This window comes from Papilio machaon, chromosome 5 (genome assembly GCF_912999745.1).
Source record: "Papilio machaon chromosome 5, ilPapMach1.1, whole genome shotgun sequence".
NCBI lineage: Eukaryota > Metazoa > Arthropoda > Insecta > Lepidoptera > Papilionidae > Papilio > Papilio machaon.
In genome coordinates, this window is record NC_059990.1 from 2,723,830 (window position 1) to 2,795,918 (window position 72,089).

Sequence of the window (72,089 nt, forward strand, 5' to 3'; positions counted from 1 at the left end):
CGAACGAAACTCGGGGAACTGCTAGTTTGTAAAATCTCTTTTTGTTGTAATGTAATCATTTGATAGGTAAAAACTTTAAGCTTGGGGAAGCAGAGGGCATTTTATCATATTACGGGCGGCATCTTGCTGTGAACGCCCTCGTTCATATTAATTGCTTGCTGGGCAATTTTACTTGCTTTATGTTATAAACGAGTTTGTTCGCTGGAAAATCTGCATTTTACATTTTGTTCTGTCCTTATTACAGAATTTAAATATTTACGTCTCACTTTGTAATTACTAAGTTTGTTTTTAATTTACTAAATAACAATTATGTACCTATATCTTAGTTGTAGAATTGTATTTTAATTAAGTTATTTAAGAAATTCGATTTTTAAAAATGCCTTTGTGTACGCTGCTAGGGAAACATTTAGAAAGAATAATGGATCAACATTTATTGGTTTATTTATTTATACAAATTCTTGGAATACTGAAATTCTTATTCTAATAGCAAATTTTTAATTATTTTATAGAGAAAAAAATGATTACTACAAATAGTACTAAAGTTTAGAAGTGTTTGTTAACCATCTCTAAACTTTAGTTAGAGCCGAGTAACGACGTAGGGAGATCTACGCACTATATAGATCAATGACCCCCAGAAGTGTTTTTATCCGCTTATGTCCGATTCAAAACAACTTTTCATAGAAATCGTATAGGTTCATTAATTTTTCATTTCAAACAACTGCTATGACAATTTTAAATAATTATAGATATGATTTACGTAGCTTTATGAAAACACTACTTCTAAACCCAAAAAAGCTTATCTAAATGATTATCAGTAGATAGAAGAAACACATTTGTATAATAAAAAAGTCTAGTTTTTACTTTTCTGTTTTTACTTGTTAGTTCACAAGCAGCTGTATTTTGTCTAAGAATTTTCCCTTAAGTTGCCATAATCAAAAGAAGGTATAAAAATTTTACCTAACTTTTTGACATTTGCATTTTCCCCTTAAAATAAATATACCAAAACATAAGAACCGCCTCCCTATCTGCGGACGTTACGTTTCATATTTGCAGCAAATTTTCGCGCGCGTCTTCCCAACTTCAACTTATTATACGTTGCGAACAGAGGGTGATTCAAACACACCACTTAGACACCAAACAAGGGGATATTAAGTGTAAGTTAAAATTTAAATTGATTCCACCCTCCCTGAGGAGAAAATTCAAATAGTGAGCGGTGTGATCTCGAGCGGGTAACACTGTGTTTGTGGGATTCTTTTTCTGCAAATTGGACGCCTCAGGCCGTTTAGTCACTAAAAGAACGGGGAATAGGACGCATCACCAATACATGTATAAACATGAACAATAATTATACGCTTCATTTGTTAGGGTAGGGCACATATTCCCTTCGTATATCGATCTGTAAGTGTACGTTGAAAGAAAAACATCAAATCGTTTTAGAACTCAAATTCTGTTTTCGTTTTAATTCCCTGCAATCGTATTTTCAACTAATTAAAATTTCCTGCATTTCAAAAGACGAATTAAAGTAGAAAATTTCTTTCGATTAACGTGGTACGCGAAAAATTCGACAGAGCCGGATGAGCGGTAATATCATGCAAATTACGACCAACTTAAGTATGAAAATCATTTTATTTCTTTTACTTCCGTTTACGTTTCAGGTCTTGTCGTAAACGCTTTTGCTTTCGTCGCTCTAAGTTCATACCAAACGTGACCAATTTAAAAAAAAATTGCCTGTTTTATCAAAATCTTTTCAAATGTTTAGTAAATAGAAATTTTTTATATATAGAATACGTATTGTTTGATTTCGCATGTACTACATTAATATTTATGTATGTGCACATAAAGCGATTTAGCATCAAGAATCTCCATTCAATCTCTAAATATTCAATTTGCATCGTAATTCGACGGAAACTTTATGGGGAAACGAATCTTTATTACATTTTAACACAATTTGTTTCGAATTTTCACCTTCCTTGATATTGGCCGACAGAGGGTGTAATACGAAAGGCCATCTTGAAAAAGTTGTGAGACATTACGTTGGTTAGTAATTGAATATATGGTCGTTATGTTTAATTTTTTAAATTAATCATCGTTATCATCTTGATCTTTAAATCAGTTTTGATTGATGATCTAATCCTTATTTTTAGCTGTAAGTAAAAACGCCCCCAAAATTTATTTCTCGGGTTAAGCCGTCTAACACTACATATTATGTTAAAATATTATTTACATATTTAATGTAGAGATTAGTAATATTGCATATTCAAATTTAGATCAATGGTTATCCCTTTTTAAACAACGCTACAGCAGCGTAGCACTTTTGCTACGATTATATGAGTTAAAGTGAAATTTGTGTCCTAGCAATATTTTAATGTAGAGTGAATTAACGTACATTAATTAAATGATCGAATAAAATTAGTATTTCATGTTAAATATAGTGGTTTTAATCATAATAAACTTAATTAATCGTTAACATTTTCATTATATTTTTAAAATGATTTAATATTAAATTCTAACTATAAATATTGCACGGGAAAAGTACGATCATAATCTATAATAAAACGTGTATCAACTTTTTCAGGCTTCGACGGCTCTCGATGGAATTACCGCCATTTCGCGTTACGGAAAACTTTGCTCTTAAAGTCTAAGCCTTTTTCACGGGGCCCTCTTTACACTGAACACTTTATTAATTAATTAGCAAGTACAGACAGTTAATTATGAAATTTATGGGGGAGTGAATTAGAGAATTATGTCGTCATAAATAAATAAATAATTTGCAATGATGGTAAAGTTTTATGGAATTGACAAAATCACTTGAACTTGTTGGGAATTTTATGAGACTTACACCAGTTTTACACGATTATAATTGAAAATTTATTTATTTTATTTTATGATCTACCTATCAAAATTTAAAAACCAGTTTTTCGTAGTTTGTTGTAGTATTTAAAACTTATCGCTCAAAAAAATAGTGTATTTTTGCATCAATTTTAATTCTATTGATTGTAAACAAACGTGCAACTATTTTATAAAGGTGATAAAGCCATGAGCTTTGATGGTGTGAGCGAGCGGGCACCCGACAGTCTAGTCGGGCGGGAGCAAATGGATTGCTTGTCACGAATGAAAGTACACGCCAATTTTCATCCGCACCGATGACCACAGAGTAAATACTAAAACAGACAGACAGTTTACTCTACAGTCAATCGGACCAGAGTTACTGATAAATGAAAAATAACTATGTTACTTAAATTATGTTTACGATACAGATTATATGGTATCTTAATATTTAAATGTATCGTACAAAAGAACTCTTTTTCTGAACATTTAATAGATGTAAAATAGTTTGTTATTTGGGTATATTATATATTGGTAGGATAAATTGAGAATAGTCTTTTTTTATTACTTTTCCATTTTATTAAAAAAAAAAATGCAGTAACAACATATAATCACTATCTGAGCCGGCAAACGTTTTGCCAAATAACTTATTTCTAGCGAATTTCTAATTTAAGTTTTGTCCAAAAAATAAAAATAAATGTTAGGGGTGGACAACAATTATCACTTAGGGTTAAAAAATAGATAGTAGCCGATTCTCAGATGTACCGAATATGGATAAAAATCTTAAAAATCGGTCTAGCCGTTTCGGAGGCGTATGGTAACTAATATTATGATATGAGAATGTTATATATAAAATTAAAAGAGAATACATAAAGCGATAACATTAGACCCCTTTTTAAGAATTTTTTTTGAACGGATTAACGAAAAACGGCGACCTTTAGTTATTATTAAAAACTTGTTAAAATATAAGGGTGAAAATTTTCCTACTGCAAGTAAATTTGTCCATAACTCTATATTACAGCGTCGTGTGTAGTCACAGGGTGTTAATTTTTTGTGCAACACACAGGCTTTAGAGGGCGAAGATTAGTAGGTACTCCGCTATACAAATGTCTATCTTCTATACAGTATTACAGTTTTGTAATTTCATCTGCACCTTTTTGCGTCCCTAACATCTTCAATAGATTATTTCATCATCATCAGCTCACTATACGTCCCTACTGAGAGGCTCGGAGCCTACCCCAAGTTAGGGATGATTAGGCCATAGTCAACCACGCTGGCCCAGTGCGGGTTAATTTCACACATATCATTGAATTTCTTCGCAGATATGTGCAGGTTGCATTACGTTTTCCTTCACCTTTAAGTATTAAAGATGCTCTTAAAAATTAAAGTAATGACTGTTTCACGAATTCACATCTTCCTTAATTGTTTTTGTTACAAAATAAAAGAGACTGATTTAAAAACTTGATTGCAATTTAAAATCTGTCCCAGGTTAATCCGAGACCTATAAAACTTTTAATCTTAAATCTCATCGATTGAAACTTCCCTTTATTCTGCTTGAAGTTTGTTAACGATTCAGTTCAGAAACTTTTTAATACATCTTAATTTACACTTTGTTCGAGGATTTGTAAGCCGGTTTTATTTTAGTTTTAAAACATTTTTAATCCGCTTTTTTAACTACTTTTTATATTTTAATTTTTCTCATTCTTATACTCTTAAATATTCTAGTAAGTAATTTATTCTTCGAATTCGAATTACACAACTTAAAATGAAATGTCTTAAAAGGATTTAGAGCCTGGGATCTTATCACTTTTATAAAAGTTACGATTTTTTCTTTTACTAAGAAAACTATGATACGTTTTTTGTCGTGAATTACAAATTCAATGAATTATTTAATCAATTCTTTATAATATAGAGTATAAAAATATTCACAGATATGTGTAAACTGTACTGTCATTTGCTACCTTCCTTAGTCCCATATGAAGGCACCCTCCGTACTTATAGAATGCTTAAGGTATGAGATGCGCGCGTCTGCCACAGGGAAGGCTCTGGGAGGCTCTGACCCTCCCCTCAGTGACGGTCTGATTGTCGGGAAGGGAGCACGCCAGGGCTGGACTTTCCGCCCACGGAATACGCGATTGTTCGATGTTTTCATTTGGACCGATAGTGATGTACTGTGTTGTGCTTAATTGACTTAGTGTTTGAACTGTATCGGGTAAAGGATTTTTTTGAAAAGGTAAGTGTGCTATTTTGTCCGTATTTTTTGGGTAATTTAATGTTAAAGTTTTTTTTTTACGTTTTATGAAATACTGGCACGAACAGTTACGAACAAAAAAAACATAATTTTAATTAATAATCTGCTTAAATCGACAAGAGTGATTTTAAACTCAAAACAAAATCGAATTGAATCTATGGTATAAATTAAAAAAGCTCATCCTTGAAAATTCAAAGTATATTTAAAAAAATATTATATAGTTAAATTACTGACTAGCATAATTGTTTCATTGACCAATTTAGTACATATCAAGACCAACAACCCATTACTAAATATACTAAATATACTACTAACCGTTGGTTTCTGAGACCGAAATCTCTATATAAAACATATGGTCATCTCTGTCATTATCTTAGACAGTACAGAGGTAACAATATGTTTTAAACCTGGATTTGTTCTCAGAAGCCCACGGTAAATATAACATATGAACATAACAAAACAAGATCAGAACAGTTATAATTTACTCCAATTCTTTATAGACAAGTAACAATACAGACAAATAATAGCTAAAGCCATTCAAATCTATTGTCATCTCCAAAGATCTTCATAAACAGTAATAATAAACCTATATAATAAAACCGTCTCATAAAACCAACAACTCACAGAATCAAATCATGTGCCGTTGCTCAAAGCGCTCTAGATAAATAAAACTTTAAACTTAATTCTTGTCGAGAATAACAATGAGGTTGCGATAAAACATATAGATAAAAAGTTTACAAAGGATTTTAAGAAAAGGCATTATCACAAACTGATACGACACAAGTTTATTTTTAGATAATGATATAGGTTATTTATGCTTTGTACTACTTATTCGAGATATTTAAAAGTGAATTATATAACTTGAAGTATTTTAAGTTACACTGGAGTTGTTTAAATGATTTAAGTATTTAACACGTTCTGTGCCACTAAGATTTTTTTGGGATCTTGCATGTGGAGTCGGTCGCAGTTTGCGTGTTAATATTTTGAAACAAACAGACACGAGATAAGTCTAATAGATATATGGACAATAGTTTTTAAAGATTAACGAAATCGCTAACGACAGACGATAAAACATCTATTGCAATATCCGTTAATTTCTAGAAGAAAACAGTACAACTGACTAATTAAAAAACAGACTTATTAAAAAACAGATATGTTTGTATCACCAATTTAAACACAGAAACGTTTCAAAATAAAAGCATAGACAAAAAAATAAGATATTGACAGCCAGTGATGTGTACACATATAATTTATCATTTCTACTGAATTCGACAATAGTTAACTATTTAATAGTATTAAAGCAAACTGAACAATATGTTTTCATCTGTTTTCGCATCTAGAGTGTATCTATTACGAAATGGCGGTTTGACAAATTGCCAAACATTATTGTACGCGGTGAACTTAATGGGCGCACTCTATTTGAAATATACTCCGCTTTATGTTTTTTTTTCCTTCCTTGAACTTTTATTTCAACAAAGTTTCTCCTTTTAGATGCATTTCAATTAATTATGTACTTAAGACAAATACTTAAACTTCATATTTAATATTAAACGCTGCACTCAGGGTACCTTAGTGTAGATTTAGTTGTGAGAAATCTGCAGTAAAGGATTGCTAACATAAGGATATAAGTAAGACATTTTACTAACATAAAAAAACTTTTTATAAACAAGCTTTGTTTATGTTCTTCTTTAAAGATTTAAAAATTTAAAACTATTGCCTCCTTCTAACTCTATCATTAGCTCAGCAAGCACCATGTGCTTTACACATTAATGCAAAATTTCAGCTCAATCAGTAACCAGAAAGTTGTTCTGTAATTAGTAAAATTTAATGACAAATACCGGGACAGCTGAAACTAAGTAAAAGCTTGTAAAATCACCTATATCATGAGAAATTAAATAAAATATGATTAGCTTGGTAGATTTGAAGGTCGGGAACGCATCTGCGGTTAATAGGGTGTTGCGGATGTCCATGGCCGTCGGATTAATTAATATTGGGCTTCTTAAAATTTAATCATTTTTATCAGTGTAAAACCAAAAGCTTAGTAATTAAAACACGAAATCCAGGACAAAAGGTTTTATGAGTGACTGTATTTAGTGTTCACGGGCCATTGCTTGTAGAGTTAATTGCATTGTTCTAGACAATTTGTGTAAATTAGACGATAAACATGAACCTTAATTGTTAATGTACGTGTTTATGTCCAGTTTGTAATTGGCTTAAATATAATGGTCGTATGTTTCTGAGAAATATTCCACGTTTTATATGAATTATTTTATTTATCTTTATATTTGCGTTATATAGATAAATATACTTATATACTTATTTTTTTATGATCTAATTTTTCCAAATATAAACTTAAACAAAATATAAAATGCATAGTTATTTAAAATGAAAACGCATTTGAAAACTTTAAACGGAAACGGAATTAAAATAGCACAGCGTGTTACACACGCAAACTACGAGCATGTAATTAAGTTAAATTTCACAAATCTTTATACTTTTTCTTCAAGAAATACTGGCAATCTTACTGCCATTACAAATGCGAATGTTTAGATGGATAGATGGATGTTTGTTAGAAGGTATCTCCGGTATGGCCCAACGGAACCTCATGAAATTTGACACATGTAGAATATAGTCTGGAAGAACACATAGGCTACTCGTCATGTTTTCTTCCACTTGGACAGAGTCGCAGGCAACATCTATTATAGATTGTATTAAAAAATTAGGTAGAAAGCCTAGTAATTTTTTCTGTCTTCGTCGGTTTTAATATGGCTCTTATACTCCTTCAATAATATGTATTTCTGGGTCAATTCTTGAAGTAAGTATTGATTCTAGTATTTTGTGCAACGAATAATTCTGAAAACTTAAATAAATAAAAATAACTAAAGCGCGATGCATAAGAGTTAACAACGCCATCTATATACGGTCAAAAACCAGCAATGAAACATACCGACTGACATTGCCATGCTCCTACATAGTGACGTAATGATACAGAGCACATTTTAGTTCACACTAACGTCGAGGGTGAAGTTGGAAACCGACAGATTTTCATATTCATCGCCGATGGAGCGTGCCGGTAAATTATCAGCTCGGCTTTCCTATTCTGCCCGTCAGATCGCGTGTGGCGCGCCCGTGTCTGTTGGTGCTCGCCTTTCGCACGCGATACAAAAATTTCCTAATATATACTTGGCAGATTACGTTCCTACAATTACTCTCACAGTTTCCTCACGGAATCTTATTCTGAGTTTACACAGAAAATATTCTCATATTGTTTTAATCTAAAATATAGCTGTTTTACTACTAAATTCAACTTAACATAGCTTTCGTGTTTTCTTGTTATAAGTTTATTATGCAGCATTGTCTTAAGTCAAGTAATTCACAGATATTCGCAATTAAATTAAAGTTTCCAGTTAAATTATTTTCGAAATGTTACATTTTTTCAAATGCCTTATCCCGTCACAATAATAATTGCTATGTGACTAAAAGTTAATCAGTAAGTTCTAAAGCATTTTTTCTAAATAACGATGTAGAAATATGATTATAATATTGTAATATGAAATTGTTATTGTTAATGTTGACAGGTTGAAAAGTTTCATCGTTCCATAATAGAACTTATACCGTGTACAGTAAAGTTGAATGCAGTTTGTCACCTTTATGAAAATTTAGCGAACGTGTCCTCCCTTAATGAGCATGTGAGGGAGAATTGAATGATGTGTTAATTTGTTTTGTCATGCGATGAAGTAACTCTGTGTTAAGATTGAAGGGAACTCACAAAAGAATTTTCGTCCCACAAATGGTATTACGGTGCATACGATGAAGACATTTGTTATAATAACACGAACTTTCGAACAAACACATAGACTTCTTGTTATTTCTCTTTTATTTATAACTTTATTTTTATATTTATTAGACAATAAAAATAAAGTAATCAAGCCAAAATAATTTAATATTGCCAAAAATAATGAATCATTCTTGCGAAAGGCCAAAAGTAAGAGTTTCACTGCAATGATTTTACAATTATTACTGAGCTCATCTACCATCAAGTGACTTTTGGATAAGCTTCAAACTTAATACTGTTACATTATTAACGTTATCAGTCAGTATACGAAGATGTCCCCATATTGCGATAGTCAAATCGAGATAAACGTTTGCATGACCGTTAACATCGTCCAGTAATTTGTAACATACAAAATGCATTTAGGAAGGTCAAGGCGCCGGCAAACGAGCGGGCGGCAATTTGATTACCACTGACGCAGCGCGCCTGCAAATTGTCCAAGCGCCCATCTAACTTTCCCTTCACTGAATACGGTCTAAACTCGAGCGAGACGAATTATACGACTTAATTGGCCTCGGTCCTGTGGTCGATTGTTTGGAATTCCTATATTAAGATTGACACTTCTAAAGTCCCCCACTCTCTGAAAATTCGTCAGATTTACGTTTCCGTGAATACGAAATTTTACATAACAGTGTTTTGATTTCTAATAAAATATTTACGATTTATTCATAAGGTTGAAATAAATTGTAATTCTTTGGTTCAACTAATGCCCACCCAAAAGGTATGATAGTAGACCATCTCACAGAGAGAAAGGCTTTTTAAAACGGAAAAATAAAGAGAGATTTACTTTATTTCACATGTTCCAATATAACATACATAGGTACGAGGGGAGGTCCAAAAGTTCGCGGAATGGAGGGGATGGAGTGGGGATAGGGTAGCTCGCTTAGTGTCATACTAATTGGGCACTCATAATTAGTATATATATAACATTTCAACCCTATAGTGCCATTCGTTTACGAGTACTCGCCTGCTGAACAAGTCAATCCGGAAGCAAACTGCAACTATGGAGAAAATTGAACATCGCGCTGTGATAAAATTCCTTACCAAGCAAGGAAAAAACGTTCAAACCATTTTAAATGAAATGGAAGCCGTTTATGGAGATCAGTGCCCTGGTAAAACAATGGTTTATAAGTGGCATGGTCTTTTTAAACATGGTCGAGATTCAATTGAAGACGACTCTCGCTCTGGGCGGCCAGCTGACGCCACCACATCAGACATCGTCGAAAAAGTCGAAAAACTTGTACTCGAAGACACACGTTTGAAGAAGAAACAATTATCTGCATTTGTTGGAGTATCAGATACAACTATTTTGCGTATCCTGCACGACCACCTGGGCATGACAAAAGTCAGTGCAAGATGGGTGCCGAGAATGCTCACGCCGCTTCAAAAACAGCAGCGCGTCGACGCGTCTAAGCACTTTTTGGAGTTGTGTGGAGACGAGCCCGTGCAGATTTTGGAGCGGATTGTTACTGGAGATGAAACATGGGTTCATCACTTTGAACCTGAGTCCAAACAGGAGTCCATGCAATGGCACAAAAAGGGTACACCACCTCCCAAAAAATTCAAGGTGTCAGAATCGGCGGGAAAGTTGATGGCCACTGTTTTTTGGGATTGTAAGGGAATATTACTCATTGATTATAAAGAAAAAGGTACCACTATAACCGGAGAATACTACGCACTCATATTAGAAAAGTTAAAGGAGTCAATTAAAGAAAAACGTCGAGGAAAATTGGCCAAGGGTGTGTTGCTTTTGCAAGACAACGCGCCGGTTCACAAGAGCCGAGTTGCCATGGCTGCTCTGCACACACATGGGTTCGAGCCACTTGTTCACCCACCCTACAGTCCAGACCTGGCTCCTAGCGATTTTTATTTATTTCCAAATTTAAAAAAAGAGCTAAGGGGAAGGAAATTTTCCGACGATAATGAAGTGAAGGAGGCAATTTCGGCCCATTTTGAGGCCAAAGACAAAAAATATTTTTTCGATGGTTTAGAAAAATTAATTCATAGATCGAATAAATGTATTAGACTTAAGGGTGATTATATTGAAAAGGAAAAATAAATTTATTGTTATATTTCATTGACAACCCTTTCATTCCGCGAACTTTTGGACCTCCCCTCGTAATAAAGTAACTGACTAAAAGAAAAATGCAGATTATCTACGAAATGATTCCAAAGTATTCTTAGATTTCTTTCCTTGAAGTAAATTATCAATGCAAAGTATCTGCAGTCAGCGACAGTATTTAGCGCAGAGAGGAAGGTAAAAATTATGATCGCAAAAAGTACTTTCGAAGAACCGTCCGGGAGACTCTTTTGAATAATCAATTCGTCACGAGTCGCGGTAAAAATATTATGTCCCCGACGTCCACAATGTCCGCCTACATTGAATAATGTAAGTATTTAACACCCATAATGCACTTTTGAGAATCGGCTGCGCAACAATAGACAATGATTATGTTATAGACATTGTAAAGTTTTAACTTTAACGATGTCCGAAAGCGACTATTGTTTCCGTTGTCCTAGCATGCGCCTAGACAATTTATTCGTGTAACCTCATTGTATATTTTTCAAGCTATTTAAACCCTTATTGCACGAGGTATAAAAACATTATTGTTTTGTCAGAAGTATTTTAAGTTTGCAGGAGATGTATGGGGTTTAGGACGTGATTTATATTCGTCTTTTGTTTTTGAATGTTTAGCTAACATCGGTATCAATGGCACAGCCTGGGAAGGTCGTTATTTTTATACTGCGCGCTCGTATTGTCATCGAATGAGATCGTTAGTACGTAAGCGGGTGGTCGGCTACATTGAAATTCTATTGACATAATAAATCTTTAACTTGGCAGCATTCCAACGATCTTTAGACGGATATTGTTAAACTATACAGTTAAGATATTTGTTCTTAGACGTCAATGATCTGCATAATAATAAAAGTAGTTGCAACAAGAGATTTTGTCATATAAGTCCTTGTAGTAGTGTTATATAAGGACGATTATGAAATCGGTCGATTTGCAATGTTGCTTAACGACTGAAATAAATATAAGTAGTATTACATATCTTATTTAGCTATTTACTCACTATGTATAGATGTTATTCCTAAGTCAAAATCAATACATATCTCCATCATTCCTGTGATAAAAAATGAACGCCCACTTCTTTATCAGAAAGGAAAACGATTGAAGACCTTGTTATTGTGTAAATTTTATGTCCCTGTTACAATTTGACGGAAAAAAACTCATTCATAGACAGACAATGTTTTTTGTCCCAAAATTACGTGTCATCCGCTGATATATTGCGTTAAACACAACAATGAGGACTCCGGCGCGTTTTTCAAAATAAAACTTCGTCTACCTACTCAAACATGTAACGTGTTTTCAAATCACCCACACACACGTAAAAATGTCGCACGGTCCAAAAGTTGAAAGTTTTGTTCGTATAAGTAAACAAAAATCTTTGTTACAACTCATACGGAAAGTGTCAGGAACCGACATTACTACAAGTTATAAAATATACGAGTACTACCTCTAAATTGATTTTATTTACAATGAAATTTTTGGGAATCTCATCTTAACGCTTGGGACGTCATCAAAAAGCATGGGATAATAAAAATTTTGCGATTATCAGCATGCTTGAAGTAGACAAAAATACAACTAGACCTCGTGTTTTCTCTCGAATTAAATTACTTATATAGGTAATTGTGACTAAAACTTATACCCTAAAAAACGATAAAACCTTAACCGATAATAAATGTATTAAGTTATGTAAATTATAAGCATGTAGAGAAAGAAATAGAGTATAACACTCTGCAAATCTTTAAAAATATAGTTTACAAAGAAACGATATATTTGTGACCCTTTTTAGTAATGCTACTAAACCAAATGCTTTTATATTGAATGGATACATTTATTGCCTAAATAAGTTTGATGATCGATTCTCGATCGCATTACAAAACCAACGCGGTATTGTTGTCTAGGGTCGGATGACGTTGACGTCGCTCATTGTATGAAGCCGATGTTGAACAATAAGTTGACCATCTGAAACAGCCCTTTGTTGCGGCAGCTGAATATTTTTATACAGGATGTCCAACGAACCGAATTGAGGCACGACATTTATTATATTGAAATAAATAGTCACAGGATGATATATTGTCGTACATCTATTTATGTTACGTTTAAACTTTCATAGTATTAATACATCTTCAATCGATTTTAATTCATAAAAAATACGTTACGATGTTTTTAATTCAACTTAGACAAGCATTGACAGCTTTTGAAGAAGAGTCAGAGAAATCTAGTGACAGAGCTTAGTAGCAGTCTTTCAGTACGTTATTCTTTTATTGCGACTGAAAATTTTTGGGAATTGTACCGAATGCAAAAGTCCGAAGCAATTTTAATTCGTAACAATGAACGAAAATAGTCCTGCTTTTACCACTCAGCCAAATAACCTCTTAGCTTTAACGAAGCAAGCAATAAAGAGACAGAATTAAAACGTGAAGTGAAGTGCCCTCTAGAAGATTTCACGGACATTCGGCATTAACACTACCGCATTAATGAGGTAGGCAGTGAAACCTTGGAGAGCGTCCAGAATTCCTTGTAAACACTCAAATGTGGGTATCGGAAGATAATGAAAAAGATCTATAATATTCTTGCCAATTAATAGCAATTAATAAATGAATACATGAAGTACCGATCAATTTTTAATAAGTGCTGACGAAATATTCATTTTTTTTTATTTTCCTTTACACTAGAGGAAGATATATTTTCATTTTTATTATTTTAATAATGTTAGTTATTCATATACACTTACTTAAATAGAAAATTCACATGAAATATTATTTAGTCAAAATGTAGCGGTAAGCCTACGCCTTCACTCAATTTATCCACTTATTTTCATTTCGTCTCTTCGAATGAGACATCTCAAGGACAAAGCTCTTAAATTCAAGTAGCGACCACTTACACAACCACGAGAGACTCATAAATAAAAAAAAAACATATAAATGTAAAAAATATCTCCCAGACCCTTGCGGTTTTATTTTTTTGGTTAAGGTCAGATACATGATAGCAGATAGTTAATTAAAAGATGAAATAATAATATTTTTATTTCCAAATTATGAACGTAGCGTACTTAAAATTTTCTGCTGAATATAGACTTCTTCCAATATCGTATATTTGTATGTTTCTGATCGCTGTGACACTCACAACACAATTGTATAGCGAGGGTTTGAAAGACCTTACGCAAGATGGACATATGATCTGGTCAAGGTTGCGGAAGTATCCTGGATGCGGGTAGCACAGGACCGATCATCGTAGCGATCTTTGGGGCGAACTAATCCCAGCAGTGGGCGTCACGAGTCTGGAAAGAAAGAAGTTTGAATGGAGTTCGATAGACCTCTTCTTTCTCTTTTCTCGTCTTCTTTGTACTAATCTCTTCTTTCTCTTGAAAAGACTTGGTATAGTATATTAATTATGATAGTTGCGGATAATAATACATACCTTTAGTCACTTAAATTATTTGAGAACATGCGAGGTGTTGTGTTATTCGTAAACTAGAGCTTTATTTTCAAATTTGTATATTTAGGTATACATTTCAAAATGATATGTTCTGCATTTATACCGTAATATTTCGTAGTAATTCCCAAATGTATGGTACACGTGGTGCAGAATCCTATCACTATCAATTGTTGTATCAGAGTACAAGGCAGCCGTTTGTGATTGTGTGAATTAGCATACAGCGCTCCCGGCCCCGGCGAGAATTGTGTGAAATGTTCCCGCGTTTTCCTGCTAAATTAACATCGTACAATCAGCAATGAAAGTTGATTAGGAAGATTTTTATTCTGCTTAATTTTTTTTTTTTGGAAATACTTAAATATTAAAGCGTTGGTTAAGCGAAATATCTTTGTATCCATACTTATTTTCGTAAGTTTCCGCTAACGAATAATTTGTATAAAACGTATATTCATCAGATTTATTCTCTGTGATAAAAAAAAAAAACTGAAAATTACGTTATGCATAAAGTTAATTATTTATTTATCTTCTTAGAAATGTTTTGCTAACGCTACACGATGTATTGCAGGAAGCTTGGCACTGAGCACTTGAATGGCATAGTTTCCGATCCCAGTTCAAAGTTGTAACTAGTTCAAGCATACCTGGATCTCTGGAGCACCTACCTGTGGATGAAATTAATGAGGAGTGAATTCAGCGCTAACTACACCACTAAACTTTGTACTGAACTTTGATTTTACAATATCTGTGTATGTAACGATTGTAAACTAAATTAATACATACAAAAATGTGACTAAAACAGTCTAAAATCTATTTTTGTTTAACTTAGTAACTAGTGTACATTTATCTGTTTTTTTTTTTTTAACATAAAAAGTGTGATGCTGCAAATAGTACGAGGCTCTTTAATTGTACTTATTAGACAGCGGAGCACAGTTCCATTAAACACGCGAACAAAATAAATGTGCTGTTCATGGAGTAACTTTTTATTTGAAAAACTGCAATTTATATATCGCTTGCAAAATTATTTATTTGTCATTAATTTAATAAATTATTTGTTTTCGGATCGCATTGCGAATTCGTTTGTTATATTGTATTTATTTAATGTCGGTCGCACTATATTATATAACTGTTGTACGTAACTTAGTGAAGATTTCACATAATAAATCTAAGCTACAGTTATTTCTTTAAAGAGAGCATTGTTGGCTCAGCGGTACTTGACTTGCAATCTGCAGATCCCGGATTCGAATCCCGCCATGTACCAATGTGTTTTTCTATTTTCGATTTAAATATGTACATTTATCCGTCGTTCTTACGGTGAAGGAAAACATCGTGATGCAACTTGCACACATCTGAGAAGAAGTTCAATGATATGTGTGAAGTCAACCAAACCGCATTGAGCCATCGTGGTTGAATATGGCTTAGTCACAATAACTTAGGGTAGGCTCCGAGCTCCTCGTTGGGGAAGTATAGTGAGCTGATGATGAAAAGTAATTACTTAGTGACCGCTTTTTAACCCAAAGTGCGGCTGTAATAGCAATCTCTTTAAATATTTCAAACCAAATGTAATTCAAGTTACTTACTAGCATTGTAGCCTTATTGTGTAAGTTATTTCGTAACCCGTTCATAATCGACAAATAACTTTATCTTTACGTTGTTGGTGTATACGCATATAAACATGCCCGTGCGAGCTATCACAACCATAAACGTAGAGTACATAGCGCCGACCAGCAAACAACCGAAAGCTCTATCTCGTCGGAAGATTTTGTGAGCTTAACTTGACGTCGGGGATTAACTGCACTTCCCTGAAAATTACTTCAACATGCAAACTCTACGAACGACGTGACTTTTTTAAATTAGACTGACAGGAATAAAAACATGGCACGTTATGGAATTTCTGTAACAACTTTTTATGAAACAATATGACATAATAGGTAATTTATATGATTTGTGTAAAATTAAAATGAGTTTTCCTTTTTTTTTAAATACATAGGTTTTTATTTATTTATAAAAAAAAGTATTTTCAAACTAAACTCTTTACAACGACGCAAACCGTGCCATTTTTAAGAAAACAACAAGAGAATAACATGGTTCATTATGGATTAAGTTAATCAATTTCCAGCTCTAAAACTTTTTTATTTTGCACGATTAAGATGCGTGAACATGATAATGGTAATTTCAGTGTTTCACAATAAAAGACAACAGTAGTTGTTGTTTGTAAAGAAATTTTGAATTCCATTATTTCTTAATAAAAAACTTGAGAGGTGTCAAGGGACACCCGGATGGAACGAAGTTCCTTTCAATTAATTAGTGAAGGAACCAATGTTTATTCTATGCATAAAAAACTTAAGTCTTCACAAGAAGTACATTTTATTTCTATGAATTTTCGTTATATATTGTCACGTCGTTGCCATGGTGATATAGTAAAAAGTGTCGTGACAACTTTTCGTCAGAATTTTTTCCGTCTAGCCCCCTTTCACAACGCGCGATAAGGAACTTCGTTCCAAAATTCCCTCTTAAGGCTCTTAATAGCAGTTTAAACACGAGGGCAGGATAATGAGACAGAGCAGTAGACAGTGCAGTACTGCTATTGTTTGAAGGCACAAGCCTAGACAAACCAATAAGTACTGTTACTTCTGCTCTGCAATGTCTAATGCTATCCCTGGTGTACCCTCGTGACAAACCAGTGTAAGACCATCCTTGTAGGTAAAAACATTAATTTGTGCTGTATCACTACTACTCTATTATTCAGTGCCACTTTAAACATTAAGCCCATTAAAATGACACGTTGGAAAAACATCAATTTGTCATTATAAATACCCGCATCTTGTGCAACTAAACTTTATCTTGTGTTATTGAATCATCTCTAGTAAAGTTTTGTCAAAAACACTAAGAGCTAAAACTCTTGGACGCTTGCTAAGTTATCTAACCTGACGGACCATCTTTTGGGACGCCTACGAAAGATAAATTGTTCTATCCATAAATATCTAGAATATTCTAGAACATTTTGAATCCATTGTCCATATAATTATATTCCATAATTAAACATTTTTTTTAATAACTGCCATTAAGTTTTAAAAAAACTTGAGAGGTGTCAAGGGACACCCGGATGGAACGAAGTTCCTCTCGATTAATTAGTGAAGGAACCAATGTTTATTCTATGAATAAAAAACTTAAGTCTTCACAAGAAGTACATTTTATTTCTATGAATTTTCGTTATATATTGTCACGTCGTTGCCATGGTGAAGTAGCGCTCATTCGTCGTTAACATACTTACTATAGCAAAAAGTGTCGTAACAACTTTTCGTAAGAATTTTTTCCGTGTAGCCCCCTTTCACAACGCGCGATAAGGAACTTCGTTCCAACAAGAAAAAAAAGAAATCACATTACTTCATAATCATACATACAGTAAGTTTAAACTGATATACTCGTAGCGAGCCTTTTCATTAGATATAGTTCGTGCCGTAAAGGTAAATTTTGCGCAATCAGCATACCTCGCCATGCTGTGAACTAAATTTAAACTAGATCGATACAGATTATTCTCTACATCGGCTGCACTCGCAATGCAGACATTTTATTAATAGAACCCGGAGCTTAATAGCTATTCCAATCTTGCACAAATGGGCTCGTGTATTAACCATCAACTATTCACTCGTGCGTTTTGCGCGCTTTGCAATCGCATGTTTCAAATGACATTTCATTAATTATTATTATGTCATTTGTGGCAAATACAGGTTCAACATACATCACCATATAGCCTTGAATAATTTATTGATTTTTTTCGAAAACTTAAAAGTGTCAATCAATTAAGAAGTGTGATATTAAAATGCATCTAAAAATTCGTACTGTTAAAAAAAATCGAAAGTTATTGATATACAATTTTAATGGCTTTAAAACTTGAACAGATCGAACGATCGAGCTCTGCTGAAAGTCCTTCTTAGAATGTTTTAGATTGTGTCGATTTTTTGTACCATAACTATAGGCGTTAGTTACTATCATCTTTCTTGCTATACTATTAACATTTTATATTATGGAATTAAAGAATTAAAATTAGTATTTATTTATATTACGTAAAAATAAATTGCAACCGATCAAATCTTAAATTCAATGTATCGTACGTACAATAAAAATATTGTTACTGGCCCTTTAAATTTGTCAGTATTATCCTTTTACGTAATCGGATACTTCCTTATTGATGTTAAAGCTCGATCGTTCTCTGGGCAAATGTTCACCGGGGTTGATTTGCCCTCGCGAAAGCATCCCCACCCCGCCCCGCCTGCCGGCCCACGTCTAGACCGGGAGAGCCGTGTTAGTTGCCTTCCAGCCTCTGAGAGGGTAGGACGTAACGCTGTTTGGGCGTATGGCGCGAAATTTGAATGTTTGAATTACGAATGTGACTTTTGAATACATTTTCAATCAAGTGCTACTAGCTTGTGTGCAATTTGTGACGTTATCGTTGGAGTTTTTTGTCAATACTGGGATGTTTTAATATCGTGAGTATTTTTTATAATGTAATCAGTGAATTTTCGTTTTAAAATTATGTAATTTAGGTGCTTGAGATCTAGAATTTGTTTGTACTGAAATTCTAGAAGCCCTAAACTTTGGGAAACCTTTATCTTTTTTCGATTCTTCAATGAAATATGTTATCACTAAAATGAATGTTATGTCGTTCTATGCGAATATGTAACTGTTTCCCGTATTATTATAATATAACTGTTTCCGCGAAACTAAATTAAAAAAAAAAACTTAATTAGTAGCCTACGTGATCTTCCAGACTATGTTCTACATCTTTGCCAAATTCCATTGATACCATTATGCTGTTTTGCAGATACCTTCTAACAAATATCCATCCATCTATCCATACATCCAAATAATATTAATGTATAATTTAAGTTAAAAAAAACTATATTATTAATTTCCAAAATAGTATTATGTAAAATAATACACGTAGAAATAGCACCCAACGTCGTTTTCGTAACCATCACTCGTAAATAGGATTGGCGACGGGACATCATAAGAGCGTTTTTAAGTGCAGACCTATTGTAAAAAATATGTCCAAAAGGGATGTCAAAACGTACTTAAGGGGGAAAGAGTATTTCTCGAAGACATTTTGCAAGGCTCTCAAAAGTTGGAGAGGAGAAAAAAATGACTTCCGGCCGAGCCGACCGCCACTTATCCGCACCGGGGAGCGAAGCCATGAATTAGCAAAAATACACACCGACTGAAATGAAATCCCGATGATAAACTGTTATTTTGGTTAAACTATGACGTTTATTGCTTCAAATTCCTTTACGTTCACGATTTTAATAAATAAAGCTTTCATAATCCTAATCTAAATCAAAAGAGATAGGGGACTAAAATAATCTGAAAGCCAGTTTGTTCGCTGTTGCCAATATTTGTCCGGTTGAATTTTAGATGCTAGTTAATTAAGATTAACCTTATTTCTCTATGGCATAATTCTCTTTTAACATATAAATAACTATATATTTAATTGTAAAGTCAAAAATATATAAAGTACATGATACATTATTGATATCGAAGACCACGTCATCATTATATCATCGAGCGGTAAATAATATCGTATGGTTTGTAGTAAATATTACATCACTTGATGTGTATAAAATAAAGTTAATGGAGGCCCATTGAATCGCTGAATGCTGTCGTTAATAAGTAACGAGCGCCGGTATTGTTCAAAAAACATTGTTTGCTTTTTTATTTTACGTGTGGATGATAAAATTTTACCGTACAATTTGGCGTCCATTGCGGTCGATATAGCTATTGAGTATTGCTTTGTTTTCTAATAATTTTGCATGGGTGTAGTAGTTTTTATTTTTATTCAGTTATGTATTTCAGATGTCTTTTTATATTTAACCGGCTCCTACGTATCGTATCACAAAATTTTGTAATTTGCACAAAATTGAATGTTTTTTAATTTGTTTTGAGCCTGTTTTCTTGATTAATCTAAAAAGTGCAGTAAAAAGTAATGCTGCTTTTCCATGCAATACTTATAATTTTTAAAGTTTTGTTCTGTAAAATTTGAACTACGCACATATCATAAGTACCAACCATTGGTTTGTTAAATTTCTGTTTTAATTTCTTATTCGAAACTTCATTAAAATAACTTTGTTCTAAAGCAAAAAAGATTTAAAAATAAATTAATTTCTTATTAGCTTTCAAGCTTACTTTTATGAATTAACAATCCTAATGTCAGCTCACAAATCTTCTTTTAATTACTGTAACCTCGCCCGCTAAAGTAAAAAGCCGGAAATGTTACAAATAGAAACATTAGTTCTTGTAACCGTGTTATTTGATACATTTAGTTAGACTTGTGTTTACTTACGCATCGACGGATAAAAAAAATATGAACACGCAAGTAACTTATTACTTTTTTAACAAATGACGGCTCAAGTTATAATAAAAAAACAAATGAGAATCAATTATCAGTTACATGTAAATGTAGTTCGATTTTTAAACAAGCGTATTGTGTACGTGTGTGTAGAATAACAGTTTAATTTTTCATTAGTTCTTTTTACAACATAAATATGCATATTGTCCCTTAGCTAACAACACCTCATAAGTCATTTTTATCAACTTTACAGGAGTCGAAAAAAACTGTCTATTTAAAACAAATCGGTGGTTTTGGATTTTTTTTAGTAACTTTTTTAATAAATACGTTATTTAGCTGTTAAGAATTAATTATATCTTTAGTTATTGTCGATTTACTCTGTTTTAACATTTTTACTATATTTCTTTACCTTTCAATGACCAATGGTTAGAGGCGGAATGAGCAGCTCCATCTAATTAAAAAAACACCGCTCAAGTTGAAAACCGCCAATTTTCGACTTGAGCTAAGGGACGATATGACGCCGAAACTTAATAAAATTTTGGTCCCACATTGTAAGAAAACTTGAAACTGTTATGCATATAACATCGGATACTTGTACATCGAATTGTTTTTAATCGATAATTAAATATTAATCTTGCGTCGTACTAAATAAATTTAATATTTTAATTTTATTTAGTTTAAATTAGAGAGCGTGAGTCTAAAGAATGTCATATTCTTATTCCCGCAAAGATTAAAATAATCCTATTTGAACAAAAATGTGCACTAGAATCTAAATAGCCTTAACATGACAATGCGAGATCAAATGTAAAGAGCACAATGTACACAGAGTAGAAATATTATAAGGTATTCTATTGAGATACTGGAATAGTTTGTATGATACAACAGTAAATTTATCTGATCTCGTCTGCTAACCCATTGGTGTTAGAGAGGTCATCGGTAAACCGAACGGATGCATCCCATTTTGTTCTTCTATTTGAGGACGTTTAACATACAATACTTATTATATAAATACGTATGCGCATATTTACAATAAGATATTCCACTTTTAGTTCCTGCTTTATTATTCTTAAACATGTTCGCAAAATGCATGATCTAAAAATGATTATCTTGTAAAGTCACTCCTTAATTTTATAAATCCATTTCTTAAAAAAAACATATATAAAAAGAGTTGAGAATTAAACGACCTGTAAAATTTATTGGTAGTTTTGTATTAAAGGAGTTTTGGTTACGCAAGAATTAGACTCTTTTCCTTCATAAACAACCTTTTTAGGTATAAATTGACGATTATTTTAATACATGTTTACTCCCGCATCCAAAAAACAACATATTACGCTGCAACTATATTTGGAGTAATAGTTACATGTAGATTTAGTAACTCTTTTGTTTGTTTATCTACAAAACAATCTTTATATTCTCTGGTTATCACATGTAAGGCACGAACTTGCTTTAAAACGGCATCAAAATGCCTTTACAAACAAAACTCAAGAGTAATTCGAAAACTGACTTCAAAGTAAATTGATCAATTTAAGGTATCAATCTCCAATTCAATGAGGTCACGTAATTATTCCTTTACTTCGCTATCAGCCCCTTTTCCTAAAAGCCTATCCTTGTAACCCAGATAAGGCGAAGATATCTTTTGACCTCGGTTTATCTTTCCTCAGGATAAGAGAAACAATGAATTTTAATTCTGAGTGCAACACGACTGCTGACGATCGTAAATATTAGCTTATCCAATGTTATTTAGAATGTGGGTGATGTTTTAACAACGTACAGTCGCGAACAAATATACAGGTTTGGAGAAATAAAATTAAGAAATTGTAGCATAGCCTTCTTCCGACCGTTAACTCAGTAGACTTCTACAGTCTCTCCATGCTGAAATTAAATGCAAAAAGAGAGTAAGGAGAGAAAGATAACATATATTATGTTCACTGAAACTCGTTTATTGATTTAAGAAGCAAAAATTAGTCCTGCATTTAACAAAATGTATTTATTACTTGATATTATTGTACGATAAATAAATACGGTACGGTACTGAAAAAAATAACGTCTCCAAGTTTATTCTGGCGGTGACTGTACACAGCGATATCTTAACACTAATATGTATATGTATCTATAAATTGAATTAAAACTTTCTAACTTAATGGATGCTTTAGACAACAAAGTTATACAAATTGCTGTTTCTAATCGAATAAACGTTGAAATAATTGGTTGAGTGTAATTAAAATTAACCACTATCCCTGCTTAGAACAGTTTAATGTTTATTATTCAGCGGCACTTCGTCGACACTTGCCTGTTTACACTGATGGGACTTATCACTTAGTAAACTTAATTTCAGTAAACTGCAACTTAAGGAGTTGTATGTTTAAGATAAGGTTATTAAATATTTTAAAGTTTTATTATACTTGACTAGAACACCAAATGAGCGTGAAATAGTTTAACAATTTTGTACTAAAGACTTATTCAATTATAAATCTGATTATAAGAAAAAAAATTGAATAGATTTACCTGTTCAGGTTTATGGCCAGTCTACACTAATTCTACACGGCGCTGGATTGGAACGATGTAAACTGCACATTAGCTTAAAAACTTTTGATCCGTTTACATAAATTCTTTAATTTATATAAAGCTGTTTTATTAGCGAGTGAATGAAATGAATAAAAATAGAAATAAACAAGGCTGAGACTCGATATTAACTCAAGAATTGCTTTCTCATCAACATAACTAAATAACTAATACCAGCTATTGCACAGTATCATCTCTAAGTTATTTATCCGCGTGACATCGAAATCCAATTCCATCATCAAGTCTATCAAAATCGAATAAAGAACAATTTTCCCCCATTACCGGCTCCGCGTTTCTTCCGTTATTTTACGTATCGTTTCCGAAAGTGAAAGGAGGGTAAGACGAAGGCGAAAATAATAAATCCATATCGAATATGCACAAGAGGGGATGAATTTAGTAAGCGAAATATGATATCCTATGAAATTCGCATGTCGCGCCCATCGGGCGATCCATCAACAATTAAATGTTGTGTTGTCGGCAATACATTATCTACAGGACTATGGTTAATTCTGATTGATGGGAGTAGGCGCTATGAATCCATGTTTTTCATGTTCGCGCGAGTGCCTCTTATACTGTGCGGAAGCTATCACGTAATGACCGATGCGAAAATCTTATGCGTTTCAATATGTTACGACTTTATTGAATGTAAAAATATATAATACCTCATCTAAAAATCGTATGTCAAAATGCTTTGCTCTCAATTGAATGAGATTTAATCCTAATTATTCCATCCGTAGAATAATTATTAGTACAAAAGAGGAGCAGTATTCTAGGCAGAATTGAAGCGGGTTCCCATTGTTATTTTAGATAACAGGAAAAATCTGCAATGCTCGCGGCCACCGCTCCATGCTCCATTGTTGAACCTCATTCCAGTTTACGCGGCAGATTTCATAATATGAAATTGCATTTATCATTTTTCTGAATTCTGTAACCCTAAATTGTTTATTTAACGGGCGTTTCCAATTGCAATTATGTCTTATTCTATTTGATTTGGACCCCGATTGACTTCGTAGGCGTTTAGCGCACGAGGTCGATCGTTCCCATGACTGGGGTGTTACGCTATTTTTGTACGTCGTCACGGTGTAATTTATGGGCATGCGACGTACAGTCCTTCGTGCTTTTAGGGTATGTCCGGATAGCGATCCTCACTAAATTTATGTCCTTGTAAAACGTAAAGTAAGGATTTTTAAGTGCACATCTGTAAATATAATAATAACATCAATGTCGTAAATCAATTCATATAAAAACCAGGTATATAATTTATTTAAAAGTTAAATACCAAGGTCAAAGAATAGAATAATTCACGGCTATTTTTCAATAGAGCTGCAATCTAAAATAAATGCCAACAGATGTATCCGGTGTGTTGCTCAAAAGTTTCATATATCAAGCGATTAAATAAATACATAATTATATAATATAGGTACATAAAAAATTATGTGTTCATTTTTACATTACCACTTTAATGAAATTAACAAATGTAAACAATTGCTTTTGTTTATAAAGATATTTGGTTACCATGAGATCGACTGTATAACTTTTTCTTTTGGATATGTATTGTATTATATACTATGTTTCCGCTACTACACTACAATGTACATAGTTATGTTTCTTTACAAGACGACGGTGTGTTAACAGCCCGAGCCGAGGCTCCTGAGGCCCTCGAACCTAGTTGCTCTTAAACGAGGTTTAGGCTAAGCCCCATGCGGCCACGTCAAGGCCGGTGAAGCTGTCAATACCTCTTCAAGGCAAACAGTGACTACTCAGTCACAAAATAAAACGACGGTATGTGTAGACAACTTATATAAGAAACTTAACATGTCAGTTGAGCTATAAAATGGTTAAATTATTTCACCGATTTGTAGTCAAATTATTTGTCAAGCATCTAGTCCTAAAATTGCTTCCAAATTTAGCGACGAGTGGTTTGTCGTCGGGAATGCACTTCACATGCAAGCGTTCTGAACAATATCGGTATAGCTATAACATGTACTAGAGGCGGCAAAATAAAATACATTTAGTTAACATGATGCATATTTTATTGTTCAGATAGAATTAATAATGTTAGCAAATTAGAAGTTATTTCTACTTAACATATGAATACCACAATATCTCTGTACTTGATACTTCTAATGGTCTAGCTTAATGTTATGGAAAAGCCAATGACGTGTAAGAATAGCGCAGCTGTGACTTTTATGCTCGTAACGTTCCCCACTAGTGGGATGCACTCTTTTACCATCATTTGATATTGCCTTATATTCACTGAAATTGAATTATTTAAATTTGATTACATCTATAAATTAAATTAAATAAAATAACCAACGGTATTTTTTCATGACTTCTATCTCAATGTTTGGAAGTATTGAAATTTTCGTGAAGAGGGAGAAAAATGGCAACAATGAAACAAAAGTGTTCATGATTGGAATGAAACAGCCTGAAAAAAATAATGTTAAATCCCATAAAATAATCAAATGCTATTAATATTAAATGTTCGCAATCAAGTTAAAAACAGATAAAAAATTAGATTTAAAATAAATAAAATACATTTTTTAATGAAAGTAAAATTATATTCTAAATCTGTCATGTCTATCGCAGTGGCTTCTATGGCGCAGCTCCACTGGGAATAGATCGGTAAGTTAAGTATATAAATTAGCTGTCAGAGCGCTAATCGGTCCGACAGGCCGCGATGAAACTTTAGGAGAGCATCAGTAGTTGTCTGAAAGGCCAACGTGTGTGCCACCAAAATAAATGTACAATAACGGCGGCAATTTATTTCATTATCCTTTTAGCAAGGCTAAATTAGAGTGTCTATTTTTACGGATTCTTCGAATTATTTATGCAATATTAATATAAATTGAAATAAATTCCTTTCTATAGTATATATGAATACAATTTATTGATAACTTTATTACGGTACCATACATAATTCTTAAGTAATTTGTAATATATTACTACTCAATTTTAAATCAGCACATTTATCTCAAAGCAATTTTTTATCGGACAGTCGTATCAACCTTTATGCTAGTCGATGTGGGTCCGATTTCGGTCGTTCGGTCGTTTCGTTCGGGAAGTTAACGGAAACTTCACGGACATTAGTGTGTCCCCTCGTTCCAGATTCACACGCTTCGCAGAAAAATGGCATCTGCGGGACGCGACACAATGGCCCAAAATTACGACGGCCGTAGTAATGAGCGTGCCAATGAGATGGCAATAAAGTCCCGCACAATACTGTCGTAATTAGAATTAACTGTCTCATCCTCGCCCACACACAATCATTGGACAAAATCATTAAATTTGTACGCTTATGATAATTTATGTTATACAAAATAGAGACCTTACTTGGTAGCAAGTAGTCTATCGTATATCATTGACTTATATAGTTACAAGAAATCAGAATTTCTCTTACAGACGCTATCTTACACAGTCCTTTCATACCGTATTTGACTTAAAAAAAAACCTTAATTAGCTTCCAAATTTAAATAATACAAGTGATTTTAAAGCCACAATAAAAATTGAATGCAAACAGTTTGATGGAGCTTGTCCTAAAGATTTCTTTCAAGAGTCGACAATCGCTTTTTGTTTGGTCAATTAAAACGATACTGTTTCCTTGAGAGAGTTTGTTATTGAAATTCACGGATTGCCACTCAGACTACGCTTAGAGGGTTTAGTGGGAATTAAGAGAGGAATGGAAACACTGGGCGCATTGTTAGGGTTTTTGGGAACAATACGCTATTGTGGACGGGTTTAGCAACTTAAACATAGTGGCTTTTTGTTTAATATCTTACTTTTATATTTTTGTTTGGTTTCCTATGCAATGTTTACTTAAAGATTTAGTTACGACTTATAGAACAATAGTCTACATTGTATCAATGTATATTGAAATATTACATTGACTTTTGAACCCATCTTGATTTCGATAAGTTTATTGCTGCTCTTCTCAAAGATTAATACGCAGTTTTTTCTTATATCTTTTAGGATGCATAATTAGTATTTCGACGAAAGTATTTTCACTAAGCTTTAGCTAAGTATTTTTACTTACGTCCTATGAAAAACATATGTAATAAACCTTAAATGTTATTTGTATGCCTTATTTTAATACAATAATCATAAGGTTTTGCTACTATGAAATTTATTTTGATATTATTACATATTTACATCTATAATAATCCTTTGATAACATCAAAAAAATCTTGTATCATAAAATAAGTTGTGTAATTATCTGGACCAAATATTACAACGTCAATTCCGTGTCTCATAAAAAAACAAAACGGATACTGAATATTTATTGTTTAAAAATCAAACCTTGTACGTGTATTATATATATTTGACAGGTTTTAGAAAAGAATATAATATTTTGTCATTGCTGTTTAATATAGTAAACCGTGGTGTCAAGTAGTGGATCAAATAAGTTGCTGGTAATTGTAAGAATTGACATATTTAATCACTTAATAGCCTGTTATTTTTTTATTGCGAATTTTAGTATTACCGTTCTAAACAATTGTGGATCAAATTAAATCAAAACTTTCTGATCGTTTTGGTAATCATCGTTTCTGGTATTCGATCACGAGCTTTTTAATTTCGAAATCAGACCACCCAAACATTCTCTTATCACGACATATTTAATTTAAGAGTCAGTCAGTTTTAATATCTACAAAAAACAACAAATATTTCGAATCTTATGCCGTACTATTTTTATTACTTTGAAAGCGGTCACGTATCTCAGATACGACTAAGTAATTCGCTTTATTTTATCAAAGCTGTTTATAGTATTATCAGCAACACAGCGCCGTCCAAACTACATCAATCTTCCGTTTTGAAATTCAATCTGCTCTTTTTAGACCCTCCAATTAAGCATAATTTAAGATAAGCCTTTAATTTTAACATCCCGGGTGGGCTCTTACACTTCGTAAGCCAGTCATTAGCCACCTTTTTTAGGTCTTCTTTTATATCTTTTGTCTTAAAACACATCGTATATCTCGGATATAATCCATAATGCATGAGATATTGTACCCTTCATAGCAATTACGTGTAATAAATCTTAAGTTAGATCAACAGCTGATGCAAGTTTGATTTCAATTTTATATTTATAGGTGAATTTTTGTAAGCTTTATAACTCTTAACTTTGAAAATAATTGCGACGTGGAAAAAATACAATTAAATTAATCGCCCGCGTTCCCACTTCAGTGGCTTAAAGGTCTCTCAACTCAGTTACAGGCATTATCTTTGGAAATAAACGAGCAATTAAACAATCTAATACACTTCAGTCGCCGCCGGCTCTCGAGCGGGGTGAAATCATAAATCAACATGTCGTGGAGTGGTGATAAACATTTTGTGACTTCCAACCCAGGTGATAAAAACAGTCCCTTTTTTGGCCACTGCACCCGTAAAGAGCCTTTACGAGGGTGACATTTTTTATCTCTAACGGCTCCTTAATTGTTACATGGTCACTCTTTACGTTTAATTTCATCCCTTTCGACAAAAAGTGGTCCTAAATAAATGACTTTAACGAGCCGATTTCGGGGGTAAAAAATAAGAAGGTTACGTTGATGTATAATGAGGTTTTGATAGAAGAAATTCATTGTTGATAAACGCGCCGCATGGACGACGATCAAATATTATTTTAATGCCACATGCTTACACTATTAAGTGCTTGCTAATGGTAAAGGTAAATAAAAAGCTCACACTTGTAAGTCTTAAAGTACGACGGCACAGTCTCGTTGCGGATAAGAGGGTCAATATTTTGATAGCGCGCGTGGTTCGATAGTGGAAACATTTGGTCAAACATTGTGCAACATTAATGTTGGTTGCATAGAGCCAACATAACGTAGAGCTTTCCCCATGCTCTGCACACGCGTCGCAGCACACGAAAGCTCACTAAAAATAGACACATCAAATGAATCAACCTCTAACTCGAGAAATTCCTTAACATCAAAGGCGACAGTTACCACGAAACATTTAATCCTTTTATTCGTGCGTATAAACTGTTAATCAATTTAAGTACGACAGTCCTTTTTAATTTTATTGTCCAAACAATAATACATTTGTACAAAACGGTGCCGGAGATTTCTTCGCGCATTTCTTTCTATAACATTTTAAAGAACTGCATGCAAAATATAAATTTTATGTTAGACCTAAATAAATCTAACTAATACAACAATGGATATCTAAACACGAACCATAAAGTTCAGGCGGGCATTTAATGACGTGGAAAATTTGACACCTCACCCACGAACGACCCAAGTGAAATTATTCGGAGGTTTATTGACGGTCCGGAGAGGTTTGAAAGAGCCACTTTCTGGCTCTTAAACGAAGATATAAATCCATAATATGTATGAAAAATTATATTATAGTTACCATTAAAAATACATACAAACAAACACTACATTAGTCTAAATACAATTATTGTTTTATTCTTTTTTGTGGATCACAGTTGAGAAATAAAGTAATGTGTTATATTGATTTTAAAGACATAATGTAGGCTGAACATTCATCCGGTTAACGGATAACTATATAATGAGGTGTGGAGTGCGGGGAAGCGAAATAACGAACACGTCTGCTTTGGATAACGCTCTGATTTAATGTGAAATAAAACTAACACTAGCTTACATACTTAAAGAAATATGACGTTCCCCCACCTCATCTCCGGGGAAGCAAAAGAAAAAAAAATTTATTAAGAAATACATTTTTTTTTTTTTTACATACTAGTAACTCACATTAAGTAAAATATTCAAATAATCATAACCTTCTCGTTATTTTTCTTAATTTCTAGTAGCTTACAACTAATTACATTAATTATGTTTTACAAATGGTTTTGTTCTATTTTTATGAATAATTTCAATTTTACCTTTCCTCAAAATCTTTACATTCGGTTCCTGTTCTTCTACAACTATATATGGACCGTTATACAATGTTTCTAATTTATTTCCTGTTTCGTTTTTTACTAGTAACATATCGTTTGGTTTATAATTAATTTGATTTACATTTTTATCATAATTATGTTTCCTTTTCTCTTTACATTTCAATAAATTTTTCTTAGCATCCTTATTAGCTAATTGTAATCTATATTTTAATTCTAAACTGTAATTATCTGGATTATACAATGGTTCTATGTCTGAAGAAATTCTACTGGGAATTTCACATGATTTACCAAAAACTAGTTCATAGGGTGCGTATTTTGTACTTGAATGAATTGTATTATTATACGTAAAACACCAAAATGGTAGCCATTGGCTCCATGTTTCTGGATGATTATCACATTGTATGCGCAAAAATGAACCTAGATGTTTATGTGCGTTTTCAAGAGAACCAATAGTTTGATGATGATACGCAGTAGAACTTAATTTTTCTATGTTTAGTAACTTACATACCTCTTCCATTGTTTCAGACATGAATTCTTTTCCACGATCGGTAGCAATAACTTTCGGAATCCCAAACCTTAAAATGAAATTATTAACAAAACATTTAGCAATACTTCCCGTTTCCTTATTTCTAAGAGGATAAGCCTCGACAAATTTACTTAATTCACATTGTATAGTTAATATATATTTGTTATCTTCTATATCTATATCTAACGGACCTACTATGTCCAGAAAAACTTTTTCTAAAGCGGAATTCGCTGTGGTCGTAATGACCATAGGTTCTTTAATATACCTAGAATGTTTCATTTTCTGACATTTTTCACACTTTCTAACATAATTCTTAACATCATTTTCTAAACCTGGCCAGTAAAATTTACGTCTTACATTATTAACCATTCTGCGAACCCCAGCATGACCGCTTGTGGGTAGCAGATGATAGTCATTCAAAATAAATTGTTTTTCCTCGTCATTATCTATTCTTTTTACTCCTCTCAAAATACAAATACGTGGACCGGTCCATTTGTCTCTGTTCTTTATCTCTTCTATAAGATTCTTTATAAATAAGATGTTATCTTCTTTTTTTTATTATACAAATTTCTTTAATTTTTAACTTTTCACATATGTCCCTTAATTTTTCCACAAAAACGTCTCGCGTGTATTGTGCTTTAAAATCAAGGTTAATATATAATATATTTTTATTTTTTATAAATGCGAAACATTCAGATTCGACATCAATATTCTTTTTAATTTTTCTCAAATCCTCTCCATTTATTGAAATTAATTCAACAGTATCATTCGGTATCCTAAGTATTTCCACAACTCTTGGTTGATCAGGCCAATCGTTCGGGTTAATACTTGTGATATCGTTTGTTGTTCTATCATCCTCACTTTCATCTTCTCTTTCGGTCTCTTTTAGTATTTTAGCTTGCGCTCTTGTCATAACTCCCAATGTCCTTTCATTCATCAATTTCAAATCTTGCGAAGTTATACTTATCCGCGATAAAGCATCTGCTATAACGTTATCTTTCCCTTTAACATATACTACTTTAAAATCATATTCCTCTAGTGCTAACCGAAATTTTAAAAGTCTACTTGAAGGGTCTTTCATCCCAAACAAGTATATTAAAGGTTTATGGTCTGTCATGATAGTAAAAGTACGTCCATATAAGTATGGTCTGAAATATTTTACACTCCAAACTATAGCGAGTAACTCTTTCTGTATAGTCGGATAATTTAATTCAGCTTTATTCAAAGGTCTACTAGTATATGCTACAACTCTCATATTGTTATTACAAAGTACTGCACCTATGGCTGTTCCTGACGCGTCAGTTTGTAATATAAATTCTTTTGAAAAATCAGGGTATTGTAAAATAGGAGGATTAATTAAAGCATTTTTCAAAATATTAAATGATTTATCGCATTGTTCAGTCCATTCAAATTTGACATTCTTTTTGCAAAGTTTGTTTAAACAATTCGTTATGTCTGCAAAATTGTTAATAAATTTTCTATAGTAGTTACACATCGCGACAAAACGTCTTACTTCATCAACGTTTGTCGGTGTTGGATAATTTTGAATAGTTTTTATTTTGTCTAGATCTGGTTGTATTCCCTTAGAAGATATGGTATGACCTAAATATAATAATTCTGTTTTTAAGAATTGACACTTACTGGGATTTAATTTGAGATTGACTTTACGTAAGCGTTCGAAAATTTCTATCAAATTTTTGTTATGCGATTCTAAATTTCTCCCGAAACAAATACAATCATCTAAATAAATAAAACCATTTACGTAGTTAAGACCTGACATAGCTACTGACATTACTCTAGAGAAAGCGCTGGGACTGATTTTTAATCCCATAGGAAGACGCTTCATTTGATATTGACCTGTACCAGTTGTAAACGATGTTATCGGTCTAGATTCAGGTTTTAATGAACATTGATAATAAGATTGACTAAGGTCTAAATGCGTGTAATAGATTGCACCTGAGAGTGAGTCTAATATTTCCGTGATGTTCGGTAATGGGAATTTATCATCCTGTATTACGTCATTTAACTTACGGTAGTCAATTACTAATCTCCACTTTTTATTGTTTTTATCGTCTGATTTTTTAGGTACTAATAGTATAGGACTGGACCACTCACTTTGTGATGGTTCTATAATATCTTCATCTAACATTTGTTTTATTTGTTTTTCTATTTCCGGTTTTAAACTATATGGTAATCTATACGGTTTTACATAAACTGGATTTACATTTTGTTTTAATTGAATTGATTGTTCACACAAGTTAGTAGTAGTAAGTTTATCGCCGGGTAAATGGAATATGTCAGCATATTTCGAACAAATACTCTGTATACTATTACGTTCGCTCGTACCTAAGTGATCAAGTTTCAAAGATTGCAACAATGTTTTTGCACGTGTAGAGTCCAAAGTACACTTATCGAAAGAACAAACATTATATTCGCTTAAAGGTAATAATTGAGGTTGAAAAATAGGTATTGTTATTTCTTTGTCACTAGTGTTCATTAACCTGATAGGTATTACGTTATTTTTAGGTTTTACTATTAAACCAGCTAAAAATAAATTTTCTTGTAATTCTTTCTGCACAATCACACTGTCTTCTTTCACATCTGAAGTTAATTTTATGTAATGAATAGTTTCGCATCGTGACGGTATCGTTATATAACCTGTACATACTTTAGGCGAAGTGTATAATGGTATCTGACTTTGTTTTTCATTTGTTAAAATTAATATATTTTTCTCTAAATTGATAGTTGAATTAAAATTGTTTAGAAAATCTAATCCAATAATACCATCTGATTTACAAGGTAAATTTTCAAACAAATAAAACTTATGTTCATAACTAGTTCCGTCTAATGCTTGCAAAGTTAAATAAACATAACCTTCCGAGTATGTCTTACCACCTATACCGTTTATAACAATAGGGTCTCTATGTATCGGTATGTGTACCGATAAGGTATTACTGCGAATTGCTGATAACGACGCACCAGTGTCTATCAACCATGAATATTTTTGACTGTCTAAACTCAAATAAACATATTTTACGTTATCATCGCAAGTCAAAATATAGTTTTTAGGACCGAAAAAACTGATTTAATTTAGTAGTTTCATGTTCTGTCGGACTTTCGATTTGTGCCTGATACATATTACGCTGATTTCGATTATCATTACTACGGCTACCACGAAATCGATTTGAACTAAAATTGTTACGAAAACCTCTTGTCGGTCGGTGATAATAATGACCACGGTTATAATTATTATTTATGTACGTACCTTTCGTGTTATTGTTGATACTGTTATGGTTCCATCCGCGATGTGTATAACTTCCTCTTTGCATTCGGCCGCCTCTACCTCTATGAGAAAACCTGTTGTAGGGGACTTGGTTACCTTTTCTTTGTGCATTGAATATGTTGTTAGGAGACGAAGGCTGTCCAAGTTCCTCATCTTCAGCAGCACGCACTGCATCCTTCAGCTCAGAGTAGTCTCGAGCAGATATAATTGTACTTAGCCGCCTGTTGCGTAAACCATCTGCAAACCTTTTAATTGCAAGTTTTTCATTTATAGGTCTCAATATCTCACACGACTTTGGATTTCCGTCGCTCTGTGCGATAGTAAGGCCTACAAATAACTCTGACAATTTATCTCCGTATTCATGAATTGACATATTATTCTGAGATAAACTATTCAATTGGTTAAGTAGAGCAGTTGCTGATTTTTTAGTCAATAGAGAATTCTTAATATCTCGTACTAAAGTGTTTACGTCATTATATTCGTTTTTTAATTTTAATTTAGCAGTTTTAGTTAATCTTGTTTTTAACACAAAAGAAATTAATAATTTTTTCTGTGTATTATCTACTAGACATTCATCGTACATTTCAATTCCATCAATAATTTTTTCAATAGTTTCCTCCGTATTGTCCATGACGGGGATCAAAGAAGTTGCCGTCTTTATATCAAATCTATCCATTTTTATAATTTTATACTGTTCACAATTACTAACTTTATAATTCAAAATTTTATTATACACTAATTCAATACGTTGTTGTAACGTTCCTAAAACATAATTTGTTACTTCTATTCTAATATTTTGCTCATTAAAGTTACTAATAATGTCCTTATACGTTAAAAATAATTTTTGAGCTTCTAAAATCTTACCATTAACATTTTCTGAATATTTTAATCTCCTATCAGGGCCTAATTTTCTTAAATCAATTTGAATATCAGTTAACTTACTTAATATATATTCTAAATTCTGTTCCATATAGTTCTTAAATTAACACTTTAACACGAACGCTACACTTTTACTTCACTACACTTTTTCTTTTTTTCTGCACGTTGGTCAGGCTGCATCTCCACCATCGGTCGAATTAAATCGACCGGAAAGTCGTTGCCGCATTCTTCGAAAGTACTCGGCCTGCATGCGACCTTCCATCCAGTTACGCTCGCTTCTTCTCCAACACTTGCAACCCAAGTATATTGCACCCGCAAGGAAAATTACCAGGGCCACTGTTAATAATATATTATTGGTAATAATGTGTTTTTCTATCTCTGACGTACCAGCGTTGTTAGATCCTGCTGCGTTTTGAGTGATTATCACCTCTTTATCTTCTTCCTTCGAGTAACTTTTACCCATGTTGTTTGTATGCTTCAGTAATTTAATTTTAATTAAATCGTTATAACTTCATATAAGTGGCACCGAGGCACACAGGAATGTGCACCGTGCGCACATATCGGCTATCCGACACTCGTCCACGTCACGGCATGGCAGGGTCGCCATGAGGTGTGGAGTGCGGGGAAGCGAAATAACGAACACGTCTGCTTTGGATAACGCTCTGATTTAATGTGAAATAAAACTAACACTAGCTTACATACTTAAAGAAATATGACGTTCCCCCACCTCAATAATGATAGTGATAAGAAATCCAGAGGTTATCGGTTAATTAGTAAAGTTTATCTTATATGTACATTTGACAGTACATTTTAACATTTCTTATCAAACAATATATTGTATATATTCAATAAAGCTACCAATAGTACATTATATATGATAGTTGAATGAATAATAGAAATATTGTCATGTTTAGATGAATGACTACGTAAAGAACGCTCATGATCTGCTTTTTAGCATATCGCGTCTTTGTCTACTGTTGAAACATCTGTACAATAGTATAATGTCATCTCTTTTATTTTCCAAGAAAAAACGGGATAGCTAGCTTTTGAAAAGTTACGATTTAAATATGTATCAAATACATGAAATTTAAGTTTTTCCCATCATAGGTACTATTTACAACTCCCAGACTACAATTTAAACAAAAGTTTAAAAACAAGTTAACGTTCGTTTAAAGTAAATCCTTATTTGTGAGAAACTACAGATTTTTTAATTGATAAATGTACATATAAATTGTACGATTCTGTAGTTCAAGTTGTGAATTAATTCCTATTCGACGCTTCCGATTTACACGGTTTTTTTTCAAAATTTTACACATTTTAATCTAACTTTCCTTGTATTTCCCACACGATATTTATCACATTTTGTCTTTACTTTTTATAATTTCGACTGCTTTATTTATATTTTTTTTGCAACACAACAGAATGTCGTTAAGTTGTGAACATAATAAATGCTGCTCACAATTTATGTCATTTAATACTTTGGAAGATAAATTAGGGGAGAAATAGAATTAAGGAAAATTATTCCGCATTGCATTACTTGATTAAACACGAAATAATACACGTTCACACATACACACACATAACATGGTCCTTACATATGTACCTATGTATATGTGTCTATACATAAAAGTCAGTAATAAGTTCTAATGCCGTACCTGAGAGTAGATAGACATTTTTTTTTACGATTTTATCTATATATCACTTATTCAGCACGAAAAAAAAACTAGTATTATTTCATAATTGTACCTAAAAGTGGTTGTTAAAATATTGAACATAGTTATATTGAGTAAATTATTAGCACCAGGTATTTAAAAGCAAGCTTAAGCCTATTCAGAGGCCCCAAAACTCACCCTTAACAATAATCTATAAGAGCTTTGTGAGGCCGCTTCCGCCGTATACAATAGATGCATGCAAACTTCATGAAATGGGTAAAAATAATCCAGTGCCCGGGACTAATACATCACGCGAGCTGTCAGTCGAGACCGCACGAACAAAAATAAAGCATTGTTAGAGACGGGCAATGCTTTGTCGGAAACTTTGGCAAAAACTTGTGCAATTTTTGGTAATACACGCCACATATAAAAAATTGAAATGGTATCAAAGTTGTTGCCAAGGTTTATGGAATACATTTTCATATAAAAAATTATACTTTCGTTGAACTTTTCAAAGTTTTCAATAATCAATTTAAGATATATTTGTGAAGTATTGTGTCACTTTTTCTTCATGCTTTGATTTATTATTATAATATGGTTCTAGAAGATTACTTCTCTTTAAAATTGGCCTTGGCACTTCATAAGAACAAAAAAGAAAAAAATTCTTAAACAAAATTTATATTATTTTATTAAATTGATCGCGTAATCAAAAGGAACAATTGCTGTAAAACAACCATTGTAATCTTTTTAATTAACGAAACGAATCGTCTTTGAAAGATCAAATAATTGCCGCAATTAAAAAATAACAGTCGCGATGACAACTGAGCAATGGACTCCTAAAATAGACCTCTGAAATGGATCCCGGGACGGTCGCTACTAACAATTAATCAATTCCAAAATTGGAGCACTGTTCATATTTTAAAAGACCCCGGCGATCAATCGCTCTTTGTGTGGGTCTAATACATGTCGACACTTGCCTTACCCGCTGCGTTAATATGCGCGCTGCCGTCAAAACAAACGTTACTCAAAAACATGTTTTCTTATTAATAATAACACACGTACACTCGAACGGGTGTGATACAAACGTGGGAGTTTATTTTATTCAAAAAAACATACTTTAAAAAATTACCTAGTTATCTTATTCAATCATCAGCGTGTATAATAATCTAGTGCAGCCATAAAACTTGAATTGGAATATATTTTATTTTACAATTACATATTTATAAAATCAATAGAACATTGATCTAAGCTTATGACGATACCTCCCGCTTTAGAAAAATATTACGAAACAGTCATGATAATTCATACAATTGTGACACTTGCCATATAAAGCCCAACATAAGCAAATAGTATGAGGAAATATACAACATTTTTCAAACGCTTGTGAAACTCTTTTATATAAATGTGTGACGCTTCCATATAAATACGAGTATACTTAACTTGTCAGCTATAATATTAATCAGGTCCGCAAACAATCTTCAAATGTTAATAGACTATGTTGACGCAGTGCTGTGTGAAAAATAAACACGATGAAGCTCAAAGCTTAGTGCATTTGCTAAAGTTATCTCAACGGCCGCAACTTGAAAGTAAAAAGTCAACATTCGTATTATGTCTTCGAGTGTCCATACAGTACTAACGATGTTGTTGCCACAAGAAATTTCATCGTCGCTTAGTATGTTTTTATCTATACCATTATTATAAAGAGGAATGATTTGTATTTTTGTATGTAACGAATAAACTCAAAAACTACTGGACTGATTTAAAAATTCTTTTTCCATTAGAAAGCTATATTATCAATGAGTAACATATGCTATATCGATTACTTCGATACTTATTTTTTAATACCGCGCGGAAGAAGTCGCGGTAAAAGCTTTTACAAAATCACAATGGACTTCAAGGTACACTCGAATAAATAAATGTATAATGGACGTGAAAGAAATACCTGAATAAAAACGTTCTTTAACAGTTTTAAAAACTCGGGTTGTTTAAACGCTGAAAGCTTTAAAATAACGGCATACTTTCACCGTCGCTTTCAATTACGCTTCGTACCGTGTACGCAATATAGCTACGCACCTCTACGCCGCGTGGCGCCCGCCGGCCCTGCGCTCGGGTGACGGCGCGACGACGGCCGGTTACATCGAAAGAACTCATTGTTTATATCGGGCGATATTTTTTTTGTGTAACTGGTGCCCTGTCGTCGCTCAAGTGGCAATAAATTACAAACTTAACCTTGGGTACGTTTGTTTTGGTTAACCGTTTAGTTGCTATAGGCATGTGTGCATCGTGAGAACCATCGAATTGTGCTTAGTAAAGACATTGAAAATGTTTAAGTGTTTATTTTTAACCCGTCATTGCACTTAACTCGTCGTTTGAAACTTAAGATTAAAATCAAAACATATGCGTAGTGTAAACAAAAGGTAAACAGTTAGGTTTTTTTAATAAAAATAATGAACCGCTTATTTAATAATAATATTGAAAAGCAAAACAATGAATTTCTGGCTGGATACACCTCCTAAATACACACCAAATCGTGGAAAAGAGTCAGCAGCAATGACATATCATGGGAATTTAATTACAGTTTCGGTTAAAATATTCAAAAAAATTAGATTTAGCCACAACTACGATGAATAATGTAAAATAACATATAAAAAATTGATAACGTATCTTGTTGTACTTCGTATCGTTCAGTTAAACATTAAATGCGAAATGTGTGAAATTCAAATCGAGTCAAATTCAATTTAGTATACGTTAATTTAGCCGGATAATTTCGTCATTGTTTTCAAATTTAGATTAGATTTGCAATACGAATTAAGTTTCATTGGAGCGTAATGTACAGAATAACGAGCTGCGATTCTAATAGCTATTTAACCTGGAATTAATCGAATGAACTAATGATATTGTAAAATATATTCCGAAATACAACGAGTAATAATTAATTTACAAACTGAAAGAAAGACATTTCAATTGTACTACCTTGCTTTTTTAAATTATTAGATCTTAGGATTCGATCTTAGGATCTATAGAGATTAGATTATTAGGATAAAAGACACAATGGAACACATATTTAAACAAGAAAAATAAAACGTGGACTTTTTCTCGGGAGAGAAAAAAAGCTAATTGTAGCTACTTATTTCTACTTAATATTTAGCATGAAAATCCTTATCTTTTGCGTTTCAAATAAAATTTATTAGATGTCACATAATCTTGCTTATATTTATAACTCGTGCCAGCTTTTATCTTATCTCTGGCGGCTACTGCCGCTTCCCTTTGTAAATGTGTACTTTATCTACATTCTTTAGATGATATTTTTAAGATATTTTTAGGGATTTTTCGAATCCAAAATTCACTCATTTTATTGAATTAAATTAATATAATAATAATTAATAATTTCAAGAACCCATCATTGTTCATGGATTTAAGTGGTACAGCTTGTCTATTTTTTATTTTTTATTTTCCGGTTGTATGTTTAACCATGGGTTTGATACACATGTACAAAAATATATAGATCTTTTTTTTGTACATATTTGGCAGTGAAAACTAACAATGACAGTGTACGAAGCACATATGTATATTGCGTTACATAGGCATATTATTTTATTAACTCTAATACGTCTAGTGTAACCCACTCAGCTGTGGCGGAAGTTCACATTGAGAGTAGTTGGGAGCGATTTGACACGTCGAATATTATCACCCATGTATGCTTCTATTGTAATAATATCTACGAAATATTAATTTAAAATAACCCTTGCTTTATCAAATAACTACTCTCAAACAGATTGATCGTAAAATGTACTGTTTACTGTACATAATAAGGCTGATAATTCAATCCAATTGCACGAAACGTTTACGCCTTTCGTTTAAGTTATTGGTTTTCAATTATGTACTCGAGTTTTGATAACTTTAAATGTAATAAGGAAACGTCTATTTTAATATTATTATTGTTATAATACCAACATACAATCACAATAGAGCGTCGGTGACTCAGTGGTTAAGCACTTATTTGTAATCTGTAGATCCTGGGTTTGAATCCCGCCATATACCAATGTGTATTTAGATTTTCGATTTACATATGTACATTTATCTGACGTTTTTATGGTGAAGGAAAACATCGTGATACAACCTGCATGTATCTGCAAAGAAATTCAAAGATATTTGGGAAGACAACTAATCCTCACTGGGCCAGTGTTGTACCCCTAACTAAGGGTAGGCTCCGAGCCCCACAGTGGGGACGTTTAGTGAGCTGATGATGAATACCATAATCTTTTCGAAGTCTATTTGCGTTAAGTTCAATGGAAATTGGTTAAGTAGGTTGCTATAAAAGCTTAAATGGATGTTTTATACTGTTGAGTCTTAAATTAAACATAACTTAGTTTATAACAGTAAAGTAATTAATTGTTTGTTAAAACTGAACAGCATACAACTTATATACAGGTTATATTGTTATAAATTTATTTATTTATTTATTCAAATTTTTACAAACATATGGAGTTACACAGATAGGTTGAGCGTTGGAGCCTGTCATAGTATGAACTGTGTGACAGGCACCGGCGCCTTCCTTTGCAATATACATGGTTAGCGGATTATAGTGTTTTGTGCTTAGTGCGGTATGTTATATTTGTGTGTGTGTGTGTGTCGTTGTGATAAATCTTTGGTATGTGTTCCTCTTATTATATTATTTTACAATAAATACATAATATATTATTATATGACTATTTTGGCTAATGTATGTATATTTAATTATCTATATAAATAACGCCTGTATGCTGATGGGACTTGGGTAATTAATACAATGTGTACGCGATCATATCTCGTTAGTCCGTTCTGTTGTTTGTGCAAACGAGTGTACATAATAATTGAATTTTACGTTGTATTTAAACTACTGAGTAAATAGCGTATAACTGAAATATAATGTAACGAAAATATTACAATGAATATATTAAAGATAAACAATACAAATTTAATTTAAAAGATGAAATGTTAGCTATATTTTATATAGGAACATTTATTTTATTTATATATACTTTCTAACATACATACGTAAACCAGATTAAAATTTAGAACATGAAGAAGGAAATAAGTTGTAGGTAATTTATTTTTCATAAACTGATTAAAAAAACTTTTGTATTAATTTTAATTATATTTTCTTTCTCTGCAGGTGAACTAGAAACAAGAAAATGATGTCAAGTGTTTATTGTGGTTTGGAGTTAGTACACCGAAGTTTGCGGCAATAGACTTCAAGATGGACACGTTGGCTATTGTGACGTCACTCATAGGCCTCATTTGCTTAGGTAAGAATTATTTATTAACTACCTGTCGGCAGCGAATCTGTCTGTGCGGTATTAAAAAAAAAACTTAGTAGCCTATGTAGAACACAGGCAGGCTACTTACTAAGTTTTTTTAAAAACAGAACATTCCACTTTTTCCAATTCAAAAAAATGCCTGCATACTGCTAATAACTCTGGCAGACGAGAAAAAAAAAACACGTAATAGCCCTATTGTCACCGTGAACAAAATTAACATTAATTAAAAAAAAGCTATCGTGAATTAGGTAAATAACTTAACTTAATTTTCCAAATGTTTGCGCAACTCAAGAATTACGAACGGACCGAGGAGTCAGGGTTCAACCGGCGCTAATAGCTCGGCCTTCACCCTCCATTGGGGTTACATTCCCCCACACTATTCGATATTTAGTGCCTCGTCGTACCATCTTAAATATACCATAACCCCACTTAGCGTATTCCAAAATGTGTCCTCTCGATTACCCCAATTTATCACTAACTTTGTTTCATAAATAACAGGACTTAAATAAATTGCGTTTGACTCTTACAAGAATTCTTACTAACCTAAAACTTTTTGATATTGTAGCTCATGATTGTGGAAAATATCTGATGAATGGGAAATTCATTTAATGGCTTTCGCAGTGACTAGTTTAATGTTCCAAAGCTCACACACAAAAAACACCTAAGAGTTACAAAGAAGTCAATAAACAAGTCCCTCGAGTCCCATAACAAACGCGTAAGAGATACTTAGTGACAGAATTCATGAGGTTAACAAAACACACATGCGTAGATTTACCGCCGCATCTGTCTCTTGCACATATTTCACAATCAACACACATCGGAATAGGGAATATATTATGAATATTCCCGCTTTGAACCCAATTCCCCCAGTATATGTCACAGTAACGTAATTATTTTAAACTGCGTATACATGAGTTCATAAAAAAGCCAGGCACCCCGGGCGGTTATCAAAGCGTAAAGAAGTTAGGATAATGTTAAACGACGCCTATCTTTTGTGTCTAATGCGTGATGGATGCTGCGTAAAATGCGGTGAAAAAAAGAGAGAGAATAATAAAAATAAACAGAATCAATCGGGCCCGGTACTTACAATGGGCGGCGTATTGGACGTCATTGTGTTCGAGTTTGAAAAATGGTCCGTATCTCACTGATCTGACTACAAACAAAACTAAGGCTGCTATGAATATCGACACGTGGGACCTTACGTAATAAACTGTTACACTCTTTTTTGTTATGTTTAAAATCTTGGTTTCACACTATCATCTTCCATGTATCTTACAGCGAGATATCGTAGATTAAATCAATGTTCAGGGTGTTCTAAAAACAAAACATTTACAATAGTACTATAGTAATCCGAATTCACGTCTCACAGTTTAAGTTTTGCTCAGAAAGACTAGTTACTCTACTCGTTTTCTTTTTCCAATAGAAACATTTTATGTAATCCTAAGACAACATTTTCAAACTTTTCATTCAAGATAAAATAGGAAGATGAATTTTAAAAAATCCAAATAATTCAGATTGAGACCATTAAATGTTATCTTAACAGGAAATGAGAACATTCATTCGCTAATCACAAACAAACTCACATCATTCTAAGTTCTTAACGACTGGCGATTTTGATCTCGAATGTTCTCGAATATAGATGTCAACGGTTAAAAAACGATATCTTTGGAGGCCATCGCGATATTTGCTAACACACTAAAAGCTTTGATCGCGGTAGCTGTTTGGTATCCTGACTAAATGTCCTATTATCTTTCTTTCATAAATCTTTTTGAGATTTACAACTATCTACAGATAATCACTATAACTTCTGGTCATGCATTTTTAAAATGTTTTTATTTGCAACTTACTTTGAACTTAATATCTTTTTATTTTGACAAATTGGAAAATATGCTAAAAGTTTTACTTAATTATACTAAAAATTTGATTTCCAAGTTAAACTTCATGAAGTCTAAGAAAGTTAGATAAGATTCTGTTAACCTCATTAAAATTTTGTATCTATGGTGCAATAAATTCTACAAGTATTGTATAACTTTTTCCAAATTTATCCGTCATATCATAAATCGAACGATACGACACAATGTTATCGTCGCTATTAAAACTTTTACGCGAATAAAAATAGAACACGTCAAGAACGGGTATCGAAAAGCAATATTATGTCTTGTTGTTACAACTGCCCACGCGCCATCTCTATAAAAACAAATCTATAGAATAGATGTCACAACCGTCGCCGACGCATTTCCGCAAACTGCATAGAGAAATGGCCCAAACTTTACTAATTTAATAACAAATTTTCAAATATAACACATAACTCAATGTTGTAAAGTTCAATATTGCGGTACCGACGAAACTATCAACAGATTTAGCTTTACTACATATAGTTTCCGAAACGCCCGTGTTTCATAAAGACGGGACGTATGAAAGTCGATACTGGCTCAACAATTTGTCTGTGCATTAGGACGTCTTACAAGACAAACATAACTCACGAAATTCAAATTAACCTAATCTTTCCATCCGTTGCACGGAGGCGGCTAATTCTTGACACATGTGTGACTTGGGCGTTTTGTTTTTTGCGTCGTAAAATCTTAAGTGCCATTTTATTAGCCGTGGCGTTCCGTGACCTTTCAAACGATTTAGAGAAAACATTACAAATTTTAACACATGTTTCTTAAGACTCCGTTTGCACGAGGGTAATTGGTGACAGCTGGTAATAATCTATGTTATACATACCAAACCTAAATCAGAGGTATAATAACCTCTGTAATAATAATAATAAAAATCAGTGTACATTCAGTACACAAATTTTTAATAACTCTAAAATATGTTAATGATTGCTTTGAATCCTTTATCCTGTTCTTTATCTAGCCTTAGGTCTATTTCGAAACATATTTAGCCATCTTTTGTTAGTAACGTCCCTCGCTTTCGGACTTGCATTGCTTCGAATGAATAGTGCGTGCAGTAAATGATAGAAGGGTTGCTGATGGTTGCCTTTTATACAGCAATACGCTTACATCATGAGAGCTAAGACGTTATTTTTTTTTCACGTCTCTAGCACTGTATAAATTAGAAGCAAGTAAACATGACACTATAGATAAAATCTCTAAAAATATATACATTATTTAGAGATTTATTCTCCAACAAAACGGGGGCAAATTTTTATGTAAAAGTGCCCTAATGCTCTATATCAGGGCATATATAAAATCAATATAAGCGTAATTATAGCGTAGAATCAGATTGCAAAGAGGGGTCCCAAATTCGAACACGTGTTCCAAACTCGAAAAATCATGATTGGTTCCCTTAGGATGCAATTATGATTTTTCTGATTCATTAGAATTAGAATTTCTTCCCTTGAATTCGCTATTGAGTTACAAAGGGTGACGATTATTGCCGTCAAAAATTTCAAATGAATACCTATCTCACGTAGGATTTTTTGTAACACCAGGAATTGATCAAAGGGATTCAGGAATTCTTTTGATGCTATTACTACGGCCGCGAAAGAAGATATATTGCAAAACGAATTTGGATTTTCTTTGAACCAAACGAAAGTCGATTAATACAAGTGTAACACTATAATTCTTTTGTGAAATTTATTTCATTAAGTGTTAGTTAACAACTTATATGGGATGCTATGAACACGACTATCTGAAATAGAAGCTTGTAATGGGCCAGTTCAAACGGATTTGACATGTTCCGTGTGACTATTGGCCTCGTGTCAGTCGACTTAAATGTGAAACCATGTCTCTATAAACTATTTTTTGTTTTTTTTTTCTTGCGACGCGTGTCAACATGTGCGAGTGGTATAAATTAGCAAGGGGACATGACGTACCCTCGCAAACTTTTTTATAACAAAGACTTTTGAACAATAGAAGCTAACTATTCGTGTGTGAGTTAAAAATCACTCCCTTCGGCGATTCGACTTTGTCACAGTATAGTAATGTTTTTGTTAGAAACTTTATTTTTCTTTTTAAGCGCTTATTTACGGTTACAGTTAATATTTATTTTAAGTGTGAAATGGCAATAGGTTCCCCAAATAATGGCACTCAAACTAATATATTAGTAAATTACGACATGAGTGTTTTTTTTATTTTCTAGAGGCCGCCGTCAAAGTTTTTAAGTCAGTTAGTGTTTCAATATGTCTTAAGAACCCAAGCATGATCGTTGAATGTTCTGAATATTTACTCTTTATAATAAATATTTGTCAGACATAGGCTTTTCTGCAATACAACATTGTACAATGTAAACTATACCGTGAAGTATGAAAAATTTCAAATCGTAGTTTCCAGTATATTCTTAAAGTTTTATTCAGATTGGTTATTTATAGCATCACATCTAATATCCAATAATCGATCGGAATCAAACTCGCGAATATGCAATAAAGTAAGTTTTATGCGCAATAAAGTCACGTATTGCGATCAACATAAACAATATTTTATTTACCTCGCAATCTACTAAATCTTTTACTTTTATCTCCGCTTATAACGTTTTGCCATTCCATACCAGTTGTATGTTTCTTTATGAGCAAGATGTTTTAATTTATTTTATACTAGATGTGTATTTCTCCATTTTTGGTTAACAATATATAAAACCCTACCTAATAATGCTGGAAATATATTTAAACAATAGAATAAACTTCTACATTTTTGTTTAAATGTGAAAAGATAGTGAATCAAAAGCAGATTCAATTACAGATTAAGCTTAGTGATGTACCGCATACAAAATGTTGGGACACGCGAATAAGTAAACACAATTACGTCACACAAAAGAGTAATAGCTATCGATTTTTAGCTTAACGTATCGAGTAAACCGAACGGTGCGTATTTCGTGAAATCGATTTTTTTTGTGCGAATCGATTTTCAAAGTTGTAATAATAGCTCGAGGGCTAACAAAAGATATACATCAATGGTAGTGTCAAAAACTAACATCTGCGCAGTTCTGTACAAACATTATAGAATAGTGGAGGGGACGTGCGTTCTTTAGGGCAACTCTCTTGTGCACAGTCTATGTTTACGACTCATAATTATTGTGCAACGCTTTATAGTAGACTTTAATGATGTACTTCACCTATAATTAAAATTAACTGAGTCTTTGTATGAAAAAATATTATGTTAATAAGCACGTTAGAAGCATGTAAAAATGTATAAACAGAGTTGGTGGATTGAATCCACGTATCAAAAAGACACAATGAAGATGTTTTAATGATTTTATTCTAAAAAAAATAGAAGTTATCACTATGATAAACTTTATAGAGGAAAAAAATCAATAAAAAAAAATAGAATTTTCTAAGGTTCGATTAATGTGAGTTTCTTCTACAGGTCCAGCTGAATGTGGTCTAAACGATGATTACGTAGGCAACGGCGAGGCGCCTTATATAATAGAACAGCCTTTAGACGTCACCGTAGCTCGACATCAACCTGCGACATTGAACTGCAGAGCCGGCGGTTCTCCTACACCAACCATCAGATGGTACAAAAGTGGTACTTTAGTAGTCTCCGATACTCATAGAAGTCTACTTCCCGCTGGAGACTTGTTCTTTCTTAGAGCGACACACGGTAGAGCACATTCAGACGCTGGAGTGTATTGGTGCGAAGCAGCGAATCCTTATGGAACTGCTAGAAGCAGGAATGCTACATTGCATGTTGCTGGTACGTTCACTTAACAATTATAGACTTAGTTCATAAATAACGTATACTTGGGCCTCGCATAGGATTACTGACGACACACATTTGTAATATGAGTTGAAATATTTTAGAAAGAGGTGTCTCCTAACGCACCGAGTTGTGGCCAAAGATTATTTATATTTATTCTCAACTATAGAGTTTTTATAAATGTTATCCAACAGTGTTACGCGAAGAATTCCGTCTGGAGCCGGTGACGACGCAAACAGCGCAAGGTGAGACGGTAATACTAGAATGTTCACCGCCGAGAGGATCCCCGGAGCCTTCAGTTTATTGGAAAAAGAACGGACAAGTTCTACATTTTGATGGTGATTCGAGGTAATACACATTTAAATCTTGTTATTAATGTACTTACAAGTGTTACTGTTTTTTTACTTACTCGATATGCTAAAAGTCTCAAATAGATTTATTAAAATCTCCCTCAGATTTTAGCTCCAAATTTGAAATTATATAATAGTTAGTAAACACTACTAAAATAAAATTTAAATGTTTCATTTCTTTTAATTTAAATTTCGCATACAGTTAATAAGACATAATTAACAGTTGTAAGCATTCATAAGAGTAGGGGAATGTTTGAAGAGCTGAACAAGCAATCAAGAAAAAATCTCAATAGTTCTGACTTATCGGACCCTTTATTGAATGTTAATTTCCTTTTGAATTATTCCTCCCTATATTTGAATAACTTTCGTTACAGCGAACTTTAGTTCACGTAATGAACATTTTTTACTGACTCGGCTTCTTGGAGATACTTTAATTTTTAATATTCCTTTAGGATGCATTTAGTGGATGGGGGCAGCCTCGTGATACAAGATGCGCGACAAACCGATACTGGCAGATATCAGTGCCTTGCTAGAAATGCTGCTGGTACTAGAGAATCTGCTGTTGCAACGTTAAAAATACACAGTAAGTAAACTTGTAACATTACTTTCAATGAAAATGTATAAAATAAAGACCTTCTATGTCTATTTATGGCAAGCCAAATTTAAACCAGAATTTATGTTAGATTTTCACATTCACTATCACAATTTGACTAAATTGCGTTTAGTTTTTATAATAAAGTTCATGTTTCATTTTAATTAAATTTTTCCATAGTTAAACCGTATTTGATCTCTGGGCCGGAGGATATAGTCGCGCAGACCGGAGGTAGCGTGACGTTTCAGTGCCGAGTGGGCGGCGACCCCCTGCCCGACGTATTGTGGCGGCGCACGGCTGGCGGCGGGAACATGCCACTCGGTAGAGTTAAAGTTTTAGACGATAGAAGTCTTCGCTTGGACAACGTCATACTAGGAGACGAGGGAGAATACACATGCGAAGCTGATAACTCAGTGGGTGCTGTGAGCGCAAGCGGCTACCTTACTGTGAATGGTTAATACTTATTTATTTATTTATTTTAATTTCTTGACTATACCAATATTATGACTAAATTTTTATTTCTATTTTAGATCCTCCTACAGTAATTTTGAAACCAAATAGTGTGATAGTCGAAAGTGATTCAATAGCTACGTTCACATGTACGACATCTGGAAAGCCGGATCCGACTATATTTTGGAGTGTAGAAGGCAATCGAACTATTATTCTACCAGGAATGTCCAAAGACAAATATTACGCCTCACCAGTCATTAACGGAGTTTCAACTCTCACAATTAACGATACGAAGAAAAATGACAGTGGAAGCACGATAGTTTGCTCCGCGGTCAACTTTGCTGGAAGTTCATTTATTCGAGGGAAACTGACCGTAACATCGGACGATGACCGACCGCCGCCGATCATAACAAACGGTCCCTCTAACCAAACGTTACCTATAAAATCGATGGCAGTTTTCCCCTGTTCGGCGATTGGCACACCTGAACCGGTCATAGCTTGGTATTTTGAAGGGGAAGCTTTGATACAAAACTATAGAAGAAATATTTCAAACGGTGGCACTCTTATTTTGAAAGATTTAGATAAAAGTGATAGCGGCACATATACCTGTGTAGCTTCTTCGCCCCAAGGAAAATATGTTTGGAGCGGGGTTTTGATTGTAGATACCCCAACAAATCCTAACATACATTTTTTTAGAGCCGCAGACAATTCCTCACTACCGGGACCACCTACGAAGCCACAAATATTTAACATTACAGAAACTAGTGTAACACTTACGTGGAATCAAAACAATAAAATTGGGTCGTCATCAATTTTAGGATATCAAATTGAAGTATTTTCCCGGGAGACTCTTTCGGGTAACAATACACCGAGAAATTCCCGTGGTTGGGTTACTGTAGCAAAACGGATACATCATACACAGTACGTTGTGAAGTCTCTTATACCTGGGATTACTTACATGTTCATCATTAGAGCAGAAAATTCTCACGGACTGTCAGCACCTAGTCCAGTATCTGATTCAGTAACAGTCGGCGAGGATAATTTATGGTCCAATGGAATTTTCTTGAACAGTACTGAGAATAGAAATAATATAATGACAGACAATATCGTAGAGCTCATTGAAGCGACTCCGATCGATTCAAAAACAATAAAGCTTATGTGGGAAATTTTAAATTTCTTTTATCTTGAAGGTCTTTTTATATATTTTCGTCCCTTGGATAATTCCACAGAAGAATATGAAATGAAAACTATTTTGCATTCAAACGATGTATCCGGATACGAAATAACATCTTTAAGGAAATATACTAAATATGAGTTTTTCCTCATACCGTTTTATAAGAAATTTGAAGGGAAACCTTCCAATTCTAGGGTTGCCCAAACTTTAGATGATGGTAAACTATTTCTTTATATTTTTGAAATTGTATCAACTCCATTGTTTGAGTTCTTTTTTTTAATCCTTAAAATCTTTATAATATTATTTTTATTTTTAGTGCCAGATGGACCTCCTATAAATATTGAATTGCTCATATTGAATTCAACAACAGTTCATTTGAAATGGTTTCCACCAGAAGCAAACCTGCAAAATGGCATCATTATCGGTTACAATGTTCTAGTAAATTGGTTAGATATCCCTGCAAATAAATCAATGGTGGCAATAAACACGACAGTTCAACAAGCAACTAGTCTAATAATGACAAATCTAACGACAGGAGTAAGTTATTCCGTACAAATTGCAGCTGAGACATTGGTTGGTTTAGGACCATTTAGTCAAAAAGTGTACTTTAACACAGATTCTCGATCTATAGGATTAGATCCGTTGTCGAGGTAAATACATAAACTATATTTTAAAATGTTTGGCAATCAAGATAATGATCAAAAATAACAATAATTTTTAATTTGTAGGTATCCAATAAATGGCGAAGTGTCCATAGTAGCTGGAGATTTTGTGCTAGAGTCATGGTTCTACTTCCTTATTGGAGCCATAATATTATTCAAAATTATAATGATCGGCGGTATCATTTATGTGCGAAAGCATAATATTTTTGCAAAAAAATCTGCTCTACCAAACATATACGGTAAATATTTTATTTATATAATTCGGGTTACTTTTGAAACAAAAGATGCAAATGTGCAGCTTATCTGCATAGTTTATGTTTTTGCGAAGAATCAACATCAGAATTTCAAAATTAAAAACATTCCTCGGGTGTTAAGGGGTGGAACGGGGTGCCGAGCATTTGTTTGATGGAGGCTTTGCCATGCGACGGGGAGTGAGGGGCGCTAGATTACTTTCGAGTTGAAAGGTAGCACGAGCCCTCTCTCGTGAGCGTAGTAGATCTCTTTCACTTTAAATTCACGTTTGGGGCACAAAGGAATGATATAAATCCAAAAAAATAAAGCAAAATAAATATAAATGTTTTCTTCTTATTCCTCTGGGCGATTCGTTCATGAATTCCTCCGCTTATTATTAAGCCAATTTCACTTGTTTGTTATGAATTTTAAGTTCGTTCGGCTTTGAATTACAAATTTCATGTCTTTATTGTTTTCAAACCAATTTGAAATAATTATTATTACATTGAAGAATAGGAAAGAAAAGAACGATCTTGTACGATCATATGATATGAAATCGTTTTATTTGTATATTATTTCATTTTAATAAGTATGCGCTTGTGATAATTTTTAGATTCCAATGGAACGAGTTTGGTTACTCAAATGAATATAAAAGCTGCAGTATCTTTGTCTCATCCACTGAGCAGCTGCTACAATAAAAATGCGGTAACAAAAACAGAATCTCTCCTATGGATGGAAAACCAACCTGGCTTGTGTATGTCTGGTACACATACAAGTCAGAGCAAAGATAAAACAAATACAGAATATGATAAAGTAGCACAGCCATTACCTGAATATGCTGAAGTATCATCTTCGAGAGTGAATGGCAACGAGTGGAACACTACTAAAACTGTGAATAGCCCCGCAGCGTACGCTTCAGTAACTCTAGTTGCTAACACTCGGCAGTGCGTTAGCTCACTGGTAATTAATATACAACTATACTTTTCAAATAGAGATTCTTGTTGCACATTGCATATTTTTACTGATATTAAAATCCAGATATGCTCCATATATTCAGCTGTATATGTATATCATAGCCTACTTTGTACATTTTCAAATTAATTGGAACGAATGATCTTGTTCTCAATTTATTTCTTACAATTAATTTAATGGTTTATTAATTAATATTTATATTCAACAGGGCTGGTTTCCTCCAGGAAGCAAAAATATAGATAATTTTGATAATTCCTATATGCCGGATGAAGAACTGTATCCCGCAAGTAATGGCGGCTATTACAACCGAAATGTATATAGTGAGAAATACTTTCAAGGACATCCTAATGTATTGAAGTTTCACGACCTTCCGTCTTTAGACAAAACACAGAAGGTCCAAATAAGATATAATCAGAGCTTAGAAGAGAGGAAAAGCGATAAGAATATCAAAACGGATGTTACCCAGTCGTTAATTGGACGACCATGTATTAATTCGCGAAATAATTCTGAATCCGAGGCGACATACAGAGCCTTTGGTGAAGAAGAGTCGGATGAAGAAAACTATTCAGTTGAATTAGCTTACGATGAATTGAATCAACAAAGGCACAGAGCTAAACATCAATACGAAAGGCCTAATTTCGACAACGATGGTACACGGACACTAGCCCGATTGACGTCATTCAGGCACGGCCAGACGGCGCTGAGTGGCGCGTCGCAAGCCCCCCTCGCATCTGCACACCCACCCCCAGCGCCCCACCCGCGTGTTGATTCAGTGACACGGTAGTATCACGCCCTGCCGGTTTTCGGCGACTTGTGCCAAACGGACGTTTAGACCGACTTGTTCCACAAGAGTATATTAATTTAGTGACGTCATTAGAGATCGCAGCTCTTCCTTACACTGTAGAGATCTTTTCGATGTTTCATATTATGTATATTTTCTGCCTTGATTGGACTCCTCAGACACTTTCTGTTAAAAAAAAACTATTTCTCGAATCATGGCCTATTGACACTTTTGTATAATGCTTTCTTTGGTATACGTATTATGGCTTTTTATGACATGATTGTTTATCATAAACTAGTCTTTTGTATAGTTATTGTATTGTAAATATTGTAAATACAATATTATTGGTAAATGTATTTAATGCTTAAAGTTAAACATACTAATCGTAAGATAATTTAAAACAATAATGTAAATCGTAATATTATAAAGTAAATATTATATCTAATGGGATTGAAGAAAATCGATTCGTCGATCATCCGTCTCGATATCGATAAACGAATTTGTAACATTAATATCATTAGAGTAAGTATACAATTCGAAAATAAAATACGCTTGGCAATAATTGATAATAACTTACAGTTCACTGTTATGTAAGTAATGTGTAACTTAAAGAAATTATTATAAAAATCAATTATTGTTTCCCTAGCAAAAGGAATTACTTTGCACGTACTGTTATATTAAAGGCCTAGTATTAAACATGAACACGATTTGTGTCACGATTAGTATAAACATGTTTGCAAACTAAAATGTATTTAAGGTGAAATATTACTTGTTCATAGATTGAATAGACTGTTGTAGAATAGGATAAATCAAAACTAGTATTTTCCTTCGAAATTAGTTATTACTTTTAATTTTATTACGTGTGCCATAAGACTTTATTCCTAATGTAAAAAAAAAACAAATAACATTCGAGTTGTGACATGAATATTCAAATGAAGCTTTTATAAAGTGAAAAATTTAAATCTACGTAAGTTAATGTGATATGAGTTAAATTATAACCACTTGTTATTATGACAGCATAGCACGACATGTATCATTGCATATCATCTATGTTAAGTAAGTTATAGATAAACAATGTTAACTTAGTACGCTTCTAATTCTGGGTTTCGACTACAGTGACATACTTATACATTGTTCCATATCATTATATAGACCGACAAAGTTATCTGACCCGGTGGGCATAAGTCAAAATAAATTATAATACCTCTCTAGACCTGTCAATATCAAAATTTTCACAAGATCCTTGCCGTAATGTACATTTAATGCTTAAGTAGGTTTTACATATTTTATGTCATAACTAACCACGACAGCAGCGCCTCTCACCGGACCAGATTGTTAGACTATATTTGAACTGAGACTATTATGTGTTTGAGTATCACGGCAGTTGAAGTTAATGAATATTATGTACATATTATGTAAAATGTAAACAAAAGCTTTTTTTGTACTTCATTCTTGTATGGCATCAACATCAACTTAAGTGAAATGAACAAAATGTCTACTATACTTATATTTTTATACTTTCATTCTTTCCTTATGTAAATTTGTTTATAAAATAGAACATCAAGCTCAATTGAAAATTTACAAGACATAATCTAATTTAGTGTCACACATTATTAAATAATTAAAAAGAAAAGAAAAAAATAACAAACATTTGTGAACTCTTAAAAACATAAATTATACATTAAAAATATTTAATTTAAAATAAACTGGCAATTATTCTTGAAGCAATGGATTTTAATATCACTGAAATGTATTTCTTGTTAAAGAAACTGTATTTTCTATTTCAATTTGAAACTGTATTATCCTGTTAATTCATATGAAAAAATAACATTGCATCATTTAAATAAATCTTTCAACTGATATTATTTTCTAATGGTCTTGAATACCTATTTTTAATAAAATAATTAAAACATCTATTTCAATATTGTGTTTCATTTCTATTTAATTTGTATGTCCCCTAACTAACCCTATTTTTTGTTTTTGAGACTATAATCTCTACATAAAAAATGTTAATTTATCTTTTGTCAATGATAATTGCTTGCAAAACAAATGTAAAATAATTCTTGTAGCCTTAAGTAAGTGAATTGTAATTTCGATTCTTATTAAGGAAAATAAAGATTTCTTATAAACCATATAATGATAGAGGTGGCGACATTTTTCATACAGACTTTGGTCTCAGAAACCAACTATTATATGAGTACTACAGAAAAAAAATACTCGGAATTGTAGAATGTAGTAGTCAAGGTAATAATTTTAAACTCAATTCATAATTGATGAAAATAATCTATATATATAAAAGAAAGTCGTGTTAGTTACACTATTTATAACTCAAGAACGGCTGAATCGATTTGACTGAAAATTGGTGGGCAGGTAGCTTAGAACCAGGAAACAGACATAGTATAATTTTTACCCCGTTTTCCATTTTTTATCCCGCGCGGACGGAGTCGCGGGTAAAAGCTAGTTATTCTAATAAATATTGACTTACAAAAATCAAAGTATTCGAAAATCTATTCGACTGGCTGCAATATTCGCGTAATTCACCATAATAATTTAAGTCACAAACAATGCCAAGGTATTCTGAAATAAGTAAAATGTTTTCATAACTACAATAAAAATACAAACAATTGCAATACTTGACAAAAGAAACACTCAAACGGCGACAAAAAAATGTGTTTAGCAGACCGGTTAAAATTCACTGTATGCAAATAAAAGCTGGCAACACAATGCTTTGTTATACAAAACTCAATTCACTAGTAACCAATTCATAAGCCAAATCTCGTCCCTGCACTCACCGTAAGTACGTTATTGGCAAGTATTTAAAGCCTGCGGTCCACTCGGCGCGTCTGTAATTGCCTGATAACAGTACACTCAACACATATTAACGTACACATAGCTATCATTAATAGAGCTCCTCTTTGTCTTGTTAACACTGCGCCGACTGTGATTTCAGTTAGCGACGAGTGTTCGCAAATAAATTGAACAAGCATAAGAGTAATAGAAAAATTCTGTCCATTGGGATTCAGACAAACTACATTTATTGCAACTGCACACTCGATGCAGCTTAAAAAAATCACCGGAATACGGCGTTGCTTCCGTGAGACCGATAAACTTTTACAGCGGAGTAAACGTATGAAAATATACAAAGTTTTTTTCTCTCATTCGTTCCAGTTTTGCATATTTTTTCAATAGATCGCGTATACGCTGTAGGGAGTGGAGAACGGGGAGTACGCTCGCCTCGGGTATCGTTTTAATTTTCCGCCAGTCTGACATTTACACAATCAGAATGAAGCATCAATTTTAATGAGCTTAAGTTAACTGATACACAGACTCGCTAGTGAAGTAGAAGATGAATTCCTTTAAAGGGAAATTAATTTGAAGTAAAATTCTTAAAAAAAAGATTGTATCAGCGAATCTCAGCTTTTTGCAATAACATGCATAATGTTCTCTCAATGACTCAAAGAAAACGAATTTAATTTACGAAATCCTCAAAAAAATATTTAAATGCCCTCGAAATCTATCGTTGAGTTTTCTTTGCTTTTACTTTTGTTTGCACGGTTATCAACTATTGTAACCTTTTCAGCGAAATTTAACATTCAATTTTCTTTGTTTAATTTGTACTTCTTTAGTAATACAATCTAAAGCTCTTGAACATACTTAGCCATAAATTTTGATTGTGGATCTCGACTGTAGTGATAATTGTATTGCCACATATAATACTATTGTCCCTCACAATGTCTTTGAAAAAACAGAGACAATAATCTGTATCAATATGTGTCACAGCAGTCGAAGCCCATATACTCAAACAAGGATTATCTCCCCCGGTGATAAGCGGTGCTATCGCAGTTAGTTCTGTCGGAAAATATGAAAAACCTACATAGGCAAAGAAAATAGATTAAAATGAACATGACAGCTATAGTACGAAAAGTATTGTGTGACACTATTTGACATTACTAGGAGGGCGCTATTGAGCTATTATAATTTAGTTTGACTTCTGCCCACCGGGTCAAATAACTTTTTCGGCCTATAACAGGTATGACGCTAATGCTTGGCAGTCACTCGAACCAATGACGGATATAATTCAATTAGTAATTAATTGCTTGATTAAGTTGCGCACTCCACCGAGGGGTGTTTTGTTTTATTACGAGAAATATGATTTCTACGAACGGGGCGATGGTCCGAGCTTTGTTATGGAAAATATTTATGGTGAATTATTAGTTTCAAACTTCTTTGAGTATTGCTTTAGTTAATACTTTTTAATATAACATATATAAAAACTTATAGGCTTGGTTAAAGTGTTTTAGTCACGTTTTCTATATTTCAGAAAATTATATTCTCATATGTTTACTTAAATTCAGTTCATTTCCATGTAGGTACAGTAATTGTACTAATGAGACATAAGCACTAAAAATAACAAGGATAAAAAATAGGGCACTGGATTAACTAAAAGCTCACGATGCGTTATTACACTTGCACACGCACGAACGCATGCACGAATGCATTAAGAGATGCATGCGTACTTTAAATAGAAGCATAAGCTTATTAGTTTTAAATACATCGACATGCAAGTGTAAATAACTATGAGAGATTGGATCCTACAGTAATTACAAGGGTAGCTTAGAACCAGGAAATGGACATAGGATAATTTTTACCCCGTTTTCTATTTTTTTTTATTCCGCGCGGACAAAGTCGCGGGTAAAAGCTAGTTTAAATTTTTTTTGAATTTTAAAAACATTTTTATCTGAAGTAGTCATTATCAAGAACAAAAATACTTGTAACGTATACGAAAAGGAAAAGTTCGCTCTAATATATGGCCGTACCTTAAGCCAAAGTGCCCTTAATACTGTGCTTAAGAGGGCGTAGGCATAGAGATGTTCTGACGCTTTTCGAAACCAACACTTCTAAGCCTTTTAATATCGCAACCCTTACCGTACTTGACACCGTCTCACTTTAATGTTGCCATTTCAAAATTATAAAATTTGCTTAATTAATGTTATTTATAGAAACACACTCAAGTACACACTTTAGAACTTTTAATTAAAAAAAGAATTTTCATTTTAGATTACAAATAAACTTTTGATTTTATGGACTTAGTTGAAATTCCCCCGTGGTCATAAGAACTGAGCATCATCATATCCCTGTTCTTATTGCATTTTTGTGGAGTCTTTGCAGTCAGTTCAAGTCCAATCTTTATATTTCATATATTCCATGTCATTAAAATACTCTTCATGTATGTTCCTTGAACGGATACAACCCCCCTTATTTCAATGAAATGATTCTGCTGCACAAGATAAAGTCCTCGCCAGACGTGATTCAACTTAATTCATTTAATTCTCACATCGGGATCATTGTTACACTTTAACGTCCTTATAAACCGTCGATGATGATTGCCCAAATTTAATTAAGGCCTGCATCCTTTAGGGTTGACACGGAATGGGTTGTAAAGTTTGAATGGCGCGGCACATGGGCCTAGAGTTTTGTAATTTTATTAATGATGTAATAACGGTAGTGTCAGGCGCATGTGTGAGCCCCATGAGCGATAGCGCAGTCGTTAGTTCGGACGGGTTAATAACAGAGGGTCGAATTGGGGATTATCTGTTAAGTCCTGCACTATTCTACTAGTTATTTTGTGTTCTGAATATTGTATTTCTTTATGAATATCGGTGCCCACGATACAGGCTATGCCTAGTGTGGGCATCACAAGATTACCCTAAATACCATAAATGGTAACTTAATATCCAGATTAATTATGTGTAATTTTATGTTAGTATAAGGTTATTATTTTTTGGTTTAATCTTTTTTGTGTTAATAAATAAACTTTCTTTCTTTCTTTCTTTCTTTCTATTCGCGTCGCGCCCGCAAAATATATTGAATTTAATACAACATTGCACTTTCAACTATAATGAACGTAATTTTACAATAATTTACTAAACATTAAATACTTAAAAACACGATTTACTGTCAGCCTTTTATTTCTATTTAACATTATTCTTTAAACAAAGTCTGTAACTTATCTCAACTATAGTTCTTATCTCACCAACTTATCTCACCAACAGTTAAAACTAATATCTGACGTTAATTTTCATAATTTTCTACTTAGAATTGCGAGCAGGCACCGTACTTTTTTATTCTTATAATATCTTTATTGCACCATTTTTAAAATTAAAATTAAACTGCAACTAGTTTACTTTATCTATGACTGTCTTAAATAGCACAATTATACAGCTTTATCTATGTAAATCGCTGACTAGTTCTGAAGAAAATAAAATTTACTAGAACTTACAACGCAAACTTGAGTTTTTACTTTATGTAAGAAATTTAAAAAATACTAGTAACATTGCTAAAGCTTGTGCGGAAAACCTTCAAATAATAGAACAAGGGATTCAAATATACGATCTTATCTTTCCCAAACCGTACATAGAACATTAGGCTATTATTTATGACCATAGTTATACTTAAAGCAAGGTAACATTTGTCTATAACCCTCTCAAGACAAACCAAACTTTGTTGCGTGTCTTCTAGTAATAAATATTCAAAGTTTATGCTCTTTAAATATTGCGAATGCCAAAATACTATTGTAGATGTTTGAATTTCAGTATTAAATCATAGCAGAGCTTCTCATTTCAGCATCGTCATAAGGTTAATTTATTTTAGTAATTAAAACTTATGTTTATGTACAAAACATCTATAAACATACTAGCTGTGGATAGCGACTCTGTTCGGGGTGAATAAAAAAAATCTTATTTAGTAGCCTATGTTTTATTCCATACTATGTTCCACATCTATTCAAAATTTCAGTGAGATCCGTTTCGCAGTTCTAGAGATACCTTATAATAAACATTCATTCATCTAAACATTTGCATTTATAATATTAGTAAGATTTATGCCAAAAATAAAAGAAGATCTATAATTTATTTGTAAAAGTCAAGGTAAGTTTGTAAAATCGCGTTAAAAAGTATGTAAACTTTCTATTTCCTTCAAGAAATTTTAGTGAGTCTTGAAATTAATTAATGATTAATGGTAGGCAACTCATCTACATTTGCGGATGTCTATGGGCAGCGGTCGCCTTGTTGTTGCGGCGAATCCAGGTGGCCGTTTGATCGTTTGCCATCTTATGATATATAAAAGATAACCTTATTGCTTTTTTGTCATCAATCGTCAAACAAGCCTTTAAATTACATCAGCAATAATAAACATATAGTTTAATAATGTTATATGTTTACGTTGTATGTTCTATAAACTGTTGCAACATCAAAGCGGGAACAACAAAAGAGCTGGTAAAAATATCTGTTTGCGCTTCGGTCAGCGATGTCACCGACAGATAAGTGCGGCCACGATCCATCATTGCATTAGAGGGGTCGCTATATTTATTGATTTTACCAATTTTCGAATAGCTTCCATCACTACGCGCGTAACAGTTTTGAAATAAAATGTATTTTACGCAAAGCTTTACATTAAATATTTTAAATTTAGATTATGTTTTCCATATGTAATTTGAAACATGTTTACGTATGTTTTTAGTTACGTAAGATACACGCTAGTCGCAGAATTGCAGAAACCGTAGACTACGCTATTGTTACGGTTTCTTATTAATTTATTATTGATAGTAATCGCAGCTTTATACGAGCAATGCAACCCAAATAAAATAAATGAGATGTTATCAGTTTGTATAAAATGTGTCCCTACTAGTAGCGACTTAGTCTATTCCTGTACAACGTCGTCGTGGCATTTCGAAATGAAAACAAAATGCTGATTTGCATGTGCAAATAACAGTGTAGTGGAATCCAAACAGTAATTTGGCAGACAATAGCATCCCAGCTGCGTCGGTGTGCCTCGAGAAGGGACAAGAATTAGACAATAAATTACTTGTCATTTTATTCAAATGACACGTTTCGGGTAAACTGCCTTTGTTGTGTTTTAATTGCTGTTGAGGAAATAAAATGAGTAAATTAGGATACGGAGTACATTGTTTTATAAATATATTAACTGCCGTGGGATCCCTGTATGTGCAAATTAACTTTGAAGTTAATGTTCCTCATCCATTAACTTTATCATGGAGCATTCTTGTAGATGTTATATGACTCTCTTTAAGTGAGACTGCTCAACTATTTTATTTTTTTATATCACAAAGATTTGTAGTCATTTAGTAAAGAGGCAGTTACATTATAATTTTCTTTCAGTAATGCTATTAATTGAAGTTACGTCAATTCTGAATTTTTTAATTAACATTTCTAACCGTTGTTTTCTGAAACCAAAACCTCTGTATAAAACATATCGTTATCCTTGTCACTATCTTTGACATAACACAGATAACAATATTTTTAAATGGGTATTATGGTCTCAGAAACCCACTGTAATTCACGTAAAGACGTAAGTAGCTTAGTATTAAAAAGAACTAAAAAATAATGTTTCAAGCTACGTTTTTAAAAAATATGCCTTAATTAGTTTTCAATATTGATTTAGCATATTAGATTGAAAAAAAAAAGAAAGCTTGAATGGGCGAAAGTACATAGATTTACGTCCATTCGATGATCGTTAATTGAAGAGCGAACTATTTCTCTGAATAGAAATACAACAGCTTTATCGAATAATATATAGGTTAAACAATATCATAAATAACACCAGACAATAAACATTCGATAAAAGAAAATCTGCAAATGAAAAGGAAACTCCAGACATGCGTATATTACTATCAACGCAACGCCGAAAACATAAAAATGTCATGTGCATAATGCACCCTATAAATATTATTCCCAATAGACAGGACTAATGCTGTTTAGTCTCTCTCCAGAGATGTAGGTCACCAAGTTATCGGCTGACATTTATGAATCGTCCATATCTTACCTTACAAAGTTTACAAATAAAGTTCAATTTCCTTAAACAATAAGATAATTTTAACCACAAATCATAATATGTTTTATTGTTTTGAAATTAGAGTTCATTTTTGTAAGATGTAAATGATAAAAAAAGATATTAACTATAAGAGTATGTGATTTGTGCTTGCATCTATTGCATTAGGGTATCTAATGGAATCGGCATGCGTCTAACCAAGTATACGACAATTTATATGTGCGTATTATAATTTACAATCAGTATAAGAAAGGGTAGATATTCCTTTGTCAATATAATGTTATATTTTGTATGCACAATTAAATCCTTTTTATCCTCCTACGCTATAAATTTTGTCTAGTTTGAGATGTAACATAAAGGGGTCGGTCTACAATACATCTGTGTACTTGATTTACGCATTTGTTCCTAGCTAGAAACACAAAACATTTGCTTAATAACTTTGTTAAGTCATAAATTTCTTTTAAAATGTTGCCACAGAAGAATAAACCTTAAAGAATGTCAATAAACATACTTGTGTAGATTTTCATAATTTATTACATCGTAATTCTCACAGACAATGACGTATGCAATTGTAGGGTATAAAAACATGTATCGATCAATTGCATACAAGCCGTCTAAGACCACCCAGTTCTATTTACACAGTAACCTACATTATAGCAACGCATAAGGGATAGCATCATTAAATGATCTACACAAGGGACTTGATTTAGGGGACAAACCCTCCGTGCCTCTGAATCCATTGACCTACCAGCTTCGTCACAGTGGTGACACTATCTTAATGCAAACTCGACAAAATCTATAAGCTCCTGAAGTAATTAAAATATTGATGATGTTGTTGAAAAGTTGTATGTCAATATTAGCCGTTTAATTAAAGTCAAGTCACGTGCCTGGAACATACGGAAATTGCACCAGTCTAACTGTTTTTTCCTTTCTCTCTTCGTCTTGAATATGTACCATATTGTAGTTATTGGTTTCTTTCATACAGAAATATTCGGACGACCGAACATATTATTCTATATATAAATAATTTCAATTTCCACACTTTATTTCGCTACTCATATTCGGTTATCTATTTTTATACTAAAAATCCAATGGTATAGTTTAAATTTTGTGTAGTAATAATTAATGTAGAAAAGATTTTTAATTAAAATTAAATCGTTTTAAAACTTTCCAATTTTCAAAAAGTAAAAATCTAAGCCGTAAATTCTGAGAAGAATATTAACACCAGTGCGGTTCCAATTTCAATATCAAATTGAGTCCGTCCCAATGTATTGTGACCAACGTCCGAGTGGTCGGAAGTACGCCCGATGAGCGTAGTCGGCACCACCGCAGCTTTTCATTCCTCCCTATACATATATTCCATTCAAATTTTTACCCTCAGAACGTCGGGTACGCTCGATGAGTGCTCTAACGTCCGTTCACTGCAATTTGATGAAGCTAGTGCGGTGTGCGCCATTCAAATTCAATATGATCGACGGGACAATACTGTGATTTAATGGAACCAATCCCAAATACTTGTATACACGATCGCGGCTAGCTTCTATTGCGTTAGTCGTCTGCAACAACGTCCTGCCGAACCTATATTTTTTTGATACGTATTTAACATCGTTGCAGCAAAATCCGTAGCACGCAAAAAACAATGCAACCGTCAATACGACCGGAACGTTTCATTAAACTAATAAATCTGCAAACGGCGACAAACAAGCAAACTGAGTTATAACAACAAAGTCAAATTACCAAAGGAGTTTACCGCAGCCCGCGGGCCGGGGGAAAGCAACCGACACCGGGTGAGGACGCAAACTGAATACTGATGCCGGCTCTACAGACTCCTAACTCTCCCAAGATTTTCGGATCGGGATTTTCCTTTCTTTACAATGGGCCTACTCTTGGGGCATATCAATTGCACGCGGTTATGTCGTTAGAAAGTTTCGAGGAGGGATACCGGTATCGATTTTTATGTTGAATGTCTACTTTTGCTGCGAAGACTGATAACTGATAAGGCATTTTACTACTTATTAATGAAAGTAAGCTGCAGCATCTGTTTAAAAAAATAGAATAGACACATAAGGAGTGCATGGTTAGATCATTATATTTTCTGCTAATTGTCCACTATACAGCTTAAAAATTGTATGAAAAATAGATTCTTGCTATCACCATTTGCCATTTTTTTATGTAACACTCTGGGGAAATAGAAATGCTTTACTACAACTACGCTTTTAATCGGACCCACAACTACAGATTTATAACAAAACCACATGTTAAACAATTATACCGATACAGATAGTATGAATCTCATAAATTTTATTGCCTGCATCAGCGAAATAATTTACGTGGATTTATCTAAATTATCTAGGATTAACAAGACAATACATGCCATATTATACATTTACATAACAATTTAGATGAGTCAGAAAATCGTGTAGGGTAATCCAACTAAGCTTCTAAAACTAAAACTGGGTATCTTGTTGCTATCAAGCTACGTTTTGCTTTTGTTTTTGTTAATTTACTTTTGTAAACTTTTCGTCCGACTGAAACAAAGATTACGATTTCACGAGTATGTGTGTATGGATATAAATATAAAATGCTCTATTGTGAATTGCGACCTCTTACACCGAAAGTATAGTAGTTAATTTTAATATAGCCTATGTCACCCGGGGTATTGTAGCTTCCCTTCAGTGAAAGAATCGAATCGAAAAGAATCAAATCGGTCCAGTAGTTTCGAAGCCTATCCAATACAAACAATCATTCTTCTTTCTTCTTTATTATATTGGTAGAGATAAGCAGTTATAGAGTAGGTATAAGTACCGTTTTATTTTCTACGAACTTCCTAGTATTCGTATTTCATGTCGTGTTTGCAAAAATTGCTTCAGGGGCGCCCTGTAGCAGGTGGTAGTTAGGTAAGATCCCTGGATCACTCCCTGGCCCCGCCCTAACTATGTTCAGGGGCTTGGAAAATTGCATTCGTTATCGCCTATCCGTTTCCAACTGCGCACTATTGCAGTCGACTTATCAATTGTGTATTTTCATGCCTGATCGATTCAGCTACTTTGCTTTCCTATTAAAAACAAATCAATAAAACCAAGTCTATAAATATAAACTAACGTATGTTAAGTTGATAGGTATCAGGATCATCTTTCTAACATTTTAAATACTATATTGTATGAATGGATGGATATTTGTTTGAAGGTATCTCCGGAACGGCTCAACGGATCTTAACGAAAGTTGGCATATATCTAGAACATAGTCTGGAAGAACACATAGGCTACTAATAAAGTTATTTTTTAATTCCGCGCGGATGGTGTCGCGGGCGACAGCTAGTAATTTAATAAATTCGAATGTTTGGATATATGGATGGATGTTTGTTAGAAGGTATTTCCAGACCGGTTCATTGGATCGTGATGAAATTTTTCACAGATGTAGAACATAGTCTTCAAGGATACATAGACTACTTAATAAGTTTTTTATATCGCACGGATAGAGTTGCGGGTGACAGCTATTATATAAATATAATTTAAAGGCATTCAGAAAAACTAACCTCGTGAAAATTCAAAACAATTTTAAGACTAGACTATAGTAAATCAAAATAAATATGATAATATCAAAAATGTAATAATAACCATTTGTTTTTTACACGAGATAAAACAAGATAGGTATATTTTAAAATAAATAATCAAATATAACAAATTCACGAACATTTCAAAGCAGCAATATGTACTCGCTTTCCGTCCCTTCTGTTTCCTTTTACCTCCAACTTCTTTTGTGACAGACGACATCTCTTCTGAATGACCCCTATTCATCGGCCGACGTTCATTCTACTAATGGAGTTGCCTTTTTTAGGTGCAAATAAATAGTTACTTCAAAAAGCAAATGTCGAAGCGGCGGGATGCTAATTAATTAAAAATAGTCCTCGGGCGAATTTAAATTGGGAAAATGTCTTCACTTTTACAAAGAAATTATTAATCTTTGCTTCGTGGTATGTCTTTGAAATTGGTTTTCGTATTTTCTTAATTTAATTAAAAGATTAAAGTAAAAGTTTATATTACTTTTTGTACATACATATTAACTGGACGACATAATACTTTTTTAAATTTTATGTAAGTTTTTATTCTGTATGTATGCTATGAAAAAAGTCTACGTGTAACAGTATAATATAAGAAACTACCTTTTACCCGCGACTCCGTCCGCGCGGAATAAAAAAAAATGCACACAAGATAAAAAAAGTTCCTATGCCCGTCTCCAAGTTCTAAACTACCTCCCCATCAATTTTCAGATAAATCAGTTCGACCGATCTTGAGTTATAAATAGTGTAACTAACACGACTTTCTTTTATATAAATAGATAAGATAAGAAATATGCACCAAATATTTTGCTAAATCTTAAAAGCTTCATAAACTTTGTATTTCTCTTGAGACATAAAAATGTCTGTTATGTATTATAAAATGTGTTATTCGAAAAGAAAACGCCAATTTTGGTTGTCAGCCGAGATTCCAAACGAATCAAGAAAAGCTCCTTTTAAACAGGCATTGTAATTCACATGCCATTGTAATTGAACATTCTGTCGGCCCTCAAAATATTTCTTGATAACTTAGCAATAAAGCGATGTTGCATTTATAATCTCTCCGGCCCTCCGAACAATTTTTGATCTTATTTCGTCCTTTGGGTAATGAAAATTCTAGACATCGCAAGCGGATTTCCAGTTATTGGAGAATGGTATTCCGAGCTTTTAGAGACTTAATAAAGCTTACGTATTTAAACTGCTATACTTAAACGAATAAGTCAAATTACAATTTATAATAAAATGGCAAAAATGTTGGTATCTTTCATGATTTTATTATTTTCATTTCGAGAAGCCCCATAATATTAGTCTATAGTACATTTTTTCGAAGATTACATTAGCAGACGTTTTAAATTTTATGTCAGCAATTGCTTTTTTACGTACTTGTGTATGTAAAATAACAGTAACAAAGATAACATGGGCAGTTATTTCTGATGACCACGTAGGTCAGATTAAATTGTTTAAACTTTCGTGAGACATCATAATTAATTAATTAAGAAACGGCTTAACTCACGTTTGATCGTCCGGTGGCGGCACCGACTAGTTTCGGACCCATCGGGGGTCCATCTTCAGGGCGAGTGTTTAATCCGAGGACTTCGCGGTCGCGGTCGCGTCTCGCACTCTCTCTCTCTCAGTTGAGTCTCTCAGTGGGTCTGAAACTAGTCGGTGCCGCCACCGGAAGATCAAACGTGAGTTAAGCCGTTTCTTAATTAATTAATTAACCACGTAGGTCATTTGGCGGTCAACGTTTGCCACCGTACCATTCAAAAACATTGAGTTATACAGTTGAAATGTTTTGAGTGTTACTAACAAAGAGTAACGGTCCGGTTACCCGGGCAATCTTTTAATCGTGTCCCGGCGCTGAGGTGTCATGAATGAGTAACATCGGGGGCTCATGAATGTTTTATACGTCGCTTGCCATGATACGCGCCGGATCAATGGGTTTTTCAGTTGCAAACGAAAACAAAAAAATCCCTATTTAAATACGAAAGCTTACGTAAGGTTTTTTAAAAAGTTTTCACACTTCAGTTTCAATTAAAGTGTACTGCAGTAATGTGCCAAGTATTAGTAGTTCTGGCTATAGATAGAGCGCACTGTAAAAACTAAAGAGAAGAAAAGAAAACATAAAAATTCCAGGGACAAAGTAATAGTTTTAATAATTTACAATGATCTGTACGAATGATGTGTCCAATTAATTGCAATATTACATTTATGTAAAAGTGTATATTTTTTATTTTCTTTACCAACAAACAGACGTATATTACAAAACAATACACTGTGATTGTATAACAAATCTACAAAGGTTGTAACAGATTTCCCCAATCGAAACGAACCAGTCCGGACGTCCTTACCCTATCCGATAATGGCAACGGATTTATAAAATATTCACATCCTCCAACCTTATTTATGAGCCCTTTCATGCTTACAGGAACAGTAACATTACGTTGGAAATCTCAAAACGGTGTTTTTGTTAAATTATGTGTATAACGTTCTTATTCATTGTGTATGTTAGGAGCGTATGATTAATAATTCGGGTACTACTTTTATACTTATTATTTTGTAAATTCCATAATTTAATGTGTTGTCTGTACGAGTAAGTATAGAAACGTAAAGAAGCATTAAAATTAAGTGAAAGAGGTTCAAGGAAAAGTGAAAAAGGTATGGCTGCTGGTGTTCAGCCATTTAAATCTCGGTGAAATTGTAGTCAGATCTTTGAGTACACCGTTAAATCTTGTTAATTTCTTAATTAAATACACTGAAGTTTTATTGCAGAATTATCAAATTAATTTAATAAGTATACAATCATTTTGTATTTTGTATTATACAAAAATAAAATCGCAATCATACTTTTTGATACTAGGCTGAAATTATAGGCAATGTATATAGATTGCGTAATTAAAAATGACTGTCTTAAAAAAGATTAAATTAAATTATAGAAGTAAAGAAATCTAGGATAAAAACTGAAATCAATTTCATCCGGATTAAAAAAAAGAGTACAGTGTCCGAGGGGAATGTTTCACGAGATTAATTCTCTTGATAAAATTTCACGGTTCAAGAAATCCAACTACCGGTTGCGTGGGGCGATGAACGATACTGATTACATTCGTCTCAGCTACCTAAGAGTGCCACAGAGCAAACAAATATTCACAGAAATAAGTTTGTGCTTATTCAAATTTTAGTTTCAAATCCTTAATTTAACTGCAGCATTTTGTACCGTCTATCATTTGTCGTGCAGTGCATTTAGAATTGCCATCCATCGTAGACTTACTTCCGCACTCACAGTCGTTAACTAAGTCACTGAGGGAGGCACTAAGTGTATATTTAGAAAAAAAACTTCTCTAAGCGACTGTTGAAACACTGAGTACGGTAGTAAGTAATTTAAACACTTCAACACTTCATTTTCATGTTGCATATTTGTTTGTTTCTGTTTGTTTTTGTAGAATAAAGTTTTATAGATTATACTCAAGTATTAAAAACTTATTTGTAAATAATTGAACTTAATAATGCGGAATCAACTAAATATAGACGGCAAAATAGCGCACCGTAGACGTAGCCTATTGAAAACTAAGTTATTAAGTATCTTACTTCATTCAAGTTGATAAGCTTGGAAACTCGGTACTTCAAGTCATGATTAAAAACATTGTAAACCTTTTAAAAAGTTTAATTTTTGCTTATTTCCTGGAAATTACTAGATTACAAGACATTACATTTACAAGACTATACGATACAAATGTATGTAGTTGTAAGTGTGTGATTTGTTTTTTAATTTTAAAAATAAAATTACAGAAATTTGGAAGTTGAAAACGTATATTTATAGTTAATTTCCACCAACTTGATATAATTTTCCAGAAATATCAATTTTGTTACTCCCGTTAAAAGTAAAGACCTAAACAAAAGACTGAACTTTTCATAATTGGTAGTCAAACATAAAAATATACATAGAAGATTTAATTTGTGAAATTAATTCAAAGCGAATCTATCACAGTCGTAGCTCTAGCTTCGTTACCGGGGCTACGTCCCTGCTACGATCGTAACCGGCGCTACGACTGTGCTACGAGTCCCCAGAGATCGAGGCCTTCAGACAGCTATACAATGTTCCAGCATTTACGTTTTACAGCTAAGCTACCTTATTATTTTTAACATCCGTACTTCAATTGATTTCGTTGAGAAATACACCACTTTAAAAAGTTTCGTGTAGTTTTTTCAACACTGAATTTTTAACTTAGACAAAATTGTACACATAAACTACCATCTTAGGTATAAGTTATTATTATTAATTAGTACTATACAAGTTAATTTCAGTATGTTCTCGTAATGAATATCGACCGTAAATATGCAACTGTTAGGAAATTTCAGCCGCAATACATTAGCAATTCCACGGCTATTTATTCTAAGTCTTTTGGCCCATTAACTCGCTAATTGAAGGTAAACTATCTAGTTAAGTACCAAACTGAACCACAAATTGCAATTAACAATTTCCAGACGATACAATTTGTGTTACAGTATATTGTGTGTAGAGATTTTTGAATTTACTTGCCATGTATAAAGTCTTAAATTAATAAACACTTTTCACTAAATCGCATAACAAAAAAAATTACTACTCGTTCCACCTTTATTTTTCTGAAATTATCACAGACTTTAGGTAAATGACAAATAAATAAATTTTATTTCTATAATTTCCTACATTAATCTTTGATTCTATTAAAAAAGTAAGTAAAGCTTCTAACTATATTTGCACATCATCATTTTATCTTAGTTAGAGTTTTCAGAAACTTACCACTTTGAGTTTAACTTGCGTTCGCCAGCGGCTATGAGCCAACCCAATCTTGAGTGTTATTCTAGACAATTAGACCGCCAGCGTCGCCTCACTTTGTTCAACCTAACTTTTGTTAAGGTAATGTATTTGGCTTTTCTTAAGTTATAAGGGAATAGTTGAAACTGTTTAAGTAACAGTTAAATTGCAGGAATGAAGTTAAATTACCTAAAGTACACAACCAGGAACTTTATAGACTTATCTAACTGTACTTCTACACTAATATTATAAAGAGGAAAGATTTGTATTTTTTTATGTAACGTATAAACTCAAAAACTATTGGACCGATTTAAAAAATTCTCTTGCCATCAGAAAAATACATTATCATTCAGTAACATAGGATATATTTGTTACTAGATTTTTCAATTCGGCGCGGATAAAATCGCTGCCAAAAGCTGGTACTTACAACTTTACGATTATAATATCAGAATTTGAAAGAACATTGAAATAATTTACCAATATAATGAACTACGTAATTATTGTTTGATCTTTACGTTAATTTCGATTTTTACTTACTTAACTACATAAATTAAATCGCGTTTCCATGACTCTAAAACACAAAGCGTAGTGTCTTATTTTCAGAACGGTTCACTTTACGTAACTACAAGGGGCTCGACGAGCTATAAATTATGTTGCACAATGTTATAGCTCAACCACGAGACCAGCTGGCCTACTTCCCCAATGGCAGTAAAAGTCTGGTATAGTATTCTTTGCAATCATTTTAAGAAATTTAAAATATAAAAACGCCTGTTTAAAAATAATAGCAAGATCACCTTTTAAAATTTTGCCACTAAAGATAAATTAATTTTGGTGACTACTATGAATGTAACATATTCAAAATATGTCTATCAGTTTAACAATTCTTTAAAGAGTAACATTACGTTTAAAAAGTGAAACTTATATTTTATTTTCTGCAAACAAATTATTCCAATCAAAGTCCGTCTTTCTGAAATGTATTTTTCACAATAACCTTTCTTTTCCCACGATAAAAGATTGCTTTTGTTTGCTTGTTCGAAAAATGCTTGTTTCGATGTCTATAACAGTTACCTAATAAACTGTTTTATAACGCTAATTCGTTGCTTTATTATAAAGGTTTAACGATATTTGCAATTGTTATTGCGCAACCCATGATCAGTTAATTTATTAGTTAGTAGGTAGTTATTTTCGTGTAGAGTTTTTCGTCCATGTTCTGTAATGGGGAAACTTTTATAAACGCCGAAATCTGGAGGACCGTTCATAAATAACTGTTACTGCAAGCTGTTACGCACGGATGAAAATGTTCTTTCCTCTTTGGATTGAAATGAGGGTAGGCCGGCACGTAGGTAATTATTTAAGGCGTTGTATCCCTGGAACCGTTTGACCAACGTTTTTCGGCGTTTAAAACGTGTTATAATGTCTGATTCTGTTTTATTTAAAAACGTTACACGAATAAACATTTTATTATCTCATTTTTCCGAGTACCCTTCATTTACAATTCCGTTTATTATGTTTAAGCGATTCATGTTTTTAACGTTTTATCTTTAACACGATTTATCATTCCCCTTTGAAAGGTTCCGTAAAATTTTATGTACAGAAATGTTTGTAGGCGTAAAAGATTAGGTAATAATTAAAGGTTCTAAATGTAACATCGGGGGTTAACGTGCGAAATGCGCTAACAGATAAAGCCGGACACTCTCTCTTTGAGTAATGGCCGAACAATTCCGGTTGTTGTGTTTCCGGTATGCGGTCCGCAGTTGCCTGCTGCAATACCAATAGTCCGCACTCCATAGTTAATCGACCAATGAATCATAACTAATCAACACGTACTGTAACTGTAGGTACGCTTCAGTAATTAAATTACTTTCCATCTAATAATAATTTTAACTTATTATAAAGTTTTTGTAGTGAAATATTTCGATGACATTATTACGAGAAGTATTTTAAAGTGTTTTTTTTAATACGAAAGAGAAATATTTAATGAGATTTAAGATTTTAACAGTTTCAGTAAATTTACTTATTTTACATTTCAATCATTTTATGTACTGTAATAAATATTTATTTTATATGTCACATAACAAGAGTTTCCAAGCAAACTATTGGTCAGTAAGTTATATAAGTGGTCCAAAAATGTAAATAAACTTCTTGAGAAAAATGTTGTTAATATTTATATCGTGTTATGTTGATTCATCTTTTGTATTCACACGTACAGAATTTTAAAGCGTTCATTAATGTTTTA

The 72,089-nt window shown here is 33.1% G+C and overlaps 1 protein-coding gene across 1 annotated transcript; it reads left to right on the plus strand.

Moving 5' to 3' along the window:
* The first annotated feature begins 5,022 nt into the window (after positions 1-5,022).
* LOC106721219 (roundabout homolog 2) lies at positions 5,023-52,871 on the plus strand. Its single transcript, XM_014516127.2, has 11 exons — positions 5,023-5,059; positions 41,660-41,792; positions 47,114-47,443; positions 47,641-47,794; positions 48,249-48,379; positions 48,569-48,841; positions 48,919-50,229; positions 50,329-50,662; positions 50,741-50,913; positions 51,519-51,865; positions 52,086-52,871. Exons 2-11 carry the CDS (start codon positions 41,744-41,746, stop codon positions 52,659-52,661), a joined length of 3,678 nt encoding a protein of 1,225 aa, XP_014371613.2. The 5' UTR covers positions 5,023-5,059; positions 41,660-41,743; the 3' UTR covers positions 52,662-52,871.
* The last annotated feature ends 19,218 nt before the right edge of the window (positions 52,872-72,089 follow it).

Excerpts from the sequence above, each read along its gene's own strand:
- LOC106721219 (XM_014516127.2), top strand. The coding sequence starts at position 41,744 with ATGGACACGTTGGCTATTGTGACGTCACTCATAGGCCTCATTTGCTTA. Across the intron at positions 48,842-48,918 it reads CGGCTACCTTACTGTGAATG|ATCCTCCTACAGTAATTTTG; the intron begins GTTAATACTTAT and ends TTTCTATTTTAG. Across the intron at positions 51,866-52,085 it reads GGCAGTGCGTTAGCTCACTG|GGCTGGTTTCCTCCAGGAAG; the intron begins GTAATTAATATA and ends TATATTCAACAG.